Source organism: Hemibagrus wyckioides, linkage group LG17 (assembly GCF_019097595.1).
Source record: "Hemibagrus wyckioides isolate EC202008001 linkage group LG17, SWU_Hwy_1.0, whole genome shotgun sequence".
Lineage (NCBI taxonomy): Eukaryota > Metazoa > Chordata > Actinopteri > Siluriformes > Bagridae > Hemibagrus > Hemibagrus wyckioides.
Window position 1 is genome coordinate 2,364,904 of NC_080726.1, and position 63,824 is coordinate 2,428,727.

The 63,824-nt window shown below is 41.1% G+C and overlaps 1 protein-coding gene and 2 pseudogenes across 2 annotated transcripts; all 3 read right to left on the reverse strand.

Annotated features, from left to right (window-relative positions):
* Positions 1 to 16,105: 16,105 nt before the first annotated feature.
* Positions 16,106 to 30,487, reverse strand: LOC131368165 (E3 ubiquitin/ISG15 ligase TRIM25-like; annotated as a pseudogene).
* Positions 30,488 to 32,374: 1,887 nt separating this feature from the next.
* On the reverse strand, positions 32,375 to 36,538 carry LOC131368240 (E3 ubiquitin/ISG15 ligase TRIM25-like; annotated as a pseudogene).
* Positions 36,539 to 37,903: 1,365 nt separating this feature from the next.
* Positions 37,904 to 45,635, reverse strand: LOC131368172 (E3 ubiquitin/ISG15 ligase TRIM25-like). 2 transcript variants are annotated; one of them, XM_058414123.1, is made up of 8 exons: positions 45,084 to 45,635; positions 41,357 to 41,452; positions 41,008 to 41,241; positions 40,668 to 40,827; positions 39,295 to 39,354; positions 39,157 to 39,207; positions 38,866 to 38,895; positions 37,908 to 38,789 (listed from the first exon to the last, which is right to left on the reverse strand). In XM_058414123.1, the coding sequence occupies exons 1-8, from the start codon at positions 45,633 to 45,635 to the stop codon at positions 38,263 to 38,265; spliced, it is 1,710 nt and encodes a 569-aa protein (XP_058270106.1). In that variant the 3' UTR covers positions 37,908 to 38,262. The 2 variants fall into 2 exon arrangements, with proteins under 2 accessions (XP_058270105.1, XP_058270106.1); XM_058414122.1 differs by lacking the exons at positions 38,866 to 38,895; positions 39,157 to 39,207; positions 39,295 to 39,354 and having other exon boundaries at positions 37,904 to 38,789.
* Positions 45,636 to 63,824: the final 18,189 nt, after the last annotated feature.

The following is a 63,824-nucleotide window of genomic DNA, read 5'->3' on the forward strand; positions in this document are numbered from 1 at the left end:
CATTTTTCACCAATTATCTCTGTTATTCTATTTCATTTTAACATTATGTTGGTTGTAGGTTTGCCTTTGAGTGCAGGTGAGGATTCCTTCGAGCTGCATTCGGTGGATGTGGAGCTGGAGGCTGTGGAGAAGCAGATCCGCGACCTACAGGTGAAGCAGGCCCAGCTGCGACAGCGGAGAGCCGTGCTGGAATCATCCCGGGCTGACGCGCACCTGTCCCAGGTAAATCCGCGGTGTGATCACTCCCACAACCTCAACACTGCGTGTTTCTCTGCCCAGGCGCAGTGCAGCTAGGACGCAGCCTGCCCAGGTTTTGTTCACTCCGGCGCCGGGGTACCATGGACCCTGGATGCAGCAGCAGCGGAAGACACGAGCCTTGCCCCAGCCGAGGACCACGCCCCCTCCACTGCCACCCGTCTTCGAGATCCCGACCTGCAATCGCTTCGCTCCCCTTCGCAAGACAGTGTGCGATGCAGTGTGATCTTCAGAGACTCCATCGTCCAGCACGTCCATCCTACCGCAGCTAAAGGTAAGGTGCGCACTCGTTGTTTTCCTGGTGCTCGTGTTCTTGATGTTACTGCACAGGTCCCCACGATCCTCACCAAGAACATCGGAGCTGTGGTCCTCCATGCTGGCATGAACAACATCAGGCTGAGGCAGACAGAGATCCTGAAGAAGGACTTCAGGAACCTGGTGGAGAAGGTTCGCACCACATCACCCCCGACGAGGATCATTGTGTCAGGACCACTTCCCACGTTCCAGTGAGGAATCAGAAGTTTCAGTAGGCTATTTGCATTTAATGAATGGTTACAGTCATGGTGTCAAGAACAGAAAATACCATTTGTTGATAATTGGAATGTTTTCTGGGAGCATCCTAGGCTCTACCGTTACGATGGCCTGCAATCAAGCAGAGCTGGAGCAGCAGTCCTCTCGGACAACATATCCAGGACACTGCACACCATCTGACTGGTAAGTCATACCTCAGATCACATTTATAATAGCTACTATTCAACTCGCCAGACTAATACAAGTTCACACATAGCTCGTCATATAGAAATTGTGTCTGTTCCCCGATTAGTGAGATTAAAGGATAAATTCGTTAATAAGTCTCGAAATAATCTAATCACAATTAAACCTGAAAAAGGCCAAATAGGTAAAGAAGAACAATTTCTTAAGTTTGGGCTTCTCAACATTAGATCCCTTGCACCGAAAGCACTTTTTATTAATGAAATGACCTCAGATTATAGTTCAACGCACTCTGTCTTACTGAAACCTGGTTTAGACCAAATGAATACATTGGCCTAAATGAGTCTACTCCGTCAGGATATTCATATAAGCATGAGCCCCATCAGATAGGTTGTGGTGGTGGTGTTGCAACCACCTATAATAATTCTCTTACCGTTACTCAGAAAACAGGACCCAGGTTTAACTCATTTGAAGTGCTTGTCCTTAACGTTGCACTCTCAGACATACATGAAAAATCTCTACTATATCTTGTTCTGGCCACTGTGTATAGACCCCCAGGGCCCTACGTTTTTTTTCTTAATGAGTTTTCACATTTACTCTCAGATCTTTTGATCAGTTTTGACAAAGTGTTAATTGTAGGAGACTTTAATATTCATGTAAACGATGCTAACGATACGTTAGGACTCGCATTTATAGATTTACTAAATTCCTTTGGGGTTAAACAAAACATCAATAGACCAACTCATCGTTTTAATCATACACTAGACTTAGTTATATCACATGGGACTGATATAACTGATAATTTCTGATATAACCATTCTACCTCAAAGCGATGATATCACAGACCTCTTAGTGTACACTTTACCTGTAGAACATATTAGACACATCTCTCCACGTTATAAACTTGGTAGAACTATAACTTCGACCACTATACACAGATTTACAAACAATCTGCCAGATCTGTCTCAACTTCTTTCTAGACCCCTAAATGCAGATGATCTAGATGAAGTAACCAACAGCATAGGCACTATTTTTACCAGCACAATAGACACTGTTGCCCCCATCCAACTAAAAAAGTTCAGAGATAAAACACCTGCACCATGGTACAATAGTCATACTAACGCCCTCAAGAGAGCAACCCGTAACCTCGAGCAAAAGTGGAGAAAAACCAAATTAGAAGTTTTTAGAATTGCGTATAAAGACAGTCTGTCCAACTATAGACAGGCTCTAAAAGCTGTTAGGGCTGAGCATCTGAGCAATCTGATAGAAATAAACCAGAACAATCCCAGATTCTTAGTTAGTACAGTGGTTAAACTAACAAAACAGATTTCTGGAGAGAGTATTTCAGCACAGTTTAGTAGTGAGGACTTTATGAATTTCTTCACTAAAAAAATTAATAGTATCAGGAACAAAATATTGGATGTTCAACCTTTGACGGCATCCGGTGATCCAGACCAGCCTATAGCTCCACACTTAAAGCTACAGTGCTTTACCAGCATAGGGCAGGAAGAGCTAGTTAAACTTATCACCGCGGCTAAATCAACAATGTGTTTGCTAGATCCAATTCCAACTAGATTGCTGAAAGAAGTGATACATGCAGCTGGAGAGCCTCTTCTCAATATTATTAACTCCTCGTTATATCTAGGTCATGTCCCAAAACCTCTTAGGTTAGCAGTTATTAAGCCTCTTCTTAAGAAACTGAAACTAGACCCTGATGAAATATCAAATTACAGACCGATTTCAAACCTTCCATTTATGTCAAAAATATTAGAAAAGGTGGTGTCAGCTCAGTTATGCTCCCTCCTTCAGGAAAACAATATCCTTGAAGAATTTCAGTCAGGTTTTAGGCCCCATAATAGTACAGAAACTGCACTAGTTAAAATCACAAATGACTTGCTTTTAGCTTCGGACCAAAGCTGCATCTCCATTTTAGTCCTGCTTGATCTTAGTACTGCATCCGACACTATATATCATAATATTCTCATAGATCGCTTACAAAATCACATAGGTATGCAGGGACAGGCATTAAAATGGTTTGGATCCTACCTGTCTGATCGATACCACTTTGTAGATTTAAATGGAGAACTGTCCAGTGTAGTGTCAGTGAAATACGGGGTCCCACAAGGGTCAGTTTTAGGACCTCTGCTTTTCTCGGTATACATGCTTCCATTGGGTAACATCATTAGAAGGCATGGGATTAGTTTCCATTGTTATGCCAATGATACCCAGCAGATGAAATATCTAATTTGTCTAGACTAACTGAGTGTGTTAAAGATATTAGAGATTGGATGACCGATAATTTTCTATTACTAAATTCTGATAAGACAGAGATATTAATTATTGGGCCAAAAACCAGTACACAGAAGCTCTTACAATTCAGCTTGCATCTAGAAGGATGCACTGTTACTACTAGCTCAACAGTGAAAGACCTGGGCATAATATTAGACAGCAACTTATCCTTTGAAAATCATATATCCAATATCACAAAAATAGGTTTAGCTCCCACCTATCTCTCCAGTCTTCTAACACGTTACAATCCACCATGCTCTTTAAGATCACAAAATTCCAGACTTCTAGTAGTTGCCAGAATATCAAAGTCCACAAAAGGGGGTAGAGCGTTTTCATATTTAGCTCCAAAACTTTGGAAGTCTTCCTGACAGTGTTCGGGGCTCAGACACAGTCTCCCAGTTTAAATATAGACTAAAGACTTATCTCTTTAGCCTGACATACATCTAACACATCCCATAACCTTGTGCTCCAGTACATCTGATTAAATGCACATTATCATCTAGTACTGCTAATATTATGAACAGCAGCTATGCTAATGCTGTTCCATTGTTTCCCTTCTTCTACCCATCCCGAGGCATACAGAGACTGTGCCGGCTCCAGTGGCATCCGGAGATGGACCAGCTCCAGCCGGGTTCTGCTTGTGAGGATTGGGGTATTCAAGCAGCGCTGTGGACAACAACCTCCTTATTGATTTACATAACATTATACACATGCTGTATCTGCATCACACAATTGTCACCCAAATGAGGATGGGTTCCCTTTTGAGTCTGGTTCCTCTCAAGGTTTCTTCCTCTTACCATCTAAGGGAGTTTTTCCTTGCCACAGTCATCTCAGGCTTGCTCACTTGGGATAACATCTAGGACTGTTTGTCTGTTTATGTGTTTGTTGTTTTCTTATGTTGTTTCTTATGTAAAGCTGCTTTGAGACAATGCTTTTTGTTAAAAGCACTATACAAAAATAAATTGAATTGAAGTGAATTGAATTTAATAGATTCCAGTGCTCAATACTCCGGTGTCTCTCTCAACGATGTGCTCCTCACAGGCCCCGACCTCATTAACTCCCTTGTCGGTGTCCTGCTACACTTTTGGAAAGAGAAAGTTGCAATCCTAGCAGACATTCAGCAGATGTTCTGTTGTTTCTTGGTGTGTATTGACCATCGCAACTTCCTCTGCTTTCTATGGCACAAGGACAATGACATCAACAAGGAAGCTATTGAGTACCGAATGAAGGTCCATGTTTTTGGCAATCAGCCATCTCCTGCCGTGGCAATTTACGGGCTGCAAAGAGCCATCAGAGAAGGTGCACAGTAGCACCTCATGGGGCACAAAGAACTGTATATTTTCCAATGAATCCATTAAGGCCATAGGTGCTGTGGAGTATCTGAAAGTACTTCAGAAAGATGGGCAAATTGAAGTAGGATTTGTTATGGTCAAGGCGAAACTAGCACACCTGTCTGAACCCACAATACAAATAGCTGTGTAAGCATTTCACTACATGTCATACTGTGTACAATTGTGTATGTGACAAATTAAAATTTGAAATGTGAAATTTGAATTTGAAATTTGACTATAAAAGTAAGTATTGCTACTTTACTTTTGTACTTTTACAGACCTTGCTTCTGTCAAGTCAAGAATCTTTATTGTCATTTCAACCACATATAGCTAACACAGTACATAGTGAAATTAAACAACATTTTTCCAGGACCCTAGTGCTATATAGACAACATACAACATATAACTACAAAACTGAAACAACACAGAGCTAGAGACAGAAAGTTTGTCCTAGCTACATAAAGTACAACATGTGCAAACAGTGCAAGTAAAGACAGTGCAAAGTACAAAAAACAACACAATACAGGACAGTACAGGACGCATAGTGCCAAAAACATGTGCAACAAAATAGAATGTGCAAAACTCAAGAAACTGTAAAACCAGTAGTATCTTATACATATATGTTTGTAAACAAACATAAATAGCAGCATTACAGTATGAAGTGTGCAAAATTGGCAGTAGCAGCGGTTGAATTAGTACAAATAAAATGTAAACAAACATCTAAAGTGTGAGTCAGTTCACGTGTGTGTGTGTGTTTGTGTATGAGAGAGTTGATACAGTTTCAGTTCTGGATGTTGAGGAGTCTGATTGTGAGGGCCCAAATGCTTCGGTACCTCTTTCCAGACAACAGGAGGGTGAAGAGTCTATGTGAGTGGTGTGTGAGGCCTTCCACAATGCTGTTGGCTTTGCGGATGCAGCGTGCAGTGTATATGTCTGTGATAGAGGGGAGAGAGACTCCAATGATCTTCTCAGCTGTCCTCACTATCCACTGCAGGGTCATACGATCTGAGATGGTGAAATTCCCAAAACAGGCAGTAAAGCAGCTGCTCAGGACACTCTTGATGGTCCCTCTGTAGAACACAGTCAGGATGGGGGGAGGGATATGGGCTTTCCTCAGCCTCCGCAGAAAGTAAAGATGCTACTGGGCTTTCTTGGTGATGGAGCTGGTTTTGAGTGATCAGGTGAACACCAAGGAATTTGGTGCTATTGATGATCTCCACAGAGGATCCCTCGATGCTGGTGAGCTATTAAAATGCTCAATCTGGCAGCGTGTGTGGACACTGTGGCTTGAAGCTGCAGGACATACTGCAGCATTTTTATTTTATTTAGTGGTTTTAAGTTTACTTTTACAAGCACTTGGACAAGCTGCACTGCTTAAAATAGGAAATAAATTTCAGAATTACACCCTCGGAGACCTTAATTCGATACCTCCAGAGATTCTGCACCCCAAACAGCTCAGCGGAATGATCATTATCCCACCCATGAGGTGCTGGAGGTGGCATAGACACAGGAAGCAGCAGCAGGACAAGAGAACTGGTGCAAAAGTTAGGCTACAGGCTAATCCACATAGACCAAGGCTGCTGAGTCTCTTTCTTAGGAACTCCCAGTCACTTGTCAACAAGATGGACAAAATATGACTAAGGATTACTTCTCACTGCATGAACAGCTGCGTGATGGTAATCACTGAGACTTGGCAGGATAGTGCTGTCCCTGACATGGCAATCGAGCTAGCTGGTCGCTTTGTTTCCTGAGCTGACGGAACTGCCGACTCTGGTAAGAACAAAGGTGGAGGAGTGTGTATATATACTAACAATGCCTGGTGTACATCTGCAGACATTATTAGGACACATTGCTCTCCTGACATAGAATATCTGGCTCTAAAATGCAGACCCTTCTATGCACCTAGAGACTTTACTGCTATTCTGGTCACAGCTGTTTACATCCCACCATGGGCTACTGCTAAGCTAGCCCCGGAGGAGTTGCATGAAGCTATTAACAGCCAGGTTAATGTTTATCCAGAAGGAGCTGTGATTGTAGCAGGAGACTTTAATCATGCAGATCTAAAAACTGTGATGCCAAGACTACACACCAATGTACACTTCCCAACCAGAGAGACGAGCATACTGGATCAAGTGTACACAAATATTCCACAAGCCTACAAAGCTTCACCATCTCCACACCATTGTCTCTTCAGACCACATCTCCATAGAGATGACTCCATATTACAGACATCTCATCTGCAGAACACAACCATCCTTTTCAAACTGTCCAAGTATGGAGTGGGGAGTCTACCTCACAGCTGCAGGACTGTTTTGAAAACATGGACTGGGAGTTATATAGCTCATCTGTTTTGGCCTACATAGCCTTCTGCACCGACACTGTGCTAACCACCAAGATCATCAAGGTGTTAAAATTATATATAATATTATATATATATTAAATATTATATATATACCAAATATATAATAACCTATATAAATAACGGACTATAAGAGCAGCACCCCACTGACCAGCAATGACACCACACTTCCTGACACCCTGAATGGCCAGGTGAAAGCCAGGTGAAAACTCAGACAAGAGAGATGAGCCAGTACTCATCCTCGAGAGCCACCAGGTGAGATCCTTGCTGAGAAAGATTGACCAAAGCAGCAGGACCAAACAGGGTGCCAGGCCACACACTGAAGTCATGTGCTGACCATCTAGCAGGGGTGTTTACCAATATATTCAACCTGTCCCTGCAGCAGGCCTTAAATCCACCACCATTGTCCCTGTGCCCAAGAAAAACAAGTCAGGTGTCTCATTGACTATCGTCCATTCGCCCTGACTCCAATTATTATGAAGTGCTTTGAGAGCCTGGTTCTCCCCTACATCTAGGCCAGCATTCCTACTGATCTGCAGAGCCTACTGGGAGAACATATCAACAGAGGATGCAGTCTCAACCGCACTCCACACAAGCCTGTCCCAGCTGGAGCATCCCAACACATAAGTAAGGATGTTATTTATTGACTTCAGTTAAACTGGTTGGTCAAACATAACAATTTGGGATTAATCACCACACTGTGCTCATGGATTCTGGACTTTCTTACAAACAGACCACAGAATGTCCAGGTGAGGAACCACACATCAGCCGTTATCACCCTGAACACAGGAGCACCACAGGGCTATGTCCTCAGCCACACATGACTGCAAACCCATCCACTCTAACACCATAGTTACGTTTGCTGATGACACCACGATATTGGGACTGATATCAGGAAACGAAGAGACACACTACAGAGAGGAGGTTCAACATTTGGTTGAATTGTGTGTGGAGAGTGACCTGGTTCTGAATACCGCTAAAACAAAGGAAATCATTGTGGACTACAGGAGAACCCAAAAAATGACACCTTCACCTCTCCATATAGTCAAGAAGCTTTTATTGTCATTTCAACCACATATAGCTGATGCAGTACATAGTGAAATGAAATAAGCTTTCTCCATGACCCTGGTGCTACACAAACATACAACATATAATTACAAACACAGAAACAACAACACAGAGCTAGGACAGAAGTTTGTCCTAGCCACATACTGTAAAGTGCAACTAGGTGCAAACAGAGCAAAGGCAAGACAGTGCAAAAATAGTAAGTACAAAAAAACAACACAAGACACACAGCACCAAAAAAGAACATGTGCAATAAAATGAAATGATGTACAACTTTGAGAAACAGTAAAAAAAAAAAACAGGTATCTAATAACATACACTACTCACAAAAGGTTAAGGATATTCAGCTTTAGGGTGAAATTTCAGGATGCACCTAAAATGCACTATAACCTTTACAGGTGAACTTAATTTGACCTTCTCTACACTTTTGAATGCACATGTCCAACTGTTCAGTGTTTCAGTACTTTTTGCATAACTTGCTGTTCTCTAACAAGGTGCTTAACGGCAAAATTCACAACTGGTGTTTGATCCATGAATCAACCAATAAATTTTCTGGTTCAATTAGAATTGGTATTTAAACAGTCCTCTTCATCAAGCTGTTCACATTTTGACATCATGAGACCAAGACCACACCTAACAACTGATCAACAGAACCTCACCATTGCAAGGCTTCAAACAGGATGTTCTCAGAGGGAAGTGGCCACTGAGCTTAGAGTGTCACAGAGTGTCATCAGCAGGTTGCGACAGAGATACAGAGAGACTGGAAGAGTCACAGAAAGTCATAGAAGTGGACCTCCTTTGGCCACATCCTACGTTGATGACCACTTCATTGTGAACAGTGCCCTGTGGAACCCGATGATGAATGCCACTCAACTCCAGGCACATTTAAGGGAGGTGAGAAGCACCCAAGTCTCACGTCAGACCATTCAAAACCATTACATCAGCGTGGTCTGCATGCTAGACGACCTGCAAGGGTACCTGACCACACCACTAGGCACAGTGCATGGGCCAGGAAGCATTTATTCTGGACGAGGGACCAGTGGGCCTCAGTGCTGTTCTCTGATGAAAGTTGATTCACATTGAGCAGAAATGATGGTCGCCAATGATGTTGGAGACGTCAAGGAGAGCGCTTTGCCTCAGCCACTGTTGTGGTGGTGTTACAGTCTGGGCAGGTGTGTCTACTCAATACAGAACTGCCCTACATCTTGTGAATGGTACATGAACAACACAGGCCTAATTTCATCTTCATGGACGACAATGCTCCAGCTCATTGAGGTCACATCATTAGGGAATGGCTGCTGGCGGTTGGGGTATCTCAAATGGAGTGACCTGCACTTTGTCCAGACCTGAATCACATAGAAAACCTATGGGATCAGCTGAGTCGCCATGTAAAGGCTTGTAACCCTGCACCCAAGAACCACAATGATGTGAGGGCTGTCAAGGGCACATGACATGAATTATTGAGACATTGACATTTTTTGTTGTGGTATACCCACCACTGTTGTTGGCTTTTGTTTCAATAAATTGTTTGAGATGAGTAAATCACCATTGCATGCTTCTACTTAAATGTCCTACTGTCATTATATAATATCACTGTAGCATGAACTTCACATTTTCCATAAATTTCACCCAAAAGCCAAATATCCTTAACATTTTGTGAGTAGTATATATCAGAATGTGCATTACTGCCAAGGTGCTGGAGAATACACAGACATAAATTGTAATATAGAAAAATATAGAAGTACAGATATAAGTAGGATGGAAAAATAAATAGAGTACTTATGGGTACTTATTTACAGTATTGCACTTGTGCCTTTATACCTACATGTATATATAGATTATTATTGCACTGGGGGAGATAGCAGACAGATTAATTGTTCAGGAAATTAATGGCTTGAGGGAAGAAGCTGTTCTTGGGTCTGGATGTCCTGATGTGATGATGTGTGATGGCGTTTACTGCTCTGTAGCACCATCCGGAGGGTAAAAGTTGAAAGAGGGGGTTGGCTGGGTGTGTGGGGTCCAGAGTGATTCTACCTGCACGTTTCCTTATTCTGGATGTGTAAAGTTCTTGAAGAGTGGGCAGGTGGGCACCAGTAATCCTCTCAGCAGTCCTGACTATCTGTTGTAGTCTTTTCATATCTGATTTGGTGGCTGAGCTGAACCAAGCAGTAATAGACATACATGGGACAGACTCAATGACAGCTGAGTAAAACTGTGTTAACAGCTCCTGTGGCAGGTTGAACTTCCTCAGCTGGTGAATAAAGAACAACCTCTGCTGGTCTTTTTGGCAAAGGAGTCAATGTGTGTTTCCCACTTCTCTCAAATGACTTCATGACCACTGACGTGAGGGCGACAGGTCTGTAGTCGTTGAGTCCTTGAATCATTGAATCGATGAGATTTTGGGTTTTTTGGGGACGGGAATGATAGTGGATTGTTTAAAGCAGCGGGGGACTTCACACTGTTCAAATAATCTGTTGAAGATATGTGTGAAGATGGGGGCCAGCTGGTCAGCGCAGACTTTCAGACAGGCAGATGAGACACCATCTGGGTCTGAAGCTTTCCTTGTCTTCTGTTTCTTGAAGACCTGACACACATCCTCCTCACAGAACTTAAGAATATGCTGTGTAGCAGGAGGGAGGCAGAGGGGGTTTGCAGGAGGTGTTAATGGATGTGAGGGGTGAAGATCAGGGTGGGTGAGAGGTGTAAAACTGGGCTTCTCAAACATGCAGTAAAACACATTCAGATCGTCAGCCAGTTGATGATTCACTACAGAGCAAGGTGTTGATGTCTTGTAGTTGGTGATGCTACTCCACACAGCTGCTGGATCGTTAACTGAAAACTGTTTTTACAGCGTTTCAGAGTGCTTTCTTTTAGCCACTCCTTACTCAGTGTGTTTCTGGCCTGATTGTTCAAGATTTTGTCCCCACTCCTGTATGCATCCTGTTTGGCACGACGAAGCTGTTTGAGTTTTCTTGAGAACCATGGTTTGTTGTTGCTGAAGGATAGGAATGTCCTGGTAGGGACGCATATATCCTCACAGAAGCTAATGTATGATGTTACAGTATCTGTGAGCTCACCCAAATCTGTATCTGCAGCTTTAAAAACATCCCAATCAGTGCAATCGAAGCAGGCTTGTAGTTTCCACTCTGCTATGTTGGTCCATCTTTTAACAGATTTAACAACAGCTTAGCTGTTTTAAGTTTCTGTCTGTAAGTTGGAAGGAGATGAACCATGCAGTTATCAGAAACTCCTAAAGCTGCACATGGGACAGCACAATATGCATCCTTTACAGTGGTCCAGTGTATTATTGTCTCTGGTTGTGCATGAGAGGTGCTGTCTGTATTTTGGAAGTTCACGGGTGAAGGTAGCTTTATTAAAGTCCTCCATAATGATAATAAGTGGACCTGGGTGTTGCTGTTCTGAGTTGATGTGATCAGCAAGCTGTTGCAGCGTGGTGTTGATGCATGCTTGTGGTGGGATGTAAACACTCACCAGAATAAATGAGGAAAACTCCCGTTTTGAGTAGAAAGGCCTGCAATTAATGAAGTTAATTCAAAGTTGGGACAGCACTTCTGCATCAACATTGTTACATCAGTACACCCACTTTCACTGATGTAAAAACACGTCCCACCGCCTCTCATTTTCCCCGATTATTCAGTGTTGTGGTTCACTCTGAACAGCTAGAAACCCTGCATATGTAGAGTGCTGTCCGGAATGGCTTTGTGCAGCCAAGTTTCCATGAAACACAAAGCAGTGGAGTTGGAAAAGTCCTTGTTAATCTGTGTCATGAGAAGCAGTCAGATGTATGCTTGGGAGCGGAGTTCTAAAGCCACGTTGACAGAGTTTGCGCCTCCAATTAAGATGTCCACCAAAACATCCGAATAGTCAAAAACCAGTGTAAAATTATCAGGTATGCTCTGCTGAAGGTACAGCAGTTCTTCCCTGGAGTAACTGATAAGGAAAGAGTGACACAAAACATGACAAACAAACAAAAGTAACAAAACACTAGAGGGCTCCACACCGAGGCTGCCATCCGCTGCGCCCTCTCATAGCAGCCTGACAATGTGTATTGTGCAAAAATGCAATAGCAGCAATTGAGATAGAAAATAGAGATATAGAGATAAGAATAGCAGTAGATGAAATATTAACAGCAGTTGAGGTATTTCAATAAGTACTGAACAATATTAGTCTGTTCACACAGGTGAGAGTGTGTGTGTCCTGGGTGTTGAGGAGCCTAATGGCTTGAGGGAAGAAACTGTTACACAGTCTGTTTGTGAGGGCCCAAATTCTTCGATACCTCTTTCAAGATGGCAGGAGGGTGAAGAGTGTGTGTGAGGGGTGTGTGGGGTCATCCACAATGCTGTTTGCTTTGCAGATGCAGAGTGTAGTGTAAATGTCCATGATAGAGCGGAGAGAAACTTTAATGATCTTTTCAGCTGTCCTCACTATCTGCTGAAGGGTCTTGCGATCCACAATTCCCAAACCAGGCAGTAATGCAGCTGCTCAGGATGCTCTTGATGGTCCCTCTGTAGATCAAAGTCAGGATGGGGGGAGGAAGGCTTTCCGCAGCCTCCTCAGGAAGTAGTAGAGGTGCTGCTGGGCTTTTGCTGATTGAGCTGGTGTTGTTGAAGTTCTCTGCCAGGTGAACACCAAGGAATTTGGTGTTTATGACGATCTCCACAAAGGATTTACACCAGGCTATTAGGTGTTGCACCTCCTCTCTGTATGCTGACTTGTTCTTGCTGATGAGACCCACCACGGTTGTGTCATCGGTGAACTTAATGATGTGGTTCGAGCTGTGCAATGCTGCACATTTGTGAGTCAGCAGAGTGAACAGCCCTGTCATTATCACAATGATTTGCGAATCATTAGGATGATTCGCAAACTGCAAGGGGTCCAGTGAGGGTGGTAGCTGGGTTTTGATGTGCTTCATGATGAGCATCTCGAGGCATTTCATCACGATGGCTGTGAGTGCGATGGGACAATAGTCATTGAGACAGGAAACTGTAGACGGCACAAGGACAATGATCATTGTCTTGAGGCATATAGGATCAATGGTGCTGCTCAGGGAAATGGTGAAGATGTCAATGAAGACATCCATTAGCTGTTCTGCACATTCTCTGAACACTCTGCCAGGAATGTTGTCTGGTCCAGCAGACTCCCTTGGGTTAACTCTGCATAGAGTTCTCTGCATGTCAGCTGTGGATAGACAAAGCACCTTGTTGTTGGAAGGAGGGATGGTCTTCTGTACCTTGAACTGAGCATAGAAGTCATTCAGCACATCTGGAAAGGAAGCGTCACTGTCACAGTCAGGTGATGTGGTCTTTTAGTTTGTGATCACCTGTATGCCCTGCCACATGCGCCAGGAGTCTCTGCTGTCCTGAAAGTGGGCTCAGGACAGTCTGGCCCTTGCTGTTTTTAAGTTTTTCTTGTCCCCTGCTCTGAAGGTGGAGTCTCTCAACTTTTTTCTGGTTGGGGCATGTGGTGATGGTCTTGAAGACGGTCACATCATCTATGCACTTGCCGATGTAGCTGGTCACTAATGCTGTGTACTCCTCCAAGTTGATAGGGTCTCCACTGGTTGCAGCCTCCCTGGACATATGCCAGTCAGTGCATGCAAAACAGTCCTGAAGAGCAGAGGTGGCTCTGCATGGTTGAAATCTTATAGTTTAAAAACAATAATAAACAGACCATTGGGGTGAGCATTCTGCAGATCACTAATAGCCCCTATAGAGTTCACAGTGCCTCATTAGTATTAGCGCTGCGGGAAATGTACACTCAGACAATGAAAGCAGTGGTGAATTTACATGGTAAATAAAATGGCCTGCATCTAACCCATCACATCACAAACTCATCTAATGATGAGTAGTAGCTAGAAACAAGCACAGAGTTCTTGCACCATTCTGTGTTGATGTAAACACACGCACCACAACTACGAGTCTTACCGCACAGAGCTGCATTTCTGTTGGCATGAAACGTGGTGAGCCCGGCCAGCTGAATGGCGGCATCTGGAACTCTGTCGCTGAGCCATGTCTCCATGAAAACAAAGATGGAGCAGTCTCTGAACTCTTGCCGTGTGGTTCGCTGGAGTCAGATGTAGTCCAGTTTATTGTCCAGTGAGCAGATGTTAGACAGAATAATGGACAAGAGAGCCGGCCAACTAGGGTTTGTTTTTAGCTTAGCATGGACACCCGCCCGCTTTCTGCACTTCTGCTTCCTCGAGCACCACTTGCAACCTCCTCTCACCCGGTATTACACGATGCTGAGGACTGAAGGCCTGGTCTTCGCAGCAAGCCGAGGTCATTTAGTTTTTGTAATTTGTTTTGGTGGTCGTATACATGAACAACACTGTCTTTGGTGTCCATGCACTTTGATGTTTGGGCTAAAACACACAAATAGCACCATTTTGGATCCGAAGTGCCTGCTGCGTGCTACTGCTGTGCCACCATTTTGGATCATCAACCTTGGATCTTCTGCTCTTGTTCTGGATTTATTTGCCTTGTGTTCATACAATCAACACCACATATGGATTCTACTCCTACTGCATCTAATTCTACATTACATTTACCTGCATTTGCATCTACCACTGTGAATCTTTCATGACATAACAATGAAATCCCCTGCCTATAAAACAGTGGGATGTTGTAACAATAGTGAAAACCTTTATTATTTTCCTTAAATATGTTGCAGAAATGTAACAGGTAGGAGTTGACTAGTGGAGTGTACGTGTGTGTGTGCTAGAACCCTGTTATAAACATGAATGAGCAGAATGGGATCATTTTAGGTAATGCCCTGAAAGGGGATGTGGCCCCTTCAAGAAAGCTGCATGCTTTAGAGCATGCTCAGAGTATCAGGGCTTGAAAAGTGGGAAAGTGAGGGCTCGAAGAGTGTATGTGGAAGATAATCAGCTAAAAAAAGGGTTGGCATTGTTAAGTGTGATTACATATTCTGTCTTAAAAAATTAAGTTTTTGGTTTATCAAAGCGACAGAGCAACGGAGAAAGTTCACATCGAGCTCCATGTATGCTATTTATGAGATCATTGAGAGAGGCTGCTACCAGTGTTTGTTAGGAGGTTAATATCCTTGAATCATTATCATGGATCTTAGTTTTGTGAGTTTAAGGCAGGATAATCTGCTTAAGGTTTACTGTAGAATATAAGGGAGGGGACAAGCTATTTATTTTCTTTGTTTAAAACTGTGACTTTATTTATTTAATTGTCCTTTTTGAGAATCCCAAAACTTTAACATACTTAATGCTGTGTCCATAAGGTCACTGTTGGGAACAAAGGATCCCCATATCAAATATATCTGCTTTGATTGTCCCTATATCCTGACTTACCAACACAGGGCCCAAAGAAATATTTATACTTTATAGAGTAAATCTTTCTGTCACCATTAACACTTATTTCACTCTTTTAAAAAAAAAGGAGAAGGTTCATTTTACAGCTTTTTTCCTCCCCCTTAATAACATATTGCATTCAAAAATGTTCAAAATTCTTTATAACACAATGCTGTCACGGATGCACCAACTACAGCCACTCAGCCACGCCCCCAATCACCAGAGTTTTAGCACTGACACCTGCGCCCAATCACCAGAACACTATAATACACCTTCACTCCACTAAGTCTTTGACTGTTATTATGGTTGCTACCTCTGTGACCGCCCTTCCTGACCGTGGCTTTGTTGGAGTTACCGGCGCTCATCCTGCCAAGCTCATCTCCAGTGGCATTAATACTTTTGCTCTACAGCGTGGGTTTCGGATAAGACTGCTTTCTGTTTTCTCTCCAAAGTGCCCTTTCAGTTTTGTTTACTGCACCACCCTATCTCTGTGCTAAATAATAAAAGAGCACTTTACTTACTTGCTTCTTCTCAGCCTTTGTCCTTGGTGTTGTGACAACTGCAAGAATTAATTTCAGAATTCAAGAATTGTTCAATTCTGAAACAATTAATTGTTTAAACAAAGTTTTGAGCTATTAAGCAACAGATTTATAAATTCAGCAATTTCTATATTCACTGCAGTCTTTCAAATTTTTATTCATAATAAAGTTTACTGGCAGCAAAACACTGAAAGATTTATTTATAAAGAAACATACAAAAAACACTTTCTGGGAAACAGTAAATTTTTCATATCAGTATAATAAATCTTGTAAAAGGAGTTGGTTTAATAAAATTTTTGTTCTACAAACATACATTCTGTGATAAAAGATTATTTATGTAAGTTTTTGTTAATAGAAATCTAACTATAATTGTTTTAAACACCGCAATGCTACTGTAGCTTGAAAGTTATTTCACTAAACACCTTAGGGCGGTTTCCTGGACAGAGTTTAAATTAAACCAGGAGTAGGCCTTAATCTAGAATTTAAAAATGGCTTTCTGAAACACAAATTAAGTACAGCTTACTAACAACTGGACTAAATTAAACTAGATTAAATTAAAACCACCTGTGCAAATCTGAAGTAGCTGGATGGAGGTTGCTTATAAAACATGAAATGAACTAAGAAAAGTTTAAAATTGTATTCAACTGAGAAGCAAATGACAATGGAAGATAAAATGGAGTGTGTTCAAAGAACTTTACTGAACATGAGAAAAGTCTTTTAAAGCAAATAGTTTCAAGACATCCTGTTATTGAAGGCACACAGCAGCTGTGGAATCAAAGAAAAGGGATGGCTGGAAATGTATTTGGAATGAATTTAATGAAAATGAACCAAAAAAGAAATGGACCTCTACAGTATCAATAAAAGAACTTAAGTTAAAGATCATTAGATTTATCACCTGACTTTTTGCTTGACATCACTTTTATTATTGTATTAGTTATTTAATACAGATGTCGAAGAATATAAAAAATTAACCTCAGAAAAGCTGCTGAATCTCGGGGAGAGGATTAAGAGGACCTGCAAATAAAGACTGATGAGTTGGATGAGTTATTGACAGGAACAATGGAGAGCCAGCAACCTTTGGAGAACATACCAGATGATAACCATCTAGATAGTTCAGATGATGGAACACACACAACTTCATTAAGTATATGAATTTCATTTTGGCTTTTGTTTCTGTCCTCTCAAACTTTAATTTGCTTCTGTCATCTGATGTGAAACATCATTCCATTTAATCTGTATTTATTTGACTATATATCTGAACTGTTCTTGTTTCAAGGAGAAAGTCAGAACAGAACTGAAAAGTTGGTGGCAGTTTACCCTCCACATCCTCCGGAGCAAGGGTGACAATGTCTGCCAGTACTGGTCACCAGAAGAAAAGACTCACTGTCCATGCAAGGTTGTCTATTGAATTGTTCAGCTGTTGTTTGGTGCAAGTATGGTGTGAACAAAAAATTCTTCTGAGCATACCCACTGTCACCAAGCAGTATTCCATTATGATCTCCTCTTACAAAATGAGTATACAGAGATGAGTTGCACCATTTCAACATGAAACAATGTTTTAAAACTGTAATTGGAGTGCATACACCTTGGATATAAGACTTTACATACTGTTGGTTCACTGACACCACATAAATCACCAATTTTGTGCTAAAAGGTGCCACATGCCAAAAACCTTAAAGTTATGAGCACCTGGAAACAAACTGGAGCAGGCTTAACAGATGAAAGCCTGGGTTCTAAAAGTGAAACCGCATTCACTTTATGCATTCGGAAGCGATCTAGAAAATGTTTTTTCTATGACCAGACTTAATCTCTGCCCAGGAAACTGCCCCATTTACAAACATTTTATTTTCGATCACATAACCTCACAGGTGAAGAAGTTCGTATCCTGAACCCAGCATATAGAGGCTGAGTGAATGTGGTGTGGACTCTGTGGAGGAGCCTCATCGTATCAGAGACGCTGTAGAAGGACAGAGTTCCTGCACTGTGATCCACATACACTCCTATTCTGGAGGATGCTGGACCTCGGAGTTCAGTCTTAATGTTGTGTAAGAAAGAGACAGAGGAAGAAGAACACTGCAGACTCCAGGACTGACTGTTGAATCCAAATCCACACTCATAACCCTCTCCTTTCCTGCTGATCTCTTTATATGAGACTGATATGAAGGTATAAACGCTCCACTCCACCTCCCAGTAACAGCGTCCACACACACTCTCCTTACACAACACCTGAGGCCAGGAGTCAAATCTCTCTGGATGATCAGAGTATCGCTGTTTTGTCTCACTGCATGTCACCACTCTGTTCTTCTCAGACAGAATGAGATCAGGATGTGCTGTGTTTGGATCCAGAGTCAGATAACAGAAATCTAAAGTAATAAAATGTCCAGAGGTTAGATGTTAATCACAGGATTTATTAAAGTCTGTGTGTGTGTGTGTGTGTGTGTGTGTGTGTGTGGTGGTGTTGTACACCTACACTGCAGAAAATCTTCTCTACTCTGTGGTTCTGAGAATAAAATCTTTTGAACTGGTGCAACTGTGGAGACAGATAAAATGGAGATGGAAAAATGACAACAAAAAATTTTTTTATAACTTGTTTCAGACAGAAATGTTAATGTCATGTATTCTGTCTGGCATCTGTCCAGATTTGATGATTTTCCAAAACATGTAAAATTAGTTTGTGAATTTGTGATGAAGTTTCATTGACTTTGTTTGCTAAATTAATCTTAATGTAATTTTATTCAGTCTTGTTACTTGCTTCCTTCTTATTTCTGGTTTGATGCATAACAATGTTTGCTTGTTTACCTTGTGGATGGATTTTCGGTAATAAGACTTCTTCAATTCGTTTTTTCAAATCTTAATGTAAATAAATATTACCCAACATCAGTCATCAGGCATAATCATAAAATATAAATGATCATATTTAGGTTATACAGTGTGTGTTTGTACACCTACTTTGCAGATTGTGTATGTTGATCTTTGGATCTGATGGTAAATTTTTCTGAGCTGCTGCAGCTGTGGAGACAGAGACAAAATGGAAATGGAAAAATGATGTGGGGGAAAAAAGATGAAAAATTTGATTAATGTTTTTAGCATCTTAACTCAATGGGTCTTAATCTAAGGCATCATGTTTAGAGTTTGATAAAGTTCTGTTGATTTTTCTGGTAAATTATTCTATAATTCTGTCTATGAATTCTATCTAATCATACAGCCCTATTCCTGCTTACACATTACAAGTTCCTACCTATTGCTGTTGTATTAATTTTAAGGCTCAATTTACCGTGATACAAAAACAAAGTTTACTTATTTACCTTCTGGTCTAATTTTCTAATTTACCTTGTGGACGGATTTTGTTGAATTCCTCCTCACAGATTTGCTCGACTCGTTTTTTCAGATCTGAGAGAGATTTCCTCACTCCATCAAATGAGAGATGTTGATTGACAGTGAAGCTGGGTGAGTCTTCACATCCAGGAGAGACACAGAGAGACGGGAAACTCTACAGAGAGGAAACACATCATAGAGAAGGGGAAAAGTGTAGGAGAGGAACGAATGAATCTCAGACTGAATCAGACCAAAGACACACTTGTGATCTCAGACAGGAACATTTCTTCTTGCTGTAATGAGCTTTTAGGAGGAAACTTTGTGAGGAACAGCGCCCTCTGTAGATCAGACAGTGAGTGTTACCTGGAGGAAGTGGATGTGATCGTGTGTGTGTGAAAGCTCCTCCAGCTCAGTGACTCTCCTCTTAAGATCAGCAATCTCCTGCTCCAGTTGATTCAGGAGTCGTTCAGCTCGACTCACTTCAGCTTTCTCCTGAGTTCTGATCAGCTTCATCACCTCAGAGCGCTTTTTCTCCATGGAGCTGATCAGCTCAGTAAAGATCCTCTCACTGTCACCTACTGCTGCCTGTGAACGCATCTGTAGGAACACACACACACACACACACACACACAGATCCATTTACAGATCTACTCTTTCTCATAGAGTGACTCTGTAATTTGTGTGTCATTTGTTTCCTCCTCACCTTAATAATGTCCACAGTCTGTTTCAGCTCCTGCACCACCTTCTGCTTCTCCTGGATCCTCTGCTGGGATTTCATCTGCTCCTCCTTTAGCTCATTCTTAATATAATATAATAATCATTCTAAATACAATATAATATAATATAAGCATAAAAAAACCCTACACAAGGTTACTTATTGCTGAGACTATGGGAAGCCTTCTTTGTGGAAGCTCTGAATTGAATAATGCCGATTTATCAGTTCAGGTAGGTCATGTGACATAGCGAAGCACACCAGCAAAAGCATAAAAGGGCATTTTCATCACATTTCTTCAGCTTCTCCTTGTCTGAAGGAAGCACAATTGGATGGCTAAGGCTATGGGAACACCAATATCATTAGCACCATTAGAGCTGTAAGACTCAGGATCCAGGAGTGGGGTCCAGGTCTGGGTTATAGAACCCGTCAGAGCACAAATATCCTGGAGGGGAATGCCCCCAAGTGCTGAACAAGTGATACACCTGGTGGAGTGAGCTGGAATCCCTAGAGACAAAGCAGTCTCTCCTGCTCAGCTGACTTGTGGGGCAGAGGGCAGAAGGCCTGCAGAAAGGCCAGACGACTGGCTTATAGCAGAGCCATTTCCAGGGTCAGAGACTTCTCAGAGGCTGACTACATTTGCTCAATGGGTGCTTACCGAAGCCCCTGCAGGTACCAGGAGGGGAGACGACTTCTGCAGGAAAGGTTTAACTGCCTGGCACCATGCAGAAGGCGAGATACCAGAGAACAGGCATGTGACTCACAGCAATAGCTGCCACATATACCTCAATGTAGAGCGTTATAGCCCATCAAAAAGTTGTGTCTGCAGGAACACTAGCACTGTACTAAAAGGGCAGTGAACTAGATCCTGACAGTTCAACACAAACTCAGTTCAGAACTCAAAGCGAGAAAATCCGAGTCAGGAGCAAGCACAAGAGAAAGTGAATCACCTGTCTCAGAAAAGTTTCACAGTGCATGCAGCCGGCACCCTTGAGAGCCACGTGTCCATGCTCCTCTGCCAAACAAACAACACAGAAAAAGCGCAGGTTGTCCCCTGTAATGTAGTGGGGCATGGATGCACACATTTTCTAAACTTGCTTGCCATCTTCCCTAATCTTATCTATCTATCTATCTATCTATCTATCTATCTATCTATCTATCTATCTATCTATCTATCTATCTATCTATCTATCTATCTATCTATCTATCTATCTATCTATCTATCTATCTATCTATCTATCTATCTATCTATCTATCTATCTATCTATCTATCCTGTGTGTGTGGAGTTTGCATACTCTCCCTGTGCTTGGTGGGTTTCCTCTGGGTGCTCCGGTTTCCTCCCACAGTCCAAAGACATGCTCCTAGGCTGATTCTAGTCTCTAAATTGCCCGTAGTTTGTGATTGCGAGAGTGAATGAGTGTGTGTACCCTGCAATGGGTTGGCACTCCATCCATGGTTTATCCTGCCTTGATGCCCGATGACGCCTGAGATGGCTCCCCGTGACCCAAGGATAGACTGGATAAGTGGCACAAACAATGAAATGAAATAAATGTATTTATTTATTTATTTATTTTTTTCACTAGTCTAGACAGACAGGACAAACAATTGACACAACCACACACCGAGCGCTTCCTGAAGTCAAAGAAGCTGGAGTAATATGACGTATATGCCCTTTTATTTTATGCTCCCCTTTGTCACATGATCAACCCGAGCCGATAAATCTGCATGATTTCACACAGAGCTTCAGACACAGCTTACACAAAGAAGTGTTCACACAGCATCAGCCAAGACACAGCATCGAGTTTCCTTGAAAGGGAACAGTGTATTACACATTATGTTGTGAGTTTACGTGTAAAACCAAATCAGAATCACTTTGTGTCTGTACACAGTGTACAGAAAATCACCACACACACATACTCACAGTAGTACATGTGGACATCTGTAGCTTTTGTCTTTTGTCAAGTAATATTAACTGAATCTAAATCTGTGCAGTCTGACCAGATTAACACTTCTAACGAGGAACCATTTAACATTTTCATTTTACAGTCTATAATAATCACATAAAATAAATATAATACCAGCTGAACAGAAATTAGATTAGAAATAGAATTTATATAAATTGACTTTGGAAATAATAATATTGTCCAGTTCTCACCTGTTTTTCTGTTCTTTCTGCTTTAGCTGCAACTGTATCATGACCTTTGTGTTGAACCTTTGTACACAAGTAACAGATGAAGCTTTGGTCAGTACGACAGTAGATCTCCATCAGTTTGTCATGTTCAGAGCAGATCTTCTCTTGGAGCTCTGCACAGGCTTCAACTAACTTGTGCTTCTTAAAGGCAGGAGACTGATAGTGAGGTTGAAGATGATCTTCACAATAAGAGGCCTGACAAACCAGACACGTACTGAGAGCTTTGCGTTTTCTCCCAATGCAGGAATCACATTTCACAGACATTTTAGTCTTCTTCAGTTCCTCCACCACTTAAGCCAGCATGTTGTTCCTGCGTAAAGCTGGCCTCCAAGAGAGAGGAGGAATGAGGAAGGGAGGTACAAAGGGAGGGGCAGAAGGCAGGGCACTTTGAGTTTATTAAGTTTCGTTTCCTCTGAAATGAGCATTAACAAAATGAGTTTTGTTTATGGTGTACATTATAGTGTGATAGTGAGATAGAGATAGTGTGTGTGAGACTTTAAAAACACAGTTTACTTGGAAAGAATTTTTATAGTGTAAATGAGCTTCCCTGTGATTTAAAGATTCAGGTGGACTGAATATTGATTTCCTGTAAATATCTGTTTCATTATCACATATTGCATATTTGAATGTGTTTATATCATTGCTGGAATGTTTCTGTACAAAATCATAATTGACATCACAGATTCATTCAACACCAGATATGACACTTTTTTCTCACAAAAGTGTATCTGAAACAAATTAAGTAACAAAAATATACTTATATTACATAAGTATATTATATACTTATACATACTTCATATTCTCACTCATTGTTTAAAAGGATTTTCATTCATTCAATCGCTCCCTCTGATCTAGTAGCACTGCTCGACTGTTCACTCCAACTCTTAGGGTACAAGGTATCCATCTAGACCAGGAGTCGCCAACTGGCGGACTCCGGTCCGAATTCGGACCGCAATATGTGTCCATCTGGACCGCAAATCCTTTTCACCTAATGAAATAAATACATGCCAAATGCTATTTTCTAATAAAATCAAATTTATATCAGGCACATCAAGGTCAGCTCAGTAGAGCTGTTTAGGTCCTATGGAGCCACAGTTTGCTACTACAGTTACTATGCTTACTGTTACTACATTCAGACATGCAGTTAATGCATGCAGTGAATAGAGCAGAGAGCGGTGCGAAAACAGATGAATCTTTCAGTGAGTGAAAAACAATGGCATTCTCAAAAATAAGGTAAGTTGACGCTGAAAACGCAGTTTTCCTGGTCTTAGGAAAGTGGCACTATACACACCTTGAGCATGTTTGGTTCAACATATAGCTGTGAGCCAGCATTCTCAACACTTAACATTATCAAAAGTAAAAACAGGTCAAGAATGACCAGTGAACATTTACATTCCAGTTTGAGGATTGCACTGACTCCATTCCTTTCAAAATTCAAAGTGATAGCTGTAATCAGAAAATGTTTTAACTAAGTTTTATGCTTCCACCTTTAAGTTCAACTCAGTCCAGCCGAACAGGAAATTTTATTTAATTTTAATTGAGTTTTTATGGACTTTAAGAAACAGTAAAAAGTTAACAGATAAAGGGTTTCTTGCTCTCATTTTCATTCTTCCAACACTAGCACTTTATTTTTGCCTGTTTGTTTTTCTGAATGATATTGCTGATGATCTTTTACCAATGCAATGTGAAGCACAGAAGAGAGCAGTGTTCAGCATTAGATAAATTTAGTTAAGAAGAGACAATACATGTACCTGTAAAGATAAAATGTGATATGAGATTTCTATTTTTATTTTTTTTTTGTGTTGTGTTGAACCAGTGAGGTTTGCATCATTAATTATGATTGTTAAGCAAAAAAAAATCACTTTATTTTTTCTTTTATCTATTATATTGTGTCCAATAGAAATGTTGTTTACACTCATTTGTTTAGTCTGGCAAAAAGCATCAGTTCGTGTTTTAAGGTATATAATTTTCCGGACCTCACCTGGCAAGGAAGGTTAATTTACTGGACCTGAAGCAATTTTGGTTGGAATGAACTTCCCCTAGATGTCCAAACAGCTGAGTCACTGACCATCTTCAAACAACTGATGAAGACCTACTTACATGAGACATGAAGACACTTAAACTAGCTATTATTTTCCGTTTTTTTATGTATTGATCTTTATTGACATAGTCCGAGTAATCCCTGTGACCTCTAAATGACAAATCTGAAGTTAAAACTGCCTCCTCTTAGGTTTAATTTAAGACTCAGTTTAGAGCTGAAGTATCTCCAGGAAATTTGTCTGTTAGATTTTGGACTAGACTGTCTAAGACTATTTAAAACCATGACAGAGAAGCAGATTTCTGTTAATCGGGTTTAAAGGGTCCTTTTGGCCCAATTTACAAACATTTTATTTTCGATCACATAGCCTCACAGGTAAAGAAGTCCGTATCCTGAACCCAGCGTATAGAGGCTGAGTGAATGTGGTGTGGACTCTGTGGAGGAGCCTCATCATGTCAGAGATGCTGTAGAAGGACAGAGTTCCTGCACTGTGATCCACATACACTCCTATTCTGGAGGATGCTGGACCTCGGAGCTCAGACTTAATGTCATTGTGCCAGAAAGAGACAGAAAAAGAAGAACACTGCAGACTCCAGGACTGACTGTTGCATCCAAACAAACACTCATTATCCTCTCCCTTCCTGCTGATCTCTTTATATGAGACTGATATTGACACAACACCGCTCCACTCCACCTCCCAGTAACAGCGTCCACACACACTCTCCTTACACAACACCTGAGTCCAGGAGTCAAATCTCTCTGAATGTTCAGAGTATTGTTGTTGTGTCTTACTGCGTGTCACCACTCTGTTCATCTCAGACACAATTAGATGAGGATGTATTGTGTTTGGATCCAGAGTCAGATAACAGAAATCTGAAGTAATAAAATGTACACAGGTTGTATGATGTTAATCACAGGATTTATAATAATTGTATCTGTGTGTGTGTGTGTGTGTGTGTGTTGTACACCTACACTGCAGAAAATCTTCTCTACTCTTTGGTTCTGAGGGTAAAATCATCTGAACTGCTGCAGCTGTGGAGACACAGAGGTAAAATGGTGATGGCAAAATTACCTAAAAGCAAAATTTTGTCCCTTGTTTCAGACAGAAATGTTCATATTGCCATTTTGTCTTTTTGGCATCTTTCCAGATTTGTAACTTTAATGTGTCAACAATGATTTTCCCATGTCATGTGAAAATAGTTTGTGAATTTGTGATGAAGTTTCATTAACTGTTTGCTATATAATAACTGTTTGCTGTTTGCTATATAACTGCTATATTAATCTTAATGTAATTTTATTTAGTCTTGTTACTTGCTTCCTTCTTGTTTCTGTTAGGATGCCTAACAAATGTTTGCTTCTTACCTTGTGGACGGATTTTCGGTATTTTCAAATCTTAATGTAAATAAATATTACCCAACATCAGTCATCAGGCATAATCATAAAATATAAATACTCATATTTAGGTTATACAGTGTGTGTTTGTACACCTACATTGCAGATTGTGTTTGTTGATCTTTGGTTCTGGGGGTAAATTTTTCTGAGCTGCCGCAGCTGTGGAGTCAGAGACAAAATGGAATTGGAAAAATTATGTAGAAAAAAATTGGTTTCAGCATCTTAACTCAATGGGGCATCTTTCCAGATTTAAATTTAAGGCATCATGTTTAATTAGATTTGTATAAAGTTCTGTTCTAATTCTATTTAATTATGCTAATATTTTGTGATTTTAAGCAGTCCTGTTCCTGCTTACAAGTGACAAGTTCTTATTATTGCTTCACTGTGAATATTATCGCTCTCTTTACTGTGATGCAGAAACAAAGTTTACTCGTTTACCTTGTGGACGGACTTTGTCGAATTTCTCCTCACAGATTTGCTCGACTCGTTTTTTCAGATCTGAGAGAGATTTCCTCACTCCATCAAATGAGAGATGTTGATTGACAGTGAAGCTGGGTGAGTCTTCACATCCAGGAGAGACACAGAGAGACGGGAAACTCTACAGAGAGGAAACATCATAGAGAAGGAGAAAAGTGTAGGAGAGGAACGAATGAATCTCAGACTGAATCAGACCAAAGACACGCTTGTGATCTCAGACAGGAACATTTCTTCTTGCTGTAATGAGCTTTCAGGAGGAAACTTTGTGAGGAACAGCGCCCTCTGTAGATCAGACAGTGAGTGTTACCTGGAGGAAGTGGATGTGATCGTGTGTTTGTGAAAGCTCCTCCAGCTCAGTGACTCTCCTCTTAAGATCAGCAATCTCCTGCTCCAGTTGATTCAGGAGTCGTTCAGTTCGACTCACTTCAGCTTTCTCCTGAGTTCTGATCAGCTCCTTCACCTCAGAGCGCTTTTTCTCCATGGAGCTGATCAGCTCAGTAAAGATCCTCTCACTGTCATCTACTGCTGCCTGTGAACGTATCTGTTAGAACACACACACACAGATCCCTATTAAGATCAACTCTTTCACTTACAGTGACTATAATTTGTGTGTGTTTAGGTGAATCTCTCAATTTTCTCTTCACCTTAATAATGTCCACAGTCTGTTTCAGCTCCTGCATCTTGTTTTGCTTCTCCTGGATCCTCTGCTGAAATTTCATTTGCTCCACCTTTAGCTCATTCTGAGACAAAATAAAACATTTAATTTTTCTGTATCAGGAAATCAGCATGTCAATAATAACTGCAGCTAAATCTAACCTAATATAATATATTATATTATATTATATTATATTATATTATATTATATTATATTATAATATACTATAATATAATATAATATAATATAACATAATATAATATAATATAACATAATATAATATACTATAATACAAGGATTATCAAAAAAAAAACTACACAAGGTTACATATGGCTGAGATTATGGGAAGACTTCTTTGTGAAAGTTGTGTCTGCAGCTCTGTGTGGAATCATGCCAATCTATCAGCTCAGGTAGGTCATGTGACGAAGCGGAGCATGTAAGCAAGACCATAAAAGGGCATCTTCATCACATTGCTCCAGCTTCTACTTGTTTGAATGAAGTGCAAGTGGACGCCTAGGGTGATGCAGCAATTCATCGCCCTTTCGAAGGAACTCGATGCTGCTTCTAGGCTGAAGCTATGGGAATGCCAATACCATCGATGCCACAGGCTGTCTCGGATGTCATGCAAGGGCACAAATAAGCTAGGAGCAGAGCACCATTAGACATTTAAGGCCCAGAATCCAGGAGTGGGGTCCAGGTCTGGGTTATAGAACCTGAAAAGTGTGTGTGTAGAGGACAAACCTGCTGGAGCACAAATATCCTGGAGAAGAACATGCCCAAGTGCTGGACAATGTGATACACATAGTGTGAGGGAGCATTCGTCGAAAGAGTCTTGTGATGATGAAGAGTGAGACCCAATGTGAGAAACCCAGTCTGTCCATATAAGAAGGGTACAAACTCATGATTCATGAACCTTGTGACCCTGCGTTTTTGCAGGGGTGAAAACCCTTGCTCCTGAGACAGAGTTGAAAAGGTCATATTTGTAGTAGATCCAAAGGAATTGCTTTGGCCACTACAGTCATGAGCTGTGCACCCTCTAAGCCTGTGAGGTAGAGAGGCATTGGCCTTGTCTGATGTCTTTTTAGGCAGAAAGGATGGAGCCCCCCCCCCCTTCTCAGAGAGGAGCACACACTTCACTGGGTTGAAGCCTAGGGACCTCATGTGGGCAAACATGGCATCTCAATGCCTGGCTGCCATTTCCATTTGACTGAGCCAAGATGAGCCAGTTATCTGGATAATTGAGTACATAAGTGCCCCAGGGTGCAATGATAGGAAAGTAGCCTCCATGCATTTTGTGAGGGTGTGCAATACTAGACCTAAAGGTAGAACCCAGCAATGGTATGCTTGTACAGTGTGTGTGTGTGTGTGTGTGTGTGTGAGAGAGAGAGAGAGAGAGTTTTGTACAGTTCAGTCCTGGGACTTGAGGAGCCTGATGTCTTGAGGAAAGAAACTGTTACACAGTCTGGTTGTGAGGGCCCGAATGTTCCGGTACCTCTTTCCAGATAGCAGGAGGGTGAAAGTGTGTGTGTGAGGGGTGTGTGGGGTCATCCACAATGCTGTTAGCCAGTCACTGATGCCGTGTACTCCTCCAAGTCAATAGAGTCACCATTGGTTGCAGCCTCCCTGAACATGTCCCAGTCAGTGCACTCAAAACAGTCCTGAAGAGCTGATATGGCTCCTGCTGGCCAGGTTTTTAACCCGTTTCAGAACCGGTTTAGAGCGTCTGACGAGTGGTCTGGAATCAACATAACAGAGATGTGGGCTGAGTAGCCGAGGTGGGGGCGGGGCTCTGCACGATACGTGCCAGGAATGTTTGTGTAAACAGGGTCCAGTGTGTTCGCCTCTTTCATAGCAAAGTCCACATGCTGATGAAATTTAGGGAGCACTGTTTTGAGATTTGCATGATTGAAATCTCCAGGGATGATAAACAATCCATCGGGGTGAGCATTCTGCAGCTCGCTAATAGCTCCGTACAGCTTACACAGAGCCTCCTTAGCTTTAGCGCTGGGTGGAATGTACACTCCGAAAATGAAAGTGGTAGTGAATTCCCGAGGCAAATAAAAAGGTCTGCACCTAACGGTCACAAACTTCACTAATGATGAACAGTAGTTAGACACAAGCACAAAGTCCTTACACCATTCCGTGTTGATGTAAACACACATCCATCACAGTCTGGTTTGCTGCAGCTACAGCCAGGGACAAGACCAAGCTTCAGGGTGTCATCCACTCTGCTGAGAAGGTGATCAGCTGCAGTCTTCCATCTATCCAGGAGCTATACCTCTCCAGGACCCAGAGACGTGCAGCCAAGATCACAGCCGACCCCTCTCATCCCGGAAACAAACTTTTTCAGTTCACAAGAACAGTTTTTTCCCCCACTGCAGTCAGCCTGCTGAACAGTGCCTCACTTACCCCCCACCAACCCGGACACTCACTTCCACATTCTAAATTGCACTACTGTTCATTCAAACTAACACTTTTATACACAATACTTATCTCATTCTACATTGTGTACATACCTCACATCTGTATATATGTTACAGTCACTTTCACTTTTTACATTTTTCTATTGCACAAATTTTCATACAAGTCACCTTATACAGTATTTATTTAAATTATTTACCTGTGTATATGTTTGCACCTGACACCAAGACAAATTCCTAGTACTGTAAAGTGCTCCTTGCTCACACTTTGCTGTACCTGGCAATAAAACTTTTCCTGATTCTGATTCTGATAATGTAGCAGGGCATGGATGCACACACTTTCTGAACATGTTTGCCATATTTCCTAATCTTTTAATTATATCTTCTTTTTCTCTAGTCTAGACAGACATGTCAAACAATTGACACAAACATACACAGAGCGCATTCTGAAGACAAAAAACTGGAGTAATGTGATGTGGATGCCCCTTTATGGTCTTGCTGGCATGCTCCACTTCGTCATATGACCTTATCAAGCAGATAAATGCATTAACACTGTTTTAGCACTTCCCCATTCATGTGGCTACAGTATTTTAAATGACTGTTGGGTGTTGGCTGCACAGTCTGACCGGATTAACACTTCTTACCAGCAACCATTTAACATTCCATTTCACAGTGTATGATAATTACATAAAATGAATAAAATCAGCTGAACAGAAATTAGATTAGAAAAAGAATTTATATAAATTGACTTGGGAAATAATAATTATATCCAGTTCTCACCTGTTTTTCTGTTCTTTCTGTTTTAGCTGCAACAGTATCATGACCTTTGTGCTGATCTATCGTACACAAGTAACAGATGAAGCTTTGGTCAGTACGACAGTAGATCTCCAACAATTTGTCATGTTCAGAGCAGATCTTCTCTTGGAGCTCTGCACAGGCTTCAACTAACTTGTGCTTTTTAAAGGCAGGAGACTGATAGTGAGGTTTAAGATGATCTTTACAATAAGAAGCCAAGCAAACCAGACAGGAATTAACAGCTTTGCGTTTTCTCCCAATGCAGTAATCACACTCCACAGACATTTCAGTCTTCTTCAGTTCCTCCACCACTTCAGCCAGCATGTTGTTCCTACATAAAGAAGGCCTTGGAGTGAATGTCTCTTTACACTGGGGGCAGCTGTACACACTCCTCTGATCTTCTTTATCCCAGAAGTCATTAATACACACATTACAGAAATTGTGGCCACAGGGAGTAGTCACTGGATCCTTCAGGAGATCCAGACACACTGGACAGCAGAACCGATCCTGATCTGTGGAAGTACCAGCCTCAGCCATTTTCTTGTAGTCTTACACTGAGAAAGCAAGAGAAAATGTGTGTGTGTGAGAGAGAGAGAGAGAGAGAGAGAGAGAGAGAGAGAGAGAGAGAGAGAAAAACAGGAAGGGGGGAGGGGGGAATGAGGGACAGAGGTAAGAAGGGAGGGGCAAAAGGCAGGCTCTTTGAGTTTGAGTTTCATTTTCTTTGAAATAAGCTTTCTGGTTTTGTTTGTGGTATAGTGTGAGACAGATAGTGGGTGTGGCTTTAGAGTGGCAGTAGATAGAAAAGGAAATAAGGTGTCACACCAACTGCAGTGACAAACTCCAAAAACAAGTTCACTGTTGACTACACTCACCACAACACACACATACTTCACACTCTCACTTATTGTTTAAAAGAACTTTCATTTATTTACCATTGCCTTTTTACAGTCCTGCTTTTGTTCTTGTTTTTGGATTTGTTTGCCTTGTGTTCACACAATCAGCGGCGCATATGGATTCTATTCCTACTGCCTCTGAGTCTACATTACATTTACCTGCATTTGCATCTACTCTGTGAATCTTTTATGACATAATGATCAAGTCCCCTGCCTTTAAAACAGTAAGGTGTAGTAACAACAGTGAAAAACTCTCTTTTTGTCCTCAAACATTTTGAATTAATGTTTATCGTTCACTAGAGTAAATCTTTCTGTCACCATTAACATTTATTTCGCTCTTTTAAAAAGCAAAAGTTCCATTTTACAGCTTTTTTTTTTTTCAAACACCTTCATAACATATTTTAATACTAGCCATTGGTCAATTCTGAAAGATTTAATTGTTTAAACAGAAACTTTTGAGCATTTGAGCAAAAGATTTATAAATTCAGCAATTTCTATATTCACTGTACACTGTTCAATTTTTCAAATTAAAATTTTTATTAATATAAAGTCTAACAGCAGCAAAACACAAAAAGATGCAAGTTTTATTATTTCTGAAGAAACGCAAAAAATGGCAGCTGAAATGGGAGTGTGTTCAAAGAACTTTACTGAACATGAGAAAAGTCTTTTAAAGCAAATAGTTTCATGACTATTTCCATTCTGAGACCATTCTTTATTAAAAATAAACTACACACATCAGCTAAGGAATCAAAGGAAAGGGATCTTTGTAATGAATTTGATGAAAATGAACACACATCTACAATAACAATAAATGAAAAATCATCGGCTTTATTACCTGACTTTTTACCTGACATCACTGTTGTCACTGTATTTGTTATTTAATACAGGCATTGTGGAAGAATATAAAAATAATCCTCTAAAAGCTGCTGAAGCTCGTAGAGACAGGATTAAGACTGGCAGAGGACCTGCAAATAAAGACTGACGAGTTGGATGAGTTATTGACAACAATAATGGAAAGCCAGCAACCTTTGGAGAACATACCAGATGATAACCATCTAGATAGTTCAGATGATGGAACACACACACCTTCATTAAGTATATGAATTTCATTTTGGCTTTTGTTTCTGTCCTCTCAAACTTTAATTTGCTTCTGTTATCTGATGTGAAACATCATTCCATTTAATCTGTATTTATTTGACTATATATCTGAACTGTTCTTGTTTCAAGGAGAAAGTCAGAACAGAAGTGAAAAGTTGGACGGCATTTTACCCTCCACATCCTCCGGAGCAAGGGTGACAATGTCTGCCAGTGCTTGTAGATGCTGATAAACATTGATCTTTTTTGACTTAGTCCAAGTAATTCATGTGTCAAATCTGAAGTTAAAACTGCTTCATGTTAGGTTTAATTTAAGACCCAATAAGTCCTGAAGTAGCTTTAGTCTTTCTCCAGGAACTCTGTTAAATGTTGTACTAGACTGTCTAAGACTATTTAAAACCATGATAGAGGGGCAAATTTCTGTTAATTGGGTTTAAATCGTCATTTTTTGTTTAAACTAGGCTTAATCTCTGTCCGGAAAACTGCCCCATTTACAAACATTTTATTTTCGATCACATAACCTCACTGGTGAGTTATAACTCCGTATCCTGAACCCAGCATATAGAGGCTGAGTGAATGTGGTGTGGACTCTGTGGAGGAGTCTCATCGTGTCAGAGACGCCGTAGAAGGACAGAGTTCCTGCACTGTGATCCACATACACTCCTATTCTAGAGGATGCTGGACCTCGGAGCTCAGTCTTGATGTTGTTGCTTCAGAAAGAGACAGAAGAACACCACAAACTCCAGGACTGACTGTTGTATCCAAACCCACACTCATAACCTCGTCCTTTCCTGCTGATCTCTTTATATGAAACTGATATGAACACATCACCTCTCCTCTCCACCTCCCAGTAACAGCGTCCACACACACTCTCCTTACACAACACCTGAGTCCAGAAGTCAAATCTCTCTGGATGATCAGAGCATTGCTGTTGTGTCTTGCTGCATATCACCACTCTGTTATCCACTCTGTTATAGACACATTGACTTGAGAATGTTCTGTGTTTGGATCCAAAGTCAGATAACAGAAATCTAAAGTAATAAAATATACACAGGTTAGATGATAATCGTAGGATTTATAGAGAAAATCTTTTCTGTTCTAAGGGTAAAATCATCTGAAATGCTGCAGCTGTGGAGACAAAGAGACAAAACGGAGATGGAAAAATTATGTGGAAACACAATGATGTCAGTTTTTCTATCTGACATCTGTCCAGATTTGTAACTTTAATGCATAAACAACGATATGAGATTATAAACATCTTTTCTAGTTTGTAAATTGTCATTAAGTTTCATTGACTGTATGTGTCCTGAATTTATCTTAATGTAATTTTATTTAGTCTTGTTACTTGCTTTTTTATAATTTATAATTTATATATTATAATTTATAATCTAGCCATAGGGGTCACAGTCCAGTGACTTCTGTGCCGGTCACAAAACCGGATAAATAGAGAGGGTTGCATCAGGAAGGACATCTGGTGAAAAACATTGCCAAATTTAATCGAGCGAATCGTCAGTACTGATCGGTCGAAGCCCGGGTTAACAACAACTGCCATCTGCGCCGTTGACCTACAGGGCGCCAGTGGAAATTGGGCTACTGTTGGTCGAGGAAGTAGAGGAGGGAGGAGAGTGCATAGACAGAGAGAGAAGAGGAAAGATAAGAGTGTAGGGCTGAGAATAGGAACTCTGAATGTTGGTAATATGACAGGGAAAGGTAGAGAGCTGGCTGATATGATGGAGAGAAGGAAGGTGGATATACTGTGTGTACAGGAGACCAGGTGGAAGAGTAGCAAGGCTCATAGCATAGAAGCAGTATTCAACCTGTTATATTATGGTGTGGATAGTAAGAGAAATGGGGTAGGTGTGGTCCTGAAGGAGGAGTTTGTGAGGAATGTTCTGGAGGTGAAGAGAGTGTCAGACAGGGTGATGAGTCTGAAGTTAGAGCTTGAAGGGATGATGTTGAATGTTGTTAGTGGTTATGCCCCACACGTAAGTTGTGTGTTAGAAGATTTGTTCTGTGTTCTGTGAACTTTATGGCTTTCTTTACTGTGATACAGAAACAAAGTTTTCTTGTTTACCTTCTGGTCTTATTTTGTTGAATTTGTCTTCACAGATTTGCTCGACTCGTTTTGTCAGATCTGAGAGAGATTTCCTCACTCCATCAAATGAGAGATGTTGATTTACAGTGAAGCTGGGTGAGTCTTCACATCCAGGAGAGACACAGAGAGACGGTAAATTCTACAGAGAGGAAACACATCATAGTGTATGAGAGAACCGAATGAATCTCAGACTGAATCAGACCAAAGACACACTTGTGATCTCAGACAGGAACATTTCTTCTTGCTGTAATGTGCTTTTAGGAGGAAACTTTGTGAGGAACAGCGCCCTCTGTAGATCAGACAGTGAGTGTTACCTGGAGGAAGTGGATGTCATCGTGTGTTTGTGAAAGCTCCTCCAGCTCAGTGACTCTTCTCTTAAGATCAGCAATCTCCTGCTCCAGTTGATTCAGGAGTCGTTCAGCTCGACTCACTTCAGCTTTCTCCTGACTTCAGTTCAGCTCTGTCACCTCAGAGCGCTTTTTCTCCATGGAGCTGATCAGCTCAGTAAAGATCCTCTCACTGTCATCTACTGCTGCCTGTGAACGTATCTGTTAGAAAACACACACACACAGTTCCATTTAAAGATCAACTCTTTCTCTTAAAGTCTCTATAAATTGTGTGTGTGTGTTTAGGTGAATTTCTCGGTTTCCTCCTCACCTTAATAATGTCCACAGTCTGTCTCAGCTCCTGCACCTTCTTCTGCTTCTCCTGGATCCTCTGCTGGGATTTCATCTGCACTTGCTGTAGCTAATTCTGAGACCAAATAAATTCCATTATTTCTCTATCAGATAATTAGCATGTCAATAATAACTGCAGCTAAATCTGATTTAATATACTCCTAATATAATCTAATCAAATATAAAATAAGCATTAACAAAAAAAACTACTCCAGGTTATATATGTATCCCGTTTCCTTGAGAAGGAAATAAGATGCTGTGTCATGACTGAGACTATGGGAACATTTCTTTGCGGAAGTTCTGTGCGGCAAATTCCATGCTGAATCAGAGCACACTGGCAAGGCCTTAAAAGGGTCTCTACATCACATTACCCCAGTTTCTACAAGTCTGAAGAAAGCCAGAGTGGACATCCAGGGTGTGGCTAGCAAAGCAGCTTCATGGCTGACTCAGTGGGAACACCAGTATCAACTCCACCACACAGGAAATGTCTGTTCCAGAGGTTTTAAAAGGGCACACACAAGCTGGGAGCAGAGCACCATTACCCCTGTGTGTGGTTCAGGTCTGGGTTATAGAACCTGATAAGAGTGTGCGGGGAGGACAAATCTGCTGCAACATAAGGACAGTAGGCCTGCAGAAAGGCCAGATGACAGGCTTACAGCCGTTTCCGTCAGAGACTCCTCAGAGGCTGACTCCATTGGCTCAAAGGGGGCTTAGAGAAGCCCCTCAAGGACCACTGAGAGGTACCAGGAGGGGAGACATCGTCTGCAGGAAAGTGCTCCCTTGAGTGACGCGTGTGCACACTCCACTATCAAACAAACAACAAAGAAAAAGTTTGAGCCGTCTCCCATAATGTAGCAGGGGAGGTATGCACGCAATGTCTGAACTTCCTTGCCACCTTTCCTAATCTTTTATTTATATTGTCTTTTTCCATAGTCAAAACAAACATGACAAAAATTTATACAAACATACACAGAGCGCTTCCTGAAGACAAAAAAGCTGGAGTAATATCATGTAAATGCCCTTTCATGGTCTTGCTGGCGAGCTCTGCTTCGTCATATGATCTTATCAAGCTGATAAATATATTAACATTGTTGTAGCACTTCCCCAGTGATGTGTCTAGTATTTTAAATGAATAATGTTGGGTGTTGGCTGTGCAGTCTGACTGGATTAACACTTCGAACCAGCAACCATTTAACATTCCATTTCACAGTGTATGATAATCACATAAAATGAATAAAATCAGCTGAACAGAAATTAGATTAGAAAAAGATTTTATATAAATTAACTTGAAAAATAATAATGATCCAATAATAATAATAATCATATCGAGTTCTTAGTTTCAGTTCTTTCTGCTTTAGCTGCAACAGTATCATGACCTTTGTGTTTATCCATCGTACACAAGTAACAGATGAGGCTTTGGTCAGTACAACAGTAGATCTCCATCAGTTTGTCATGTTCAGAGCAGATCTTCTCTTGGAGCTCTGCACAGGCTTCAACTAACTTGTGCTTCTTAAAGGCAGGAGACTGATAGTGAGGTTGAAGATGATCTTCACAATAAAAGACATGTCCTGACAAACCAGACACGTCCTGAGAGCTTTGCGTTTTCTCCCAATGCAGGAATCACATTTAACAGACATTTCAGTCTTCTTCAGTTCCTCCACCACCTCAGCCAGCATGTTGTTCCTGTGTAAAGCAGGCCTTGGACTGAACGTCTCTCTACACTGGGGGCAGCTGTACACACTCCTCTGATCTTCTTTATCCCAGAAGCCATTAATACACACCTTACAGAAATTGTGGCCACAGGCAGTAGTCACTGGATCCTTCAGGAGATCTAGACACACTGGACAGCTGAACTGATCCTGATCTGTGGAAATACCAGCTTCAGCCATTTTCTGTGAGTTTTACACTGAGAAAGCAAGAGAGAATGAGAGAGAGTGTATGGCAGAAGGTAGGCCACTTTGAGTTTTGTTTCCTTTGAAATGAGCTTTCTGGTTATGTTTGTGGTGTAGAGTGAGAGAGATAGTGGGTGTGGCTTTAAACACACAGTTCAGGTGTATAGAATTTTTATAGTGTAAATGAGCTTCCCTGTGATTTAAAGATTCAGGTGAACTAAATATTGACTTATAAATATCTGTTTCATGATCATATATTGAATATTTGAATGTGTTTATATCATCACTGGAATGTTTCTGTATAAAAGCATAATTGACATCACGGATTCATTCAACACCATAACATTCATTCAACACCAACACCATCATTCAACACCATTTTGGGACCTTTTTGTCCCAAAAATGTATCTGAAACAAATCAAGTAAAAAAAAAATGTACAAAAGTAAGAGTAGTCAGCTTATTCAGTCTAAATCCAAATAGTGAACAACATATTTGTGAATATACAGTAAGTATTGTTAGTTTTGATGATTTTTCTCCATAGGCATCAGTTATTTGTGTTGCTTTTTCATTTCTTTTTCCATTTACTGTCCATCCTGGACCTGCCTTTTGCTTCATTCTCCTCATATCTTTACTTCTTATTTTAAATATATCAGGTAAATCCCTAGCAAATGAACAAATAAAGTGATCATAGACTCAGCAGGGAACATTACTCTTATTGCAGTACATCCTACAACAATCTGATGAATAGCTTATTGGACCTCTAAGGAAAAAAAAAGGACTATTAAATTAATTTGACATTTTTGGTCATTTATCTGACATCCACCCTCATTTCAGTACAAAGGAAGGTAAATAAGGTGTTACACCAACTGCAGTGATGAACTCCAACAAACATGGCCACCGCAGACTACATTACCCACAATACACATATACACACTAACAGTCACCCAGCTACTGATTGACCACAGATGAGCTTGACACTCTCACTCGATGTTTAAAAGTCTATCAATTATTGTCTTCAAAAACTGCGATGTATTTGCTCAGTTCATGTTGTTGTTACATTACCTAGCCTTCTTTTCATTGTGATTGCTCCGTGTTTTGACCCTGACCGTGTTTCTAGTCTACCTGTGTTTTGCATTTGCCTTTGATAATCTTTTTATACATTGCTTTCCTTCTGCCTATTTTTGACTCTGAATCATCCTTTCATTTGGACTGTTTGTTTGGAAATATATTAAAAGGTTGTTTACCTGCATTTGCAGCTACATCCATTAATCTTTCATGACAAAACAAATAAGTCCCCAGCCCTTAAAATATTTGGGTGTAGTAACGACAGTGAAAAGCTTTATTATTGTCCTTAAATACTTTGAAGGAAAACAAATCTTTCTGTCACCTTCAAAATTTATTTCACATAATAATTCTTGTATAATTCTGAAAAATGTAATAGTTTAAACAGAAACATTTGTGTTATTGAGCAACAAATCGTAGTACATTTTTCATATCACTATATGATACAATAAATCTTGTAAAAGGAGTCGGTTTAATGACATTTCTTTGTTCTACAAACATTCTACTTTCTGTGATAAAAGATTATTTACGTAACTTATTTGTGAATAGAAATCTATTTATAATTGTTTAGTGTTAAAGTTTCTAGACAGCAATGCCACTGTAGCTGTATCCTGTAGATTTCATTTTCATTGTAAATTTCATTAAAACACATTTACAAACATTTTATTTTCGATCACACAAAGAAACTGGTAAATCATAACTCCGTATACAGAACCCAGCGTACAGAGGCTGAGTGAATGTGGTGTGGACTCTGTGGAGGAGCCTCATCGTGTCAGAGACGCTGTAGAAGGACAGAGTTCCTGCACTGTGATCCACATACACTCCTATTCTGGAGGATGCTGGACCTCGGAGCTCAGTCTTAATGTTGTTGTGCCGGAAAGAGACAGAGGAATAAAAACATTCCAGACTCCAGGACTGACTGTTGAGTCCAAACAGACACTCAGAACCATCTCTTTTCCTGCTGATCTCTTTATATGAGACTGAAATGTTCACATCACCGCTCCTCTCCACCTCCCAGTAACAGCGTCCACACACACTCTCCTTACACAACACCTGAATCCAGGAGTCAAATCTCTCTGGATGATGAGAGTATCTCTGCTCTGTCATTCTGCGTGTCACCACTCTGTTCTTCTCAGACAGGATGAGTTCAGGATGTGTTGTGTTTGGATCCAGAGTCAGATAACGGAAATCTAAAGTAATGAAATGTGCACAGGTTAGATCACAGGATTTATAATAAGTGTGTGTGTGTGTGTGTTGTCCACCTACACTGCAGGAAATCTTCTCTGCTCTTTGGTTCTGAGGGTAAAAGACACAGAGCACAATTCTAATCACTTGTTTTAGACAGAAATGTTAATAATATCTCATTTTCTGTCTGGGATCTGTCCAGATTTGTAACTTGAATGCATCTACAATTATTTTCCCAAACATGTGAGATTAGTTTGTGAATTTGTGATTAAGTTCCATTGACTGTCTGCTAAATTTATCTTGATGTAATTTTATTCAGTCTTGTTACTTGCTTTCTTCTTATTTCTGTTATGATGCATAACAAATGTTTACCTTGTGGATGGATCTTCGGTAATAAGACTTCCTCAACTCGTTTTTTCAAATCTTAATGTAAATAAATATTACCCAACATCAGTCATCAAAATATAAATAATCATATTTAGGTTATACAGTGTGTGTTTGTACACCTACATTGCAGATTGTGTTTGTTGATCTTTGTTTCTAAGGGTAAAATTTTCTGAGCTGCTGCAGCTGTGGAGACAAAATGGAAACGGAAAAATGATGTGCAGTCTCAACTCAATAGGAGATCTGTACATTAGTGGACCAATGCAAATGCACATAGTTTGAGGTAGGAAGGTAAGATAAGGTGCAGGTGCACTATGGCTCTGAGTCGTGTGAGTTAATCAACAAAGGGTGGTTTGTGCATTAATGTCCAAGGAGGCAGATAATGACCATGCTGGTCCTATATATTGTTGATAAGGCCAGGTGCTGATGAAAAGAAACTCATTACTGCATGAGGGCAGTACATCAAAAAGATTGTGTCCAAGGTGGAAGTGTACAGGTTCTGAAAAGGTGGCAAAATGCAGCCAATCACCTTCTCAGTAGAGTGAATGCAGTCTGTTTTTGTCCCTGGTAGTGGCAGCAGCATACCAAGTAGTGATGGAGGAGGTGAGTATGGATTCAATAATGGAGTTGTAGAAGTGCTCCATCATTGTCTTTGGAAGTTGAACTAGTTTAGTTGCCACAGGAAGTAAAACATCTGGTGCACTTTTTAATTAAAGAGTTTATGTGTAGCGTCCACTTGAGGTCCCAGATGATGATGGGTCCCAGGAAATGGAAGGAGTACACAGTATTAACTAGGGAGTCACATAGGATTATAGGTGAAGGTGGTGCTGGGGTCTTCCTAAAGTCTCCAAGCAACCTCCAGGTTGTTCTGACTGCCCTAGGTCACCAGATGGTCAATCTCCCTCGTGTAGGCAGACTCATCCCCAAAGATGGTAGTGTCATTCAAGAATTTCAATAGTTTGATGGACTGCTGACTGGTGGTGCAGCTCTTGGTGTACAGGAGCACAGCCTTGTGGGGAACTGGTAATGATGGTCTATCAGTTAGAGACATCTTTTTCCAGTCTCACATGCTACTTCCTGTCGGGCAGTAAGTCTGTGATCCACTGACAGGTGGAATCAGGCACATTCAGCTTTAAGAGCTTGTCCTGTAGCACAGCTGGAATAATAGTATTGAAGGCAGAATCGAAATCCATAAACAGGATCCAAACATAGGTTCCTGGGGAGGATGAAGTGGAGGGCCATTTTAATTGCATCGTCTACAGAACTTTTGGCTCTATAGGCAAACTGCAGGGTCTGTGATGGATTTGAGGTGGGGCAGCATGAGGTGTTCAAAGCAATATCATTACCACAGATGTCAGAGCAACAGGTCTGTACTCATTAAGTCCTGAACTCCTGTGTTTTCTAGGAATTGGGATAATTGTGGAAGTCTTAAAGAAGGCTGGAACATGGCATATCTCCAGTGAGGTGTTAAAGACGTCTCTAAATATTAGTGTATTTACCTTGTGGATGGATTTTGTTGAATTCCTCCTCACAGATTTCATTGACTCGTTTTTTCAGATCTGAGAGAGATTTCCTCACTCCATTAAATGAAAGATGTTGATTGACAGTGAAGCTGGGTGAGTCTTCACATCCAGGAGAGACACAGAGAGACGGGAAACTCTACAAAGAGGAAACACATCATAAAGAAGTGTAAGAGAGGAACGAATGAATATCAGTCTGAATCAGAACAAAGATACACTTGTGATCTCAGACAGGAACATTTCTTCTTGCTGTAATGAGCTTGTAGGAGGAAACTTTGTGAGGAACAGCGCCCTCTGTAGATCAGACAGTGAGTGTTACCTGGAGGAAGTGGATGTGATCGTGTGTGTGTGAAAGCTCCTCCAGCTCAGTGACTCTCCTCTTAAGATCAGCAATCTCCTGCTCCAGTTGATTCAGGAGTCGTTCAGCTCGTCTCAGTTCAGCTTTCTCCAGACTTCTGATCAGCTCTGTCGCCTCAGAGCTCTTTTTCTCTATGGAGCTTATCAGCTCGGTGAAGATCTTCTCACTGTCATCTACTGCTGCCTGTGAACGCATCTGTTAGGACACACACATAAGATTAAATTCCATTGATATATCAACACTTTTTTTTACTGTGGCCCTATATTATTCATATTGTGGTAATAGTTGTGTGTATGTGTTTCCTCCTCACCTTAATAATGTCCACAGTCTGTTTCAGCTCCTGCACCTTCTTCTGCTTCTCCTGGATCCTCTGCTGGGATTTCATCTGCTCCCCCTTTAGCTCATTCTGAGACCAAATAAAATGTTTTATTATTTCTGAATCAGGAGTTCTGCATATTAATAATACCTACAGTAAGTAGTTAAACTTCCTGTAACTTTCTTTACATCCCCAGCTTTATCTTTCAGAACTTTTAAAGAAGATTCCAATTCAATGGGCTTTGTGTAGACCATACTAAACATTTTCTCACTTGAAAATCAGTGTGATCGATAATTGAATTATTCCCTTTTGAGGGAACTCAATGCTGTATCATGGCTGATGCTAAAGCAACACTCCTTGTGGAATGGTGTCTAAAGCTCTGTGTGAAATCACACCACTCTTTTGGCTAAGGAGGTCATGTGATGAAGCAGAGCACACCAGTAAGGACATAAAGGGCATCTACGTCATATTACTCCAGCTTTCTTTGTGTTCAGGAAACAATCTGTATATGTTTGTGTCAATTGTGTCGCAGATCAGGTCCAAAGACTGGTTTGTAATGATAATCCTGAAGGATGACTATCTTGCATAGGCATCTTGCCAGATAATAGGAGACTCGCCAAGGGCAAATCATTCCGGTGCAGGGTTCTCTCTTTTGGCTTAGTTTTATCACTGCTCACTCTCACAAAGTGCATGCAGGTTGGTCTAGCATTATTGCATCACAGGGAAATGACTAGTTCATCTTGTTTTAGATGAAGGACATGGCAGACAATCATTGAGATGCTCTACTTGCCCACATGAGGTCCCTTAGCCACCAGGAAAGTGTGTGCTTTCTCACTGTCAGAGAACCACATTTTAGGGGCAGTTTGGGATTCAACCATGATGCAGGCATGTATTTTTCCCACTCGGGTGGATTGCCTCCTTTGTGCTGTAAAGCACATCTGCTCAGAATGAGATCTCCACCTGCACGTGGTAGAACATATATGCCTATTTTTGGCCAGGGGTAAGTGGCTTTGTTCGGCTCTGGGGAGTCGACCTACTGTCTACTGTGGCTTTCTTTTTTTATCAGCCACTCTGGGGCTGGAAACCATGGTGCAGACATAGCCTATGCTCCATTTGTACACTATTCCCTGCTATCACTGCCTACAGGGGTCCGAGCCAGGGTATTGTCATTGGCAGGATCTCTCTCAGGGCCTCATTGAGGAGGCATCCTCTGGTCTCTCACTTTCTGTATGGCATCTGAGGCTTTACTGCTGAGCTGAGCTGAGACCATGTCTCCCCTCCTTAGACCTAACAGTAATCCTAGAGCTCCAAGCCCCCTTTGAGCCAAATAAGTTTCTGAGGAGACTCCATTGAGAAATTTCTGACCCTAGAAACAGTTATGTTTTTAGACTTGGCCTCCCTAATAAAGATAGGAGTTCAGTAGGCCCTCTCCTGCCTAGAGTTTGCTCCTGACTGCTCATGATCAATGCTGCCCTCCATCTCATGGTGGGTCATGTTCCCAATGGGCACATAATGAATGACCGTAAGGTTTTTCTGCAAGCCTTCTGCCCACTGTCCTGCAAGCTAGTGAAACAGGAGACACTACACCTGCTGTCCCATGTTCAGGCTGTCAGCGCTTACATCCATTGCACTGCTTTGGTGGCTGCAAAGCAGTGCAATGAGCTGGGCAGTGGTGGCTATCACCCAGGCCCATGAGGTGCACAGTGTGTCAGGATATTTGTGCTGTGGTGGGTTGGTCCTCTCCTCACACCCTTATTGTATATACCTGGACCCCATTCCTAGGTTTTGGGTCTTACACTACTAGTGGTGCTTGGCTCCAGGCACATTCATGTCCTGTTCACAACCTCCAGGAGAGACATCTCCCTGCTTGTGGCGGTGTTAATATTGATGTTCCCATAGCATCAGCCATTTCATTGCTACATAGTCAGCAGAGTGAACAGCAGTGGTCTGAGCACATAGCCCTGAGGGGCCCCAGTGATCACTGTGGTGGTGCTGGAGATGCTGCAGGAATTCTAAAGCCTATGAACAGCATTCATATGTAGGTGTCCTTTCTGCCCAGGTGTGTAAAGGCCAGATTGTCATGGCAGACATGATAGCCAAACTGCAAGGGGTCCAGTGAAAATGGCAGCAAGGTCTTGATGTTGATAGTCATTGAGGCAGGACACTTAAGGTCATAGCACACAAATTTGGACTATCCTAAAAAGGTGAAGTATACATTTGAAGAGATACATGCTTTTCAATACTGGATTCACTAAATTCTAAGCATTGCTAGATGGACAATGCCTTTGTCATTCTTCTTCTGGCCATTGCTTCATTTCAGATAATGAAATAAAAAAAATAACAATACTTATGTTTTATTGATTAACCGCTGCCTACATGTGGCATCTTCGTGCTTCTTGCACAACTGCCTCTCGGTTGCTGAAACAACAGTGCCATTTCTTTACCTCCATTGCTGTAGACTGCAAAGAAGCATATGGCCGCAGGGTGGGGCAACACGACTGTGCCAAGAACGATAATCAGTCAGAGCAGTGGCACTATTCATTCACCCTCCTGGAGACGAGGAAAGAATGCGATAGGGTGTGGTGTCCTCAGGAGGTAAGCTAACTTTGTCAGAACATGAACACGTCTGTGTTTTTCATTTGCAGAGCCATAAAAGAGACGAAAGACAATGATCCCTGATTCCACTGCAACCCAAGCTTCTTCACTGCTCCACACCAAGGGAAATGTTCACTGCACAAAGCACCCCCTCCATGCCAAAATGAACTCCACTTACACCCCACCTTTAACTCAATAAAAGATCACTATTTTCCACAATCCTTGTTTCAGGTGGATTTGTGTTTTGCCCTCACCAGGCCGAGTTTCTACATGATTTATACTGTTAAGTACTTATTTGTTTTAAACTTTGTATTAAACCAGAGCCTTATTGGGACTTTTTTGATTTGTATGAAGCTAGTGACAAATGCAAAGAACTAGGCTAAAAGTGGATTACGCAAATGTCATTTATAATTGTAGTTTTATTGTTGGATCTGCCAAAAAAAGTACAAAATTATATATATAAATTTTAAGGAATGTTGGAAGTTTGATCTGATGTTTTCTCTCTTGTATGTATTGGTTTTTGTATACAGTAGTAAAGTGCAGCACTTTGTACCATAATTTCAGTTTTCTGTTATTTGACCTGTTTTATGGTTTGTATTTTATTTAATTAGACTATGTATATAATAATTAATGAAACAATCTGGCTTTTTATGATCAGCTAACAAACAGTTTTTTTATTATTTGTTACAAAAACAAGACAAAATTTAATTTTAATGTAATCCTTTAAGTTGGATGGTCTTGAGTTCGTATTTGTTAAGCTACCTCATAAAAATGCTTTTAATAGATTGCCTTATTATTTTAACTTTTAAAATCTAAATCTAATAGAATAAAATACCCAAAAATTGAAATGAAAACAGAAAATAATATAATCAACACCTTAAAAACACTGTTACAGAGCTTTTACAGGATGGAACATGCTATAAGAATGATTGGGTGTTGGCTGTTCAGAGTGCACAGAACTCTCTGCCCTGTTTAACACTTCCTTATCAAACAGCATTGACTTTGTGTGTTGCCTGCTTACAGTGATTTAGTTACATAGCCATGTAATTCAACTGAATCTAAATTATATTAGACATACAATTTGAATAAATGTACTTGGAAAAGTATAATGATATCCAGTTCTCACCTGTTTTTCAGTTCTTTCTGTTTTAGCTGAAACAGTATCATGACCTTTGTGTTTATCCATCGTACACAAGTAACAGATGAAACTTTGGTCAGTACGACAGTAGATCTCCTTCAGTTTGTCATGTTCAGAGCACATTTTCCTTTGGAGCTCTGCACAGGCTTTAACTAACTTGTGCTTCTTAAAGGCAGGAGACTGATAGTGAGGTTGAAGATGATCTTCACAATAAGAAGCCAAGCAAACCAGACAGGAATTAACAGCTTTGCGTTTTCTTCCAATGCAGGAATCACATTTCACAGACATTTCAGTCTTCTTCAGTTCCTCCACCACCTCAGCCAGCATGTTGTTCCTGCGTAAAGAAGGCCTTGGACTGAACGTCTCTTTACACTGTGGGCAGCTGTACACACTCCTCTGATCTTCTTTATCCCAGTGGCCATTAATACACACCTTACAGAAATTGTGGCCACAGGGAGTAGTCACTGGATCCTTCAGGATATCCAGACACAATGGACAGCTGAACTGATCCTGATCTGTGGAAATACCAGCTTCAGCCATTTTCTTGCAGTCTCAAACGTAAAATGTGAGCAAGAGAGAAAGAGAGAGAGAGAGAGAGAGAGAGAGAGGGAGGGAGAGAGAGAGAGAGAGAGAGAGAGAGAGAGAGAGAGAGAGAGAGAGAGAGAGAGGGGGAGGGAGGGAGGAAGGAAGGTACAACGGGAGGGGCAGAAGGCAGACCACTGAATGTATTATGTTGCGTTTTATTTGAAATTAGTGTTCTGGGTTTGTTTGTGGTGTAGAATGAGAGAGATAGTGGGTGTGGCTTTAAACACACAGTTCAGGTGTATAGAATTTTTATAGTGTAAATGAGCTTCCCTGTGATTTAAAGATGCAGGTGGACTGAATATTGATTTTCTGTAAATATCTGTTTCATGATCATATATTGAATATTTGAATGTGTTTATATCATCACTGGAATGTTTATGTATGAAAATGTAATTGATATCATGGATTCATTCAACATAAAAAGAGACACCTTTGTCAAAAAAGTGTATCTGAAACAATCTTTTAAACAAAATCAAATGTACAAAAGAAAGAGTCAGCTTACTGAGTCAAAATCCAACTACTGTAGTGAACAAAATAATATATAAAAGTAAGTGTAGCATTATTGGCTATAGTGGGATGGCTAACCTGAGCTCTTTCTCTTTTCTATAATTTATATTGAGTAGAGTTTCCACTAATAATCACCTATTAGGGATGCACGATATTTATCGGACAGATAAATTATCGGCCGATGTGAGTGAAAATTATGTCATTTTTATTGATCCGATAAATAAATTAAACCCGATTACTAGAGCTGATAAAGTATGCTTGCTGGTAAATCAATCAATTAATCAGTCTGATTAATCTGAGATTCATCTGCATTCCGAGTGCAGGTGACTGCAGCTTTAACCTGCAGTGACTCTCAGCCTGTGTCATCATCTGTGAACATGTCTTTGCCGGTCTGGAAGTTTTTCTCAGTGGCAGCGGAGGACAATGCCATTGCTAGTTGCAGCGCATGTTCAGCAAGGATTCCAAGAGGAGATAAAAAGGCATCAAATCTTATATCTCACTCTCAGTTTCATCATCGCAGCAAAGCTGTATTAAAAGAATATGAAGCATCCGCTCCATCAGCAGCTACTAGCTCTAGGCCTAAAACACGGAGCATGTGACTTAAGGTCTATATACCTTCCTCATCCTCATGCACTTAAAAGGTTGAATAGATGCATTTCTTTGTTATGCATTAAATACTTGAATATAAATTTGTTGTTAATGTTGTTAAAAAATAAAAACATCTGAAGAATGTTTCCAATGCTGTATTGTCTGGCTTGTCTGTTCTTTGTCTTATGCGATCTAGTTGTAAATTGTTTATTTCTTTTTCTTTGCGTGTCTGATTATATTTTCTATAGTTGTGTTTCTGTGCATGTATAATTGTTTTTCTTTCTTTTGTGTTCCCTAGGAGTCAAGCCCCAGGGCAGGCCTCAAATTGTCCTTCCTGTTTAGTGGTGGTGCTTCCTTCACTGCAATTAGGTGGGAGCAGGAGGGGATGCCGGGTGGGGCAAAGTCAATCCATTCCTGTGGCACATAGTTTTCAGTACGGGGTGCATGGGGATGCCCAGTTACATAGAGACAGTCAGCCCCGGCAGTCTGAGATGAGTGTGGTGAGGGAAATGCTAAAATTGCAGCAGGCACAGTTGAATCAACTCACCCAAAGCATCGTGCACTTGCATGGGATTCATTCCCACCCTCGCACCCCGCCTGTTTGAAAGGGTCCAGTTATTTGTAGAAGCTGTCATAAGCCTGGTCATATTGCTGGAGAGTGTGAGGAACAGCGTGTTCTCCCTCACCCTCCTGTGCATTCTCAAGGAGGTCCAGGAGCATCAGAGGGTGGACAGCCACGGTCTACTCAGCCTTAGGAAAACTAGCTCCCGCCTTGCTGAAGAGCCACAGTTCAGGTGGGGGGAAAGTTGGCTCCAATATCAATGTCCCTTCTAATTCTGTTCCAAACCTAATGTCAGCCTGTCTACATCTGGATGTTCTTATGGGTGGTGTGTCTGTTCCATGTTTAATAGACACAGGTTCAATGGTATCAATGATTACGGAGAGATGTTTTCTACAGCACTTTGAACCATGGGGTTATGAGCATCTTAGGTCCTGTTCTTGGTTGCAGCTTCGGGCTGCCAATGGTCTTTCTATCCCCAATATTGGGTATATGGAGTTGGATATTAAATTATGTGGTAAAATAGTTTCGCAATGTGGGGTGCTGGTGGTCAGAGATCCTTCAGGGGGCTTGTGTGTCCATGTCCCTGTTGTGTTGGGGATGAATGAATGAGTGTTTCAAGACTTGCAGCACTGTCATCAAAGTAATGGTCAGTTTAGGGGTGTGGCCAAGGTTAAGGTGCGTGGTCCTCGGGCATGTCGCATCCCAGGCTAGACCATAACTTGGTAGCAGCCACCTGTGCAGAACACTTTGCCAGTAGTTCAGTGCTTCTTGAGCCTTTAGAGTCAGGGTTACCTGAGGGTTTGCTGGTATTTCCTTTATTGTTATGGGTGACTGGAGGCACTGTGTATGTGCCGGTGTCCATGTGGGCATGTCAGATGTCTTGCTCTTTCCACACAGAGTGTTGGGTACCCTGACCAGTGTGTATGTACTCAACTTACCAGTAGGTATTACTGAGGTTAGATCAGAAATAGCCACCATGTCTTCCCAAGCCATACAGACTGTGGGTTCAATGGTTTTGGAACAGATTCGGGCAGTGGACCTTTCAGTGTTGCCTGTGAGGGAGCAGGGCTAGATCAAAGCTTTGGTTGAGAAGTACCAGACCATTTTCTCAAGTATAGTTTAGTCTTTATCTCTGTGTTTAGCTCTATGTTTGTCTGCATCACTGTACTTTGTCTTTTTATGAGGTGACAATAAAGCTTCTTTGACTTGACTTGACTTTGACTCTAAGACTAGATGGGATGCATTTCCGTTGCTGCATATTGAGGAATCGCTAGATGCCTTGACAGGGGCCTGCTGGTTTTCCACTATGGATCTAGCCAGTGGGTATATTCAGGTCCCTGTCACTGAGGGAGATAAGCTTAAGGCCGCTTTTTGTACTCCCTTCGGCTTGTTTGAGTGGAATCGGATGCACTTTGGACTCTGTAACGCTGCAGAGAGGTGTAAAATGAAACATGACCAGCATGTTAGAGATGTGTCACTGGCTGAAGGCCAGTTGGTGTACCTCTGTGAGTATGGGTTAAGGGGACACCATAAAATCCAGGATTTGTGGAGCCAGGTAGTGTATCAAGTGGTTAGAGCGCCTAAGGAAGGGGGTGCAGTGTACACTATCACCCCAGTGGACGATTTGACTAAGGTTAAGAATGTGCATTGTTCCTTACTAAAGGGTCAAGTGCAGAAAGAACTGGCAGCATAGCAGGGCAGTGGGTGGAGCCCGGGACCCCATGACAAATGAGTCCTTGTCAGATGAAGATGAGGAGATGGAATTGTGGGCTGTGGTACCAGCAGGTGACCAGTGCTTTGGGCTGGTCAAAAGCAGTGAGGTAGGTCAGAGGCCCCAACAGGAGCTAAACTGTGTTAATGGTAACCTTCTTAATAGTGGGGAGCCAAGGGCAGAAGTTCCAGTTGGAGAGGCTGGGAAGGGGTTGCAAAGGACAGGGTGGGGACCGGCAGGTCGCCACTGTAACCCCCATCATCTTCCTCAACCCGCAGGAGAGGGTCATGGGAGCCCTCCTCAGCCTAGGTCTAGTACTATCATGGGCATTTTTAGACCTTGGCATTAATTGTGGTGGTTTGGTGATCATCGGCGTGATGACCCGAGAGTGTGGGGTAGATTGTAGTGAGTCACACAGTGATTGCCAAAGATTGGATTGTGCTTCAAAGCAGAGCTGTAATGAGTGGGGTGTGGTTTAATTGCAATATGTTTGGGGATATACACTACACACAAAAAGTTCAGCTTTCGGGTGAAATTTCAGGATTTTTGCCCTATAACCTTTACAGGTGAACTTAATTTGACCTTCTCTACACTTTTGAATGCACATGTCCAACTGTTTAGTGTTTCAGTACTTTTTGCATAACTTGCTGTTCTCTAACAAAGTGCTTAATAGCAAAATTCACAACTGGTGTTTGATCCATGAATCGACCAATAAATTTTCTGGTTCAATTAGAATTGATATTTGAACAGTCCTCTTCATCAAGCTGTTCACATTTTGACATCATGAGACCAAGACGACACCTAACAATTGATCAACAGAACCTCACCATTGCAAGGCTTCAAACAGGATGTTCTCAGAGGGAAGTGGCCACTGAGCTTAGAGTGTCACAGAGTGTCATCAGCAGGTTGGGACAGAGATACCGAGAGACTGGAAAAGTCAGAAAGGCATAGAAGTGGATGTCCTTTGGCCACGTCTCACGTTGATGACTGCTTCATTGTGAACAGTGCCCTGCGGAACCGGATGATGAATGCCACTCAACTCCAGGCACATTTAAGGGAGGTGAGAAGTACCCAAGGCACCATTCAAAACCATTTACATCAGCATGGTCTGCGTGTTAGACGACCTGCAAGCTCCACAACACCACAGCACCAGGCACAGACGTCACTGTTTACATCATTTGCGCTGGATGAGGGACCAGTGGGCCTCAGTGCTGTTCTCTGATGAAAGTCAGTTCACGTTGAGCAGAAATGATGGCTGCCAATGATGTTGGCGACATCAAGGAGAATGCTATGCATCAGCCACTGTTGTGGTGGTGTTACAGTCTGGGCAGGTGTGTCTACTCAATACAGAACTGCCCTACATCTTGTGAAGGGTAGAATGACAAGCAAATACTACCTGAATAACATCATTAATCCAGTCATTGTGCCCCTGCATGAACAACACAGGCCTAATTTCATATTCATGGACAACAATGCTCCAGCTCATTGAGGTTGCATCATTAGGGAATGGCTGCTGGAGGCTGGGGTACCTCACACTGCATGAAAAGTCAGTTAACGACACTGTAAATTGCCACAGAATTTCAGGTTAACGACTGTTCACGGGATGTGCAGCCAGCACAGATAATTGTCGGAAACTGCCAAAAATTGACGTGAAAAAGGGCTTGGCAGTTGACCTCCCCCCCCACGTTCCTATCACCTTGGTCTGGGTTTAGCTTTCATATGTAAATGACTACAGTGAGCTATACAAATGCATATCAGGATAGTGTGGGGAAGGGGGACTCACTGATTGAGAGTGTGCTTATTACCCAAATGTAAAGAAAATCTAGTGTAAAAAGCTCAAAAGATTTTTAAATTGTTGCTTGAATTTTAAATTGAGATTTGTATGTAAGTATGTGTGTGCGGACTACAATCTCTTCAGCTGCAGTATGAGAAAGCACTCAAACAGAGAAAAACTGTTATGATTGGCTGTGTTTTATGATTGATTGTGTTCAGTATGGACACAAATTTCCTATTGCTGGAATCATATCACATCACGTCTAGACTAATTACCTTGTGTACTACTAAAAGACACAAAACATTAATAATAATAAACAAATAAGTGTGTGTGTGTGTGTGTGTGCTATATATGTAAAGCATTGAAAAAATGTGGATTTTCTTTATTTTGGTATGGTTGTCTTTGGTATGGTCAAATGTCTTTCCCCGCAAACTCCAAATTTCTATGGGTTTTTCATAAAAATGACGGTCTGGATGGGGATGAAGCCAGGAGACTTCTGTAATGACATGTTTAAATTATTACCTTTTGACACAATATGTACAACAATAAGCCTCTTGATAATAGCCAGCTGTGGTTCTGCTATATAATAGAATATAATAGAATAGAATAAAATAAAAAATAGAGCTAGACAGAGCTAGCCAATGTGGCTACAGCTAATAAGACCTCGGCCCGGAGTCGCCGGAGGAGGAAGAGGGTAAGACAGATTAGAAATAAATTTCTTTTACTTATTTCTGTTGCATCAGTATAAACTAATAATAATGTACACGTAGCTTATTATATGTAATAATTGTGTTTTCAGCTCTTGGAGGTGAGGCAAAGTGTACTGGCTGTGGACGAAGTGGACTTCTGGAGGGGAATGACCGCTGACATGATGTCAGATGAAGAAGACGGTGCCGTTGATGGAGTCTCGGGGTGGATTGTGAGACCTCCATCGTTCCACAGCCAGGAGTTCAGCAATCTGTGTGCTAAACTGCAGATGAGACTAGAAGCCAGCAGCACTGCATCACCGGCGTCTGTGAACTGGGCTTCCGTCTGACGGAACACCACCCGCATACCTACGACCCCGAAGCAGCAAAAACACATTTGATGCCAAACGTGATGCCATGACAATAATCTCTGGGTACTTTTTGTGTATTTATATTTCATATGTCTATTTAATAAAACTCTTATAATTAATCTCTCCCAAATGTCTGTTTTCCTAATATTTACTGTTAGCCTTTATGACACCTATATTGTTATAATACATCTTTAACAATTTTTATAGATTAATATAATAAATAAATATTATTTATATAATAAATACACTATATTGCCAAAGTATTTGCTCACCCATCCAAATAATCAGAATCAGGTGTTCCAATCACTTCCATGGCCACAGGTGTATAAAATCAAGCACCTAGGCATGCAGACTGTTTTTACAAACATTTGTGAAAGAATGGGTCGCTCTCAGGAGCTCAGTGAATTCCAGCGTGGAACTGTGATAGGATGCCACCTGTGCAACAAATCCAGTCGTGAAATTTCCTCGCTCCTAAATATTCCACAGTCAACTGTCAGCTGTATTATAAGAACGTGGAAGTGTTTGGGAACGACAGCAACTCAGCCACGAAGTGGTAGGCCACGTAAACTGACGGAGCGGGGTCAGCGGATGCTGAGGCGCATAGTGCGAAGAGGTCGCCAACTTTCTGCAGAGTCAATCGCTACAGACCTCCAAACTTCATGTGGCCTTCAGATTAGCTCAAGAACAGTGCGCAGAGAGCTTCATGGAATGGGTTTCCATGGCCGAGCAGCTGCATCCAAGCCATACATCACCAAGTGCAATGCAAAGCGTCGGATGCAGTGTTGTAAAGCACGCCGCCACTGGACTCTAGAGCAGTGGAGACGCGTTCTCTGGAGTGACGAATCGCGCTTCTCCATCTGGCAATCTGATGGATGAGTCTGGGTTTGGCGGTTGCCAGGAGAACGGTACTTGTCTGACTGCATTGTGCCAAGTGTAAAGTTTGGTGGAGGGGGGATTATGGTGTGGGGTTGTTTTTCAGGAGCTGGGCTTGGCCCCTTAGTTCCAGTGAAAGGAACTCTGAATGCTTCAGCATACCAAGACATTTTGGACAATTCCATGCTCCCAACTTTGTGGGAACAGTTTGGAGCTGGCCCCTTCCTCTTCCAACATGACTGTGCACCAGTGCACAAAGCAAGGTCCATAAAGACATGGATGACAGAGTCTGGTGTGGAGGAACTTGACTGGCCTGCACAGAGTCCTGACCTCAACCCGATAGAACACCTTTGGGATGAATTAGAGCGGAGACTGAGAGCCAGGCCTTCTCATCCAACATCAGTGTGTGACCTCACAAATGCGCTTCTGGAAGAATGGTCAAAAATTCCCATAAAAACACTCCTAAACCTTGTGGACAGCCTTCCCAGAAGAGTTGAAGCTGTTATAGCTGCAAAGGGTGGACCGACGTCATATTGAACCCTATGGATTAGGAATGGGATGTCACTTAAGTTCATATGCGAGTCAAGGCAGATGAGCGAATACTTTTGGCAATATAGTGTATATAACAAAAGGGGAAAAGGGAGGGGTTTACTCAAAACAGTATTATAATTGCCCAGACTGACCAATAGCAACACATCTCAGCCAATCACGGGTGATCTTTCTGTTTTAAAAATTGTGCTTTCATCCAGTAGGTACTGTAGAACATTCAAGGTGGTTTCATTCATATGCTAATTCACATTTCACTCCTTGTACCTCAACACACACCTCCCTCCCTATACACCCCCTGGTACGAAAACGACTGTTTCTGTCACTCGCGAACGGGAACTTCCCAGGCTGTGAATTGTCGATAACTGCCGGTGATTAGAGAGATTATCAGGCATTCACGGGGACGAAAATCTGCCTTTTCATGCAGTGTCAAATGGAGTGGCCTGCACTTTCTCCAGACCTGAATCCCATAGAAAATCTATGGGATCATCTGAGTCGTGTATAGAGGCTTCCCTTCAAGAAGTGTGGAATGCCATGCCTCAGCAGACAATAAGTCGACTCGTGAACAGCATGAGACGTTGCTGTCAAGCTGTAATTGATGGTCAAGGGCACATGACAAATTATTGAGACATTGAGATTTTTGGTTGTGGTATACCCACCACTGTTGTTGGCTTTTGTTTCAATAAATTGTTTGAGATGAGGAAATCACCATTGCATGCTTCTACTTAAATGCCGTATTTTCATGATATAATATCACTGTAGCGTGAACTTTTTACATTTTCCATAAATTTCACCCAAAACCAAATATCCTTAACTTTTTGTGAGTACTCTATATTCCGCAGTATGGGTCGCCACCCAGTGTGCATCAAAGATCAGTGTTGTATAAAGTACCCCAAAGCCACACTTGAGTAAAAGTACAGGTGTTTTGTTAGAAAATGACTCAAGTAAAAGTTAGTCACCCATTATAATTCTACTTGAGTAAAAGTCTGAAAGTATCTGAAATAAACTGTACTTAAGTATCAAAAGTAGTATGTTCATGAATGTATTCAAGTATGGAAAGTAAAAGTAGAAGTAAATGACGTTAATAAAAAAGCAAGACTAATAATTTGGAGAATTATGAATTTTATTGACTGGCATGAGAGAAAGAAAAGGAACTTAGTGAACTGTATTTTGACTGTATTATTTTTTCATACATGTGCCCTTGTAACTTGGACTCAACACTGCCTGTGACATTTAGAAATTATAAAAATATTCTATTTGGCAAATTCAAAATCCAATTTTTCTTGTCTTTGCATTGTGTCCATCTGTTAAACCACTCCATCTTACTTCTAAACCCATTCAGTCCTCTGTTTCATTTCTTCCCCACATTAACAATGCAGTCCTTATTTGAAGCTGAAAAACTTCCTGTTTAACCTCAAAAGAAGTTGGTTTTCAAATTTGTGAGAATCCAGCCTCCCTCTTCTTGGGCTAAAGACAAGTCTTGCACAGCTAAATAACCTTTCACAGGCTGCTGAGGCAGGCAGAGGTGTGTTCAGCTTCACAGAGGTGTGTTCAGTTTGCAGACAGCTGGGAAGGATTTCAGCAAGCCTGTGTGGTCTGCTATGCAGGACAAGTACCCATCCAGTTTGGAGCTGTTTTGTGCAGGAGATGTTTGCAGGGCAGAGAAGAAGTCGTCTTCATCAGATGAGCTGGACCTAGTTGCATCACCTAGGGTGGGTTCTTCCATGTGCTGCTTGATGTAGTACATTCCTGAAATACAAAGAAGATTAAAAAGAAATGACAGAATTGCAATTTTCTTTTGTATCTTCTTCTCTTGATCCCAACCTAAGTGTTTTGTTTTTATTTGAGTTGAGCTATGCATCCATAATTCACAGGAAATTCGACAATATTAACTGGAGTCAAAATGTACACCCACACATCTTTACTATTCTAATGATCTTACCCATTCTGATTATAGCATCATCCTTTGTCCAAGTTGTTCGGATTTTGGGAAGAAGAATTGAAGCTGCTATCAACTCTGGGTCCCCAAACATGTGGCCAAAATGATTTTCTATTCCCACCAGTAGGGCATCCACCAGAGGCTTGCAGTATTTCAGTGGTAAATTGACACGTTCAAGTTTGGTGGTCAGCAGGTTGATTGTGGGCAGCAGCCAACCCATATGAACATTTGTTTCTGCTTGCAAGATGTTGGTTGCTTGGGAAATGGGAGTCATGACAGCAGCATACTTTGTGAGAAATGCAGCTGGATTGAACCTGTGATAAAAACAATATTTATACTTTTATAAAAATAAAACCGTTTCATGCAACTCATCATAAGACAAGGTGAAAAAAAAGTATGCCCAAGAAAGAATAGTCAAGTGCATAGTCAAATTTGAGAGAGATTTAAAATATTATGTGCATTTTTGGTGGAATAAGAAAATGTACAAAATTCTTACTTACATTGGAACATTTAAGTCTGTGCACATGACTCTGATCCCTTGTCTTGAATGATCCTTAGCAGTCTTTCCACTGCCAGAAACAAGGAGTTCCACCTTGTGGTATTTGGGCACAGCAGCTGAATGGAGCAAATGTCTTCCACTATTTCGGCTGCAAGTGTGGAACTTCCACATTTGTTCCATAGTGCATTACACTTGCCAAATGTTGAATGGTACAGTTTCTTGTAGTCCTCATTGGCTGTTGCTTTTGTTGCATCAACAGTACCTATGAGGTTGAGCAAGTGACAAGCACAGCGCTGGTGCTTTGGGAGCTGGTACTCAAAGCCATCATCCTTATTCAGAAGCTCTGAAATTTCTACAAAGTCAACATCTTCACCCATCTCTTGATCCTCTTCTTCCTCTCCTGTATCACCATCACCACTGACTCCACTGTTCTCATCTTCCCCAAACACCTGGAAAGCTTTAAGGAAGTTTGCACCATTATCTGTTGTTGTTCTGACAATCTTCCCCCGAATTTCAAACTCAGAGTGAATGTCGTTTAGGGCGCTTGCCAACACATCAAATGTGTGTGAACCTCTAAGTTGTCTGCAGGCTAGGGCAGCTGAGCATCTTTTCAAACTCTCAGGATCTATCCAGTGGGCAGTAACTCCAATAAGCTACGCCTTCTTGCAGTCCAGCAGTCGGTGGTCATGGCGATATGGTCAGCTACTTTCATGGTTTCAATCACCATCCTCTTCATTTCCTTAGAGGCATCATCAATCATGGAACACAGGGTTGGCCTCGATAAAATGTTTGCATTAGGCTGGAGTTCCTTCACAAAATCTCTAAATGATTCTTGCTCTACAACAGAGAATGGCTGGAGCCCAAAGACCACATACTTCACCACAGCTTTGTCAATGGACTTCTGAGACATGGCCCTGGTGTTTACTAATGTGGTCTGCCTGCAGGTGGGGGGAGTCATAAGGGATCTCTTTCTCTTTGCTGATGTTGGCTCTTCATATTTTTTTAGGTGGTGTGCATGCTTTCTCTGAAACAATGACAAAGGCATTTTTAAGCATAAAAAACTTAGCACCTAGTTTTTAAAAGTTATTTTATAACACAAACAGTCAATTGCTATTTTTATTTGTGCAGACATGATGTTGACCAACCAGCCCCTTCCTAATTCCAAAGCCAGTTATTGGTGTTCAAATAAGTTTTCAATGCATTAAATTGTTCATGATTTCCTTTACTGAGATTAACAATATCCAATCAAGTCTCATATACTAATCAGTGAATTCAGATTTTTTTACTCTTCATCCTAAATGTGTGTAAAGTTAACAGGTATGTACATTCTACCTTGGTAATATCAATGTCATCATGTTCAAATCAAAGCATTACCCAACTTGTGTTAGGGCACATGATTCATGTAACTTAACCTTATTTAAAAATGTACTGAAAGACATTTTAGAGAAAAGCTCTACAAATGGCTGTCTGTGACAGAAAAACAGAAACCACAACTATCCAGTGACAATTTAACTAACGCCATGTTACATACCATGCTAGCCAAATAACAAGTGATGCTGGATTTGTGTAACGGTAATATAACAAATATAGCTAAAGACGATGTTAGCTAACGTTAACGTTACATCAACCAACCTATACAGCATGGCTAGGCAGACACAGACTCATTAGCTAATAAGTACTAAATACAGCATATTAACCACATAACTTATAAAATAAGTTAAAACTGTTTTGGCTAAACTAAAACTGTGTTAACTTACCTCAATGTGTTTCTTCAGGTTGACGGTGAGTTTTTGAATGCCAGTATTTCGGTTTCTTTCGGCACACATAAGAGGCACTTCATTCGGTATGATGAATCCTTCACGCCAAGAAAGGAAAACTGTCTTGTAGATATGGCCATGGATAATCCTCCTCTAAGTTATTTGATAGCGGAGGCGTTGGAGAAGCAGTATTGAGTGCTGGGGCAGCGTCACTACAGCTACATGATGTTGTGGCTGCCATGCTGCAGCTATGCGTTCATGACTTGCTTGTATCAGACATGCCATCAATCACCACAAAACTTTTTTTACCGCAAATTTGGATGCAGGTTTTTTTTGTAGTAAGTAACGAAAATGCTGAACAGAAAATGTATCGGAGTAAAAGTATAGAATTTGTTTCAAAAAAGTAGTGAAGTAAAAGTAAAAGTTGACAGAAATGGAAAAACTCAAGTAATGTACAAAAACTCTCAAAAAATACTTAAGTACTGTAACGAAGTAATTTTACTTCGTTACTTTACACCACTGTCAAAGATTTAGGACAGCCTACAGTATAGCTCAGGGCCAGCCGCTGCATTCATGTCATCGTAGTGGATTTCCACCAATTGCATTTTAGATCGTGGGAAACCTTTGGCTTCTGGGCGTGTATGACAGGAATTCCGGCCCTAGTGATAAAATAACGGTGAAGCTGATCACATGTGAAAGAAATAGCCTTCTGAATATCTGATATTGCAGGGCAGCATCCTGCTGCACTGCTGTCTTTATGAATGAAACTACTGATTTTTTTAACTAAACTGCTGTCCTTACGAATGAAACTGTCGTTTTTATTAATGAAACTGCTATCTTATTAAGGGCGCCACACTCTTGGTTAACACGGCTATTTCCGCTCGTCTGTATTTTTTAGGTTTTGGTTTCTTTTCTTTGCTGCACGTCATCTCGTGCTGGTGCTCGGTGGGCTGCGCCTCTTGCTTCAGCAGGTGTGGTGTCTTTTGTCACTTGGCGTGGGACGGGTAATTCTTGGTTTAAATTTAAATTATTTTTTGTTAGTCTCTATGGACATTCTGCTGCGGATTAGATTTTTTTTTCTATGCAAACTGGAGTTTTGTAGGTGAATGTTTCCAACGCTGTATCATCTGGCTTGTCTGTTCTTTGTCTTATGCGATCTAGTTGTAAATAGTTTTTTTTCTTTTTCTTTGCGCGTCTGATTATATTTTCTATAGTTGTGTTTCTGTGCATGTATAATTGTTTTTCTTTCTTTTGTGTTCCCTAGGAGTCAAGCCCACAGGGTAGGCCTCAAGTTGTCCTTCCTGTTTGGTGGTGGTGCTTCCTTCATGGCATGCGGTGTGGCTGTGCATAATCTGTGCAAGTGAGCTGAGTGTGTAATTGCCGAGGTATCTTTGAGTAGACAGTTAAGGAAGTTGAGGCTTGGTTGCCTGGCCTGTGTTGACTCTGTCTCCTAGTGTCATCATGTTTGCTTACTTGTTGAAGGTGTGTGTGTGTGTGTGTGTGAAGACAAGTGGGTGACAGTCCTTTCTGTTTTTTTATTGTAGTGGTTGATCTCTTGCCCTGGTTATTTTAAAAATTGCACCAGTAAGTGGTATGTAATGAACTATATTTGTTGTTTATAAAGTTTTGCATTTTTGTACTTCTGCATTCACTACTTTGTCTCCTCTTGTGAACTAACAAATCTGTGTGCTTACTTGAGTTATTGTTCAAGGGTTCCCTAACAGGGTGGCATAGTTGGTTTAGTTGATTGACTAAAATTCTAAATCTTGTTTCTAATTGGTCTTCTGCATTTATAATACGTAAACCTGGGTCAGACTCCCTTCGCCACATATACACACACTTCTGTTAACAGATTCTTAACCCCTGTCAACTTCACATTTACATGAACATCAATAGCATACTCACAAACACAATAAAATTGTATTCAAACAATTTACTATATACAAATCAAATTTACTTCACTTCTTTGCCACAGATCAGTTTTAAAAGCAAATCATTAATAATACCAAACTCAACAATTTTACAATAAATGGGCATAAATTAAATAAAAGTGCACAGGATGACAAGACAGTGTAGACCAACAAGACACATAACGCAGACTCTGTGCAGAAGAATAGTGTTTGACAGTGAGTGGAAAGAGATACAAATATTAAAGTGACATGTACATGTAAACAAGATCAAAGTAAAGTGACGTGTGCAGGTAAACGACAAATTTGTGTGTGTGTGTGTGTGTGTACATGTCCAGCACAGTTCAGTTCTCTGTTGAGAACAGTTCTTGGTTGTGTGTGTGTGTCCTTGTTCAACTCAGTTCAGTGTGTGTGTGTGTGTGTATGTGTGTGTGTCCTTGTTCAACTCAGTTCAGTTCTTTGTTGAGATACCTGATTGCCTGAGGGAAGAAGCTGTTCAACAGTCTTGTTGTGCATGTCTGAATGCTTTGGTACCTCTTTCCGGATGGCAGAAGGGTGAAGAGTGTGTGTGAGGGGTGTGTGAAGTCTTCCACAATGCTGTTTGCTTCGTGAATGCAGCATGTGGAGTATGTCCATAATAGAGGGAAGAGAGACTCAGATGATCTTCTCAGTTGTTCTCACAATCCGCTGCAGAGCCTTGCGATCTGAGACGGTGCGATTTCCAAACCAGGTAGTGATGCAGCTGCTCAGGATGCTCTTGATGGTCCCTCTGTAGAAGATCGTCAGGATGCGAAGTGGAAGGTAAGCCTTCCTCAGCCTTATACTGTAGTTTAATTTTAATTTATTTATTACATTTTTGCAGACATATGAAAAGGTGTTACATGAGTTACAAAATGACACAAGATTCCTGGTAGGAAAAAACAGGAAACAAAACAACAACAAAGGTCCCATAGCAAGAACCCCACACCCACAACCCTCCCCCCTGGCCACCAGAAGAGCATAGACACACACATACATAAAAATAAATAAAATAATAATAAAATAATAAATAAAATAACTAGATAAATAAAAAATTATTAATAATAAGTATACACACCCTGACAAAAGTCTTGTCGCCTATCCAAGTTGTAGGAACAACAAATAATAACTTGACTTCTAGTTGATCATTTGGAATCAGAAGTGGCTTATATGAAAGGCAAAGGCCTTTAGATTACGCTTATTTTACCAAAATAAAATCTTATCATGCCATGATTTTTAATTATTTAATTAGGACAGAAAGGTCAGACTTTGCTTAGACAAAAGTCTTGTCACATCTTTAAAGGATTCAACCAAACACAGATTAGAGTGTCACCTGTGACAAATACTGTAATTAACACATTCCCAGGTGTGTAGAAGAAGAACCCCAGCACACCCAACCTTCATTTGAAATGCATCCTGACCTGACAGCATGCCAAAGATTCAACCACAGACCAAAGTGCTGATCATCAAGAGCCTGAAGACCAAGTCTCCTGCTGAGGTGGCAGTCATCTTTAATGTATCTAAACGTCAAGTGGAGAGGATAAGAAAAAGATTTGTAGAAACTGGTGAAGTTTATGGCAGGCCCAGGTCAGGCAGACCCCGTAAGACAACTGTTCGAGAGGACCGTTTGTTGGTTCGACAGTCCAGGGCCAGCCCTTTTTCAACTGCAGCAGAGCTACGTAACAACTGGTCACCAGAAACCCCTGTATCTACAAGAACAGTTTGTCGAATTCTCTCACGCAGTGGTCTCAATGGCCGAATTAGTGCTCAGAAACCAGCATTAAACAGAAGACAACAAAAAAATCGTGTTGCATTTGCCAAGGCCCACAGCTTGCAGGAAGGATGGACTGTGGAAAAGTGGCAGAAGGTTGATTTTTCCGATGAATCATCTATTGAACTGCATCGTCGCAAATACTGCAGAAGACCTATTGGAACCCGCATGGACCCAAGATTCACACAGAAACAGTCAAGTTCAGTGGAGGAAAAATCATGGTTTGGGGTTACATTCAGTATGGGGGCATGCGAGAGATCTGCAGAGTGGATGGCAACATCAACAGCCTGAGGTATCAAGACATTCTTGCTGCCCATTACATTCCAAACCACAAGAGAGGGCAAATTCTTCAGCAGGATGGCGCTCCTTCTCATACTTCAGCCTCCACATCAAAGTTCCTGAAAGCAAAGAAGGTCAAGGTGCTCCAGGATTGGCCAGCCCAGTCACCAGACATGAACATTATTGAGCATGTCTGGGGTAAGATGAAGGAGGAGGCATTGAAGATGAAACCAAAGAATCTTGATGAACTCTGGGAGTCCTGCAAGAATGCTTTCTTTGCCATTCCAGATGACTTTATTAATAAGTTATTTGAGTCATTGCCGAGACGTATGGATGCAGTCCTTTAAGCTCATGGGAGTCATACACAATATTAATTCTTTTTCCACTGCACCATGACTTTATGTTCTGTACTGTACATTACTTCTGTTAAGTGACAAGACTTTTGTCTAAGCAAAGTCTGACCTTTCTGTCCTAATTAAATAATTAAACATCACGGCATGATAAGATTTTATTTTGGTAAAATAAGCGTAATCTAGAGGCCTTTGCCTTTCATATAAGCCACTTCTGATTCCAAATGATCAACTAGAAGTCAAGTTATTATTTGTTGTTACTACAACTTGAATAGACGACAAGACTTTTGTCAGGGTGTGTATATACACATACATACACACCTAAAATAAAATCTAATCTAATGGTTCCCCTCATAAGAGTATAATCAGAAGGTTCAGATGTCCCAGTAAGGTTCTCAAAAGTATCCAGTATAGGGCTCTACATTTTATAAAAGGATCTTAAGGATCCTTTGAGTGAATGTCTAATTTTTTCAAGGTAGATGCATTGTAATACGTCACGTATCCAGTCCTCATGTGCTGAGGGAGAGACATGCTTCCACTTAAAAAGGATAGCACTCCTAGCCAGCAGAGTGATGAAGGCAATGACACAGCATGCTGCAACTGGTGTAACTAAAGATGGGGCAAGGCCAAACAGGACAGTCTATGTGTTAGGAACAATAGTTATATTAAGGGCCTATGAGAGTGTTCTGAAAACGTCCGACCAGTAGTCCATTAACATCGGACAAGACCAAAACATATGCAGATGATCTGCTGGGGATTGTTTGCATCTATTACAGGCATCACTTCTATTAGGAAATATTTTAGCCAGTTTAGCATTGGTAAAGTGAGCTCTGTGAAGTACTTTGCGTTGTATTAGAGCATGTCTTGCACAGATAGACGAAGAATGAGAAAAACTAATAATATTCTTCCACTGGTCCTGAGATATATTGTTGCCCAAATCTTGTTCCCAGGTTTGTTTAAGAGGGTCAACTGAAGTTGATGTAAAGGAAACTATTTTACCGTAAATAGCAGATATAATCCGCCTTTGACCATGGTTGAGGGTGAAAATTAATTTCTGATTCAGGGGAGGGGGGGTGATTTGGGAAATGTAAGAATAACTTCTGAATAAAGTGCCTCACCTGAAGGAAACGAAAAAAATCGCTGTTAGGAAGGTCGAATTTAACTGACAGAGAAGAAAAAGAGGAAAAGACTTCTTTTTCATACAAGTTATTCAAAGTAGAAAAACCTTTAGTTGCCCAAATATTGAAAACATGATCTGAAAGGGACGGGGGAAATAAATGATTATTTGAGATTGGCATATGTATTGAAGCTTTATGTAAACCAAATTATTTCCTGAATTGAAGCCAAATTTTAATAGTTTTAAAAAAATTCTGGGTTGCACGAAATTTTATGTAACTTGAAAGGAAGCTGAGAACAGATATTAGAAAGCAGGGAGCGAGAGGAAGATATCTCCATGTGTAGCCAGGGTGGGCTAGAAGCACAACATCTAAGGCCAACCCAGTAGAGTAATTTATTGATGTTACATGCCCAAAAGTAGAATCAGAAGTTAGGGAGTGCTAAACCCCTTCAGATTTGCGAAGCTCCAGAACCGACCTTCTAATGCAAGCCGGCTTATTACTCCAAAGAAACCTATTCAGTAGTTGATCTAAACTAATGAAAAAGGATTTATTAATACATACTGGGATATGTTAAAAAAATACAAGAATTTTGGCAAAATAACCATTTTAATAAAATTTGCATGGCCAATTAAAGATAAGGAAAGGGTGCTCCACCTTGCCACATCTGTTTTACATTTGTCCAAAAGTGGTATAAAATTTTTAAAAAACAAATCTTTAAACCGGTTTCGGTTGATCAGACAGCGATCGGTGCGCTCTATCACATTCCGGCAGAGATTCCAGGACTCCATCCCCAAACACTTCCATGAGCAGCTCAGAGAAGAAGGCAGAGGGCTGAGGACCTTCAATGGAATCTGGTAATCCAATGACTCTTATGTTATTATGCCGGCT

Bases quoted from the DNA above. Each gene is read 5' to 3' on its own strand.
- LOC131368172 (XM_058414123.1), bottom strand. From the start codon at position 45,635: ATGGCTGAAGCTGGTATTTCCACAGATCAGGATCAGTTCAGCTGTCCA. The intron at 39,355-40,667 runs GTAAATACACTA...TTGTCTCCACAG, and splicing joins CAACAAAATCCATCCACAAG to CTGCAGCAGCTCAGAAAATT. The intron at 39,208-39,294 runs GTAGGTGTACAA...ATTTACATTAAG, and splicing joins CAACAAACACAATCTGCAAT to ATTTGAAAAAACGAGTTGAG.